We start from the raw sequence: 60,948 nt of genomic DNA, 5'->3' as shown, positions 1-60,948 counted from the left end.
AAAACAGTTTTGGTCGTATCAAAGCCGCCCCCTTGAAATTTAATTGTTCTGGCTTTGATCAGTCTTCAAGCTACAAAAGAGGGAGGCACTTTGTGGCCCTAACCGCTTCCACCCCCCTCCATCAAGCTCAGGAACTCAGAAAAAGTCCTCTAATCAAAAGGTCATAGGTTCAACTCCTCTTGGAGCTGATAGATCAACTGCCATTCGATACATCGCATCTACTGCCTCAAGTATCAACTGAATAGCTAGGAACATCAACTGTTGTATACCACCGAACGCAACTGACTTTGTATGGAACTTTCAGGTCTGTCTTTTCAAGTCAGAAATTCTTGTCGACTTAAAAGTTTTTGCTGGAGTTCTGTCCTTGTGAATTACACCAGGGCAAATATAGGGTCAAAAAATGGGATGGGTTATTAACTGGCACCTCTCAATAAGCTCTCTGTGCACTAGAGGTAAATGAAGTGGGCTTTAACAAAGTTATTTTTTACTCTTCACGTAGGAGGTCTGGTACGGGGTAGGAAATTGCATGGCGTTGTATTTGAAACGCAGAGGTGGGTTTTTACTGTCGTGTAATATTTACGTGCGCACGGACGTAAATTTTACTCTTATGCACGTCACAAAATAAATCAGAGACGATGTGTGAACCGCTTGCGCAAACATAACAAGTTGAACCTTCTTTTTCGTTTACGTAGGCCTTGCATACATGACCTCTTATTTTATTTACAGGTGTAAAGCCAGTGAAATTTATGCCCGTGCGCACGTAAATTTACTCGAAAGAAAGTTATCCCGTAGAAGGATAAAGAAGGTCCAGGGTTGTGCACGAGTGAAGGTAAACTGTTGGAGGTAGTAGAGATGGAGGCGTCGATGACCTATACATGCATACATGCCCCATATCCAGTCAATGATTATGCCTCGTAAGACCCTTTTTACTGTGCTTGAGCTAGAATTCGTAGTTTGATCCATCTCGATCGATTCCAATTTCAATTCCCGTGTGACATATTGCATGCTTCTCAGTCACTTGAACTACGAATCGTTCACGAAAGTAGAGTTAAAATAGATTTGAATGTTTGGTTTTATCAACAGAGTTGATAAGGTAATTTGTCCAACGCCGTAAAGAGATTTGCGTGCTGACGTTTCGAGAGTTAGCCCTTACAAAGGGCTAACTCTCCGCCGAAACGTCTACACTCGAATCTCTCTACGGTGGCAAAATTACCTTATCAACCGGCTGTTTACAAAGCCAAACATTCGTTTCCACTCTCCAGCGACACAGCACTACAGTTTCCATAGAAACTAGCCCCCTTATACATTTGTTAAAGTGGATTTCACTGAAGTAGTTTTTAAGCGCAAATATAGACGTAACAGTAACTAGGCTTACTTTCCTTACGGAAATAATCTGGATGGATGCGGATGGCTTAAGAAAACGTGAAAAGGTAAAGCGCGTTCATATACTTTGACCTTTATAAACTGTTTATTGGAGCAGGGTACATTATCTTCCTCAGGCTCCTATTATGTCGTGGCAAGCGAATAACGCATTTACATTTTATTTCTGCGAAATATGACGAAAACTGAACTCGAGAGTCAGTCAAATTAAAATCTCTGTGGCATACTTTTTTGCGTTTAAATTCAACTGGTCAGAAGACTGATGTATATAGTTGAGATGACTTGAGAAAACCTAAAAAGCTAAATCGCATGCAACTTTTTACGTTTAAGCAGGTGATTCATGCATTGTCCCTTGATTTTTTCTCGGACGAAAAGCCAGTTTAATTTACATCCCTGTGGGCTTAATCCCAGCTTTTGGGTATCACTTTGCCTGGGTGAGTTCACGCTGTACCAGATCCATTTTGGATCCGTAACACAATTTACACAATATAGTTCTTGAGTTCACATGAGCTGCTATCTGGACAAGTTTCAGAACACTTGATCCGTTTGGATTTATGTGCTTGAGAAGCACGGCTACTGAATTTTGTATCCATACCTGGTCGTCATAAAACCTTGCTCGATTACGGTATAAGTACATAGCTTAGCCATGCAAATTTTGTTCTGACAGATGCAACCGGTACCTAACTTGCGCGGATCAAATCTGTGCTTGTACTATTCGGATCAGTGCAAGATTTTGTACAGCGTGAAAGAAGCTCTTTTTTACAGGCGTTAAAACATAGATAAGAAATAAAAGTCACCGTATTGAAAGCTAAAATCATTTCGTGCTGAGTTCCTCTCGTTTGTAACAAATCAAACACTTTCAATTCTAATTTTCTTCCTCAAATCGTTGTCTAGAAACATCAGGGTCTATGCTTTTTACACCTTCGCCATGATCATGTCGCTTTTTTTTTGTCGTCAGTTTGTTTGCGTTGAAATCTGTCTGTTTGTGTGGTTTCTTAGCTGTGGACGTAAAGTTAAGAAAATTTCAATTAGCACCAACTCGTCAGAATTAAAGATTGATTAGTTTTCGTTTCTGTAATCTTAATTAAAGTCATGTAAGAATCTAGGATATTCTGGAGGCTCAAATCCTCACGATCGGTTATGAAGACAAATGTCTACGACCTGAACTTATTCCTCTGTGAAACCATTAATTATTATTCTTGTGAGTAATCTTCAGTGTTTTACATACGTGAAACGTGTGATTTTTTCACCCGGCTCAGTTACACTCGGTGAACTCATCTACTCTATTCTATTTAATAATAATTTCGAGCTACTTAGAATTCTTTGTTTTACAAGGACCTCGAAAAAAATGTACATCTTGGTAAAACATTAAAACATCGAAGGAGGATTTCCATATTTTCCTGTGAAATTCATTTTCATTGATTTCTTTCCATCAAGGAAAATAATTAAACTGCACAAATTGCTTTTTTCTCAGTCAATTAAGCATCAGAATATAACCTGTCGGGAGAGCAAATAAGTTAAATAATCGAAACAACTAACACGGTAAAAAATAACCTTAATACCACGATAAATCAATTCCAGGCCTTTCTTTCAATGCTTGTTGGGTGTAAATTGTCTATTAAAAACACATTTCGCCTTAAATGACGCCCTCTTTTCATTGGTCAACTTTGCTAAGTTCAATTCTGCCTGACGTATTTACGTATTAAATTCTGTCAACATTAATGAATTTCTGTCCGCTAGCTTTTGTACTTTGATTAGTGAATGTAATAGGTCGCCTTTTCGTTTCACCTTTTTACAATTGCAGATAATTGAGTTGCGGCGAAACTGCTGTATGGTGTTTTCAATTCGTTAGAGCAAGACTGTGAGATGCGCGTATAGTCGCCCCTTCCAAGAAAACAATTCACTTGAAATTTGCCTGATAACAAGTTCAAAGGACAAAGGAAGAAAGCTTTTGATGTCGAGATGTGGTCACGTATCAACTCTATCCTGACATTGTGTCAGCTTTTGGCTGAGGTAAGTTTCTTTATTCATCTTCACATCATACATAAAAAAAGAAAAAATCAGAGTAAAAGTAACAGATCGAGAAAGGGAAAAAATAGTAAGCAATTCAAAGGTGTAGGAAGCAATTGCTGTTTACGAGGTTTATATACTTTAATCGTCTCAAGTTTATACCCCTACAACCAACTGAAATCGATAGTTAAATTCCACCGTTACGACCGCACGTACAAATTCACTCTTTTCAGTCGACAATACTTTATTATACGTTTCGTTTTTCAATTTTGGATGCCCTTGGAAGTGAAAAACTGCTGTTACCTTTTTTTCGGAACAGAGCGTTTAACTACAATTTTCAATGTAATACGGTGGGGGGTTGACCGAAAAAATAAAAAAAATTAAAAAATAGAAAGAAAGAAAAAAAAAAACAACAACAACAACAACAAAACCGTAAGTTACGGTCTTCGGTGTTATTCAAGTTCAAAAGAAACCTCAGATTTTACAGTTTATTGCTGTCACTGTTTTGTTAATCTTCTACATCAAAATGTTACCAAATTTCAGTGGCTACTGACTTGAAAGCTAAACCATGATTCCTTTATGGATCTGTCATGCAGTTATATCAAATGGTATTCCTTTCTTCCCTTAATTACTTAGTTTGTAATTCAACTTTCTTTGACTATTAAATGGGATTAGACCCAAATCACTTTGGCAAAAACAAGTTCCCGGCTATATCTTTGGAGACGGATTTACATTCTGGGATTGTTAAAATAAACACTTGCTCGATAAGCTAATCTGATTTAGAAATAATTTTTACCAAGTCTGAAGGCTATATCAATCCTTAATCCGTTTAAATTTACCTTGGCAAAAGACCTGTGAAAACGTTTCAAAGTTTGGAAGGCGATTTCGGTTGGGGCAGTTATAACTTAATCTCAACAGAATTAAGTTTTTACTGGTGTATGAAAAAGTCCGCGCCTATAAGATAAGGTAAAGCCTTAGTGGCCCACTGGGCCGGAGCTTAACCCGGTTCCTGTAGAGTGAAGCAACTAGGAGTATTTCTGCTCACCCCTGGATGGAATGCTTGTCCATCGCAGGATTTCCCCCCAGAAGGGAGAGAATTTGGAGTAAAGTTTATTTTTGAGGAAACAACGCGATGATGGAGAGACCATACTAGCCTTTAACCACTGACGCACTAACCAAGACACGGCGCTGCGCCTTCTCAATTATCTTCAGAAGTTAAACTTTTTTCCAAATTCGAAATACGTAAGTTCACGTCGTATCTAAAGCTGCGTTTATTCGCCAAGGTTGTTAATCGGACCAGTAACCAAAGAAACAACAAATACACTTTACTTAGAGAGGTAGATCGATCAATCCAAGCAGACTAAAACAAGATTTGAACAGATAAAGATTTTGCTTGCAATTGCGCAAGATTCGGATGAAGTTTAATAACATTTTCATTTTCACGAACTTATTAAAACCTGAAAACAGCTTCTGAGTGTTTCCATTTCCGTGGTGCCTTTTTCAGCATTAATTTACTCCAAATTATCACGATTTACAAAAAGTTTAGTCTTCGTAATAGATAAATTAAATTACATTTATTAAACTAAAATTTGAAATTACGAAGACAAAAGATTATGATGATAAGTTGTAAAGTAATACAAGACTGGGGTGATTTCGTTCTGTAAAGCGTAATCAGTAATTGAAACACAGAACCTAACAACTGACATAATTGCAATACAAATTTTTTTCGGAGAAAATTGACTACTTTTTTGAGTTTGCAAGACATGTTTCGATCGGCCATCGATCATAATCAGATGCAAGTGTTCGTTGCAATGTGAATTTTTAGCCATAAAAGGTGGTCTGTAGGAGTTCTCGGGAAGGAAAAAAACTAAAAACAAAAACAAAAAACAATGAAATAAAATAAATTAATAAATAATAAAAAAGGGAAGGGGAAGGGGTGTAGCAAAATATAAAATAAAACAAAATAAATCAAAATAAGATTAATATTGGGACACGCATCGAAATCAGACCATTTTTTCTCTTTAGAATTTTTGCGTCGTTAACGGTTTATAAAAATGTCCCTCCTGGGCGTTATTCTTTGCTTAAAAAGATACCTTTTAACTCGATGGATATAATGCGGGAAATGCCCACATTATGTCGTGTTTTATTTATATCTGCGTCTGACGCAAGTTAAAACAAAAGACCCCGGCCACAAGACACAACTTGTAGCACACAATTTTTCCTCTGTCAAATTTTTGCGTCGTTTACAGTTTATAATATCGTCCCTTCTGTTGGTTATAATCTGCTTAGGAAAAGATCGTTTAGCTCGATGGATAAAATTAATGCACGTAATGCCTACATTATATATATTCAACAATCATTCCACGAGCGGGCGTTGGATATGAGATGACAGACAGCCAACGAGGCGCGTAGCGCCAAGTTGGCTATCTACCATCTCATATCCAACACGTGTGAGTGGAATAATTCTTTTATTAAAAACAATCAAGAAATATTGCTAGACCTTGCTGATTCGGCTTCGCAAGAGCAACCAGAAGACAATTTAATGGTCGCTACTTCTTGGGCATGATATAATGGCTCATGTGCCATGGCCCGACTAAGCCAATCAAATCCCTGGAATTGCATTATACAATAAAGTCTTTTATTTGTACTTGCGTCCTTCGCAAGCAAAAATAAGTTTTTCTTAGTATTATGTTGTAATTTTTTTCCCAGATATCAGCATTCTCTTCGAACAAGACTATCCACTTACCACCCAGATCACCAGGTAGGTAGCGTTCAATTTGGAGATTTTCTATTGTTTAGGCGTTCCGTTTTAGTTATTGTAGCTTATTCCCTTAGTTCTTTTTATTTTAAATCTCTTCATTTTTTGTTCCTCACCTGTCATTAATTTCTAAATATCATTACGAAATATGGAGGCCAACTAGAAAATCGGATGGCTAACTTGGCCTCCACCCTCAATCTTTACCTCAAAATTACTCAAAATAAATTAAACAAAATTTTACTATACAAGAATGTAATTATAACAATCTTGCTAATTAATCATGAGGAAAATAAAGGTTGTTGTTGTTGTTGTTGTCTTGAACTGAAGGAAGGGGTAGTGTAGGGACAAAATATTCGTTTCTAAATTGGATGTATTTGTTTCTACATGTATTTTTCTTTCTTTTAGATGACTTGCATTTGGGTTGTTATGAACAAAGGAACAGCGACTCCACATTTTATCAGCCACGTCAAAGTACGATGTCTACATACAACTGCGCTCAAGCATGCGCGAAGGAGACGTTTCCGCTGGCTGCAGTGTTCAACGGCACAGAGTGCCACTGCGCAAAGAACAGCATAACCCCGCTGGTCAGTAATGCGCCTTGCACGGGCTCACCTGGTCACGTAAAAATATTCCAAATTTACAACGCAACTTGTTTTACAGTGGCGTACGCTGAGCTTTACGAGGAACTGACATTCATGATGTTTCAATCCAGCATAATACCCTCAAAGGTTTCCAGTGTATCTCCAACAACCCTTGTCACGCAATCAACCGTGGCTGCGTTGAATTTGACAAGAACAATAACGTATTCGGTGGATTTTGGCGATGGAAAGGGTAACACAACGTTGCAGGGTCACGTAATTCATCGATATAGTACTACCGGTGAGTTCAACGTGACCTTAGTGGCATCGCAAGACAACATGACGTTCTTCGTATCATCTCGGACGATTCGGGTTTTAGAACGGCTTCGAGTCAGTACTATGCATTGTTACACCTCAACACGGTGGAGTTCAACAACTTCTGTATGTACTTTCTATCAAATAAGTGGTAGCGACGCCACATTACAGATGACGATGAAAAGCACTGGCCAAAATGTAACAGTCTCAACTGGGCGAAACGTAACACTCTCAGTTCCAGGTAAATTTGTTGTCCATCTTATGCAGTATGTACGATATCAAACTCTATCATTATTTTCATCACACAGCAACTTCGAATCGAGTTACGTAAGTAACGACTCTAACCAATTAGACCAGACGCAAACAGCCCAATGAACCAATCAGAACTCGAAGCTTATACTAGCAACGGGTGCCAAGCGTGGGAAAAAGTGCAAGTTACGATTGATTAAAGTGGCGAGAGTTCTTTGAACCAATCATAGAGTGCGGTGAGACAAAATCGAAGGAAACGCGAATTAACTTTCGACAATCAGTTGAAAATTAAACCACCCTTTGAACTTTTCAATATCCAGAGGTTAGCTTCATAACAAAAAATTGAAGACATTTGAGGAGCCACGCCTAATTTTACAATAACTGTCCAAATTCCCGTGCGCTGATTGGCTCGTAGTATTGTCTATAAGAGTACGGACAATAAAAATGACGCCAGATGTAACGCGCGCGCGTTCTCAACGCAAAAATAGCCAATTCCGCTCGTACTTTTACCATGTTATTGTAAAAAACAAATCGACGGCACTTTTCTATGGTCTATACTCTTATAGACCATAAAATGACGCCATAAAATGTCCAAAACTTGGCAGTGAAACCACTCGCCTGCGGCTCGTGGTTCCACTTGAGTTTTGAACATTTTTTGACGTAATTTTATGGCCTATAAGAGTATAGACCATAGAAAACTGCCGTCGATTTGTTAAGCAGAGCAAAATTCAAAGCTCCGTGGTTAATAAATAATTGTTTTTCAAGAACAGGTGCAGTAATGAAAGGAGCTTCTTTTTCGGATGTCACCATTTGCTTTCAACACATTAATTTTCGTGATGGGCATTAAAATATAATCTGGACCAGTAATAATCAAAGCTTAGGGAGCACGTTCGATGATCTCGATCCCAGGCACTCTCTCCTTTGCCAAGTTGGTGATGATGTCATCCACCCCTGCAAAATCTACACGGGATGCCAGATACGCGTCCTAAGATCCACGGATTGATTCGTTGATTGTCCCATACGATCTCGACTCCAAACTGCGTAACAATGAGTGCGTTCTTGCTACGTTGAACGCAAAAACGGCTAAGCCAATTTATTATGTAGATGAACAATCTAAGAGATTTTTAATCGTTTGTTTTCGTTTGTATCGGTAGACCAGCCACGTACAATACTGGGTACGCTGAACGGATTTCCATTCATCAACCAATCGACTGTCGAGTCTGGGACTTACATTCTTCCATCTCTTGAATTCTCGTCGGAAAGTTTGGTGGAAGCGTGGGAGCTGTATGCCGCGTCTTCTGGCAGCATTCAGCTACAGGTGAGTCAGCAATCTTCTCCTTGACAGTGCTAACATGACATGCTGCTGACCACATCAAAAACTCGTAGTCAGACTCGCTGCACAAAAGTTAATGGCACTGAGGCTCTCCCTTTTACGGAACAGCAAGTACCACGTACTAAGCACTGCTCAACAGGGGCCTGGCCTGGACAGTACTGCTTAGTACCTTTCATTTGAGAGGTCACACTTTAGAACTTTTTCCACAGACTCAACAGTACCACATGAATGTACTGCTCAGCAGCTTTCGTTTGGTCAACTTAAGGATTTCATTCACAGTCTCATAAAGATTTGTGCGGGATAATATATAAACAACACTAAAGGAAAGTACTGCTCGTGTTATTTGTTCTCTACTAAGTGGAGTTTCAAGAATTATACGCTTCCTCAAAACACTCAAATAAGCGACCGGGTAGCCTCCCACGCAGTCGTTTCGTAGTACAATATTACATTATGACATGCGCGCGTAAAAACATCCTGTAAACTGTCTTTTACATTCGTACGCCGAAAGGAAAGATGTGGCTTGGAAGGAAAGAAACTGGGCCCGGTTGTTCGAAAGCCGATTAACGCTAATTAACGATTAAAAATTAATCAAGGTTTTCATCACGCTCGTTACAAATGGGTTTTTAAAAAGGCCAATGTCAAGCTAAAGGCAAAGAAAAGTCCCAGTCGATAATGAAGGACCCCGAAAAATCTTTTGCAAAAATCTTTACTGATTAGTAATTACACTCGAATCAAAGCTCACGTTAATCCAGGACTAGCTTAATCGGGCTTCGAACAACTGGGCCGTGGTTCCTTGTATGGTAATCATATCGATGTGATAAAGTGTAGTACAATTTTGGTTCTGAATCAATATTACCGATGATTGTAAAAGCATTCGATCGGGTCATAAACACGAGTGACATTAGTATACCCAACCTTAATCGTCTCAATACGTACCAGGGAAGATCGAGGAGAGGGAAGGGATTATTGAGGAATTTTTGGTATATACACTTTTCAGGGCATCCTTTTCTGTTTTTTTTTTGTCTCAGATTTATAGGGCTCAGTGGAACCATACAGCCTGCAGATTCTCCTGGCGTTCTCGGCGCTCATGTGGGGAGTGGGATCCAAGCAACGGAAAGTGCAATGAGGTGTGCATCAAAAAAGATTACGTCGACTGGCCGCTACCCTTCAGTTCATGCGCACAAATTCTGGTAGATTATTCCAAAGTGTACACAGTGGATGTCAACCTCACTGTGGGATACAACTTGATCGTTATACCGGAAAAACAAAGGTTTACTACGCATCGAGGGGACATTGTTGGGTTTCAGAGGAATACGTCCGGCGCTGTGCTTCAAAGAATAACTGCCGAGCGAACTCGCGGAGTTTATTATAGACCGGAGCAGCAAACGCCTGAATTACGCGTACATCTTAAGAGCATGGTTGCTTCTAATTTTTCTTTTCGCATTAAGGTATACAGCATAATCGAAGCGAGTGCCAAGTTTACTGTTTCGTGTTTGGACGACGTTGGAGCTTTCCCTTTTACGGCAAAATTCTTCAATGTCATTCCCACATACAATAACCTTGCGGCACTTGAGCTTCAATCCACCCTTACTGTGCAAACTGAAATCCCATCCCTCAAAGGTCAGCCTGAACTAATCATTGCTGTCAATAGATCAAAGATGATAACCGTGAAAGTTAATAAAGGCACAAACATAACCTGTGTATGGAGCATACCGAATTCCAGTTTATCCGTGAGGCATTCTCCGCATCTAGAACAAAACACCACTACAGAAGGTATAACTTGCCACATGAACTTTTCCTTTCCAAACCCTGGTTACGTTCCTATCATCTTGAAAATGTTCAACCTCGTTTCGAACCAAATCAAGAATTTCCACGTGCTCGTGCGTGAGATCATCCGGGGACTTAAGGTTGAGATGTGTCACAGCTCATTTGCTTACGACAATGCGCGCACGTGCTACAACTCTAGTGTGACGCGTGGGACTGACGTGAGCTGCACGTGGTATTTTAAGCAAAACGACTACATTGTAAAGCACATCGGTCAAAATATTGTTCATGAACTGACGCCAGTGGGTGTAAGGAACTTCACTTTGTATTGTTACAACAAACTTCCCGAAATGATGCAAGTCATTTTTCCCGTCAAGGTTATCACCAATCCGCTGTCTATTGAAGCCCCTTTGAGAGTTTCCACATTTACAAATGTCAAAATAATCTGTCAAGTTAATTGGCCCAATGGATCGCCTGCTACGTTTTTCGAACAGTGGAGGTTGACGGGAAAGAAAGGAACTGAGATTGTAGCAGTTCCAATTTTGACAGTCCGTGCTCAGAGAACAAGCAACAGCAGTACGGGCTCAGTGACTTTATACAAGAGATACACCCAAAACGGACAGCACAAAGTTTACTGCGAAGCCGACAATTATCCGGAACTGAACACATTTCACATGATAACTGCTGTGCACCCCATTACAGGAGTCAATGTCACAACCCAGTGCCCCTTGAGGATTAAAGCCGGTACGATGTGCAGGTTTCAAGCACATTTCCTTTCTCGTGGTAAGTCTCCGAGCTTCAGTTGGACTGTCACTGAAGAAAACGGTCATGTCTCTGTGTACTTCAGACGTAACATTGATCATCGGTTTGCTAATATTGGTGTCGCAAATGTTTCTGTAAATGTCAGCAATGGTGTGTCATCGGGTCTTAAAGCCGTTCATATTTTCGTTTATTCCACATCTTCTCAGAGACCATCTCTTAGCACATCATCGATTATCCATTTCCTTCAGTCCGCCGCCACCACCGTTACCCCTTCATTGACAAGTTATTCACGTCATTCCAGTCATACCAGTCAGACCAGTCATCCAAGTTATACCAGCTCTACCAAATATCCAAGTATTATTTCAACAAGTAGTAGCCCACACATTGTTCCTTCCTTGAAAGATGCAGAATTGCTTCACGCGCCAAGAGGACTTGTTGGTGAAGCAATTGCTTTTTCCGTTGCTCACATGGAGAAAGCACACTTGTTTCGCTTCGTTTGGAACTGGAATGATCAATCACCCTTGGAGGACGCTGGTGCATCCTCAACGCACATTTTCATTGCACCGGGACAATACAATATTTCCGTGAACATTTCCTCTGGAATCAGTCACTTGGTATTATCCGGTCTCGTGACTGTTCAGTATGCTCCAACAAAGTTGCAAATTCGTCGCATTGCTTTAAAATCGTCAAACTTGCTAATTTTGGAATTTGAAATTCTTCAAGGGAATAATGTCACTTATTTGGTCGATTTTGGCGATTATTCTGGTAAGTAAACAACTGTGCCTTCACTACGGAGAAGAAAAATTTTTAATGTATTTTTGAATGATTCCTTGAACATTTTAGTACTCGTCTCAGATAACGATGGTCTTGAGTTTTAAAGAGGGGATGGGACTAGGAGAAAATATGGCGCCAAATTCCTTAAAGTGGTCCGTTTGTTGGCAAATCATGACCCCCTATCACAGAAACAAAGTCAGCTGTCTAAATGTGCCCATAGATTTATGATTTAAGTAATTGAAAGGACGAAACTCTCCCATTTGTTTCGACAGAGTTTTGTATTGTGATCCTAGCCTGACGTGCACGTGAGCACAGCATTTGCGAGTCATCGAAGTGCTTGCTAGCCCTCGTGTTGTTTCTGATCGGCCAGTGACAGCAGCACTTTCCAATGCAAATGCCAGAAGAAAAAAATGCTTGCCAGTGACCCTTTTCATTGGAGAATGATAAATGGAAAGACTCTATGAACTCTCGTAAGCAAATGTCTTAATTTACTTGATCTGGATAGACATCGAGGAACGGAAACACTTTCTGGTTACAAAGCCCCATCCTTTTCCTTGCCTTTATTAAACCATGTATGACCAAAGGACATCTCGTAATTTTTTTTTCAGATACCAGTAAAGCATTTTTGTCAAAGTTACCCAAACTAGTGACGGTTACGCACCAATACAACGCAACTGGTGAATACGTCTTGTCCATATCAGCCAGAAGTGTCGTCGGTCCACCTGGCACAGTACAACAGTCTGTTAGCATCACCGAAACTCCTTGCATAATAACCGAGCTGCGCATGCTCGGTGCTGGAGCAAATAGCAACCGGTGTCCCGAAATCCAACAGGAGTACGAATACGCACTTTACTCCACGCTGAAAATAGACTGCTATGGTGTTGAACAACTCAAATATGAGTGGAATGTTGAACAAGTATTGGCGGACTCAAAAACTAAGACCGTTCCTTTCCTGAGAGAAATCACTTCATCTGCTGCTCTGGTTCTTGCCGGTCAATCGTTAAAAGCTGGTCTGTACAAATTTACTCTCTCCGTCGCCGCAATGCCTGTTGGTATTTCAAGAGTTGCAATCGGATTTCTACGCGTGCTCTTGCCAAACCTTTTGGTCACTATTGACTGCGGGAGCGAAAGAGTAATGCCTTGGAATCAAGAGGTTGTTCTTGATGGATCTGCATCACGTGATCCAAATGATATTGACGTTAGTTCCGCGAGCTCTTCTCTGTCCTTTAAATGGTTTTGTGATGAGAGTCATGATGTTTCTTGCTTTAAAGGACAAGTTGATAACAAGCAATCCGTGTTAACTTTTAAACCAAATTTCCTTGATCGTTCCACCACCTATCAATTCGTTCTTTCAGTAAGTAAAGGGTTAAGACACGCCGAGGCAATCCAGACCATTAAGGTAGTGGATGGAGACTTTCCTCCTCTATGTGTCAGGTTAGTACTCTTTCATATGCTTACCAAGCTCCGTTACGTTGGTGCAAACGCCATACAAAGTGCGACATTCCAGCATCCTAACTTTGGACTCCAGTAGGCCAAGACGTCTCCCCTTTTTCCAAGCACAGATTGTTCAAACATCAAGGGTTTTTTATATAATGATATTCTAGTTTGGTAAGGTGTTTGCCTCACTCCAAACCCTTAATCAAAATCCGTGAGGACCTAAAGTTTTCCGTTATCATCCCCCACCCCGTCCCCTTCAACAATTCTGCTATTAACTTCATTTTCACATCTGTAAATGAAGGAATCATGCTTTGATTAATTTTTTCTGATTTGCCTCTTGATTCCTGTTTGCTCTTACAGATGCAGAGAAAACTGCGCTCACAAGATGACAACTTCCAAAGAATTTGTTCTTACAAGTGAAGGTTGCAGTAACAACAACGAGAACTTAAAAACCTGCCGATGGGAACTCTATGGGCCTCCATCATCTCACGGAATCTCGAAACGATCCGCGGACTCGCAGCTAATAAGCGTGTTATATTCAAACCAGTTCAAGTTGGATCCCGGCAAATTAATTCCTAACCAAACGTACACGATCTCCTTCAACAACACGGACAGCGGTTTCTCAACCCAGTATTCAGTAATCACCGACACACCTCCGAGTGGGGGATCGTGCATCGTGTCGCCTTCGGAAGGTGTCGTGATTGAGACGCAATTCCTAATCAGTTGCACAGGATGGTCAGATGAGGATAGTCCACTGTGGTATGAGGTTTTCCTTGGGCATCCCGCATACGATCCGATGTTGCTCTTTTACGGATGGCTGACATATTCCGATGGCCTGTTTCTTCCACCCGGACTAGAGGAGAACAACTTTAATTTGGAGCTGTTCGTAAAAATAACAGATGTCTTAGGATCGTATAGAACATTTCCTCTTCAAGCCAAGGTGAGCAGACTGCTGTTACTTTATCTATTCTACCTTGATATGTTACCAAGGAAAAGCGCTACAAAACGCGAGAGCAAAACGGTAATCTCGCTGCCAGGGTCTTCCATTTGGGTATAATTTAAAGGAACAGTGTCATCAAATTATTAACTGCGAGGATTATACCACACGTTCGACATTCAAATCCTGGCAGTATGCAGGATGTTTGTCCCATGAACCTAGTTTAATGGCCTTAGCTCCCACGAGTCTCCTGTAGCTTAGTGGTAGAGCATCCGAACTAGTAATCGGAAGGTCTTAGGTTCGATTTCTGATAGGAGCACTCGGATTTCTTTTTTCTGAGTATGCCTGTGTCACTTTCTAGAATAATTCATCATTCTCATTCATTCACCAGGCTGTAAAAATATACCATCACATTTATTTCAACAGTACGACCTGTTAAAAACACCGCTAATTTTACCTTTAAGTGGTTATAACTCAAACACAAGCTCGGTGACCCCCATTTTTTTGTCATGGAACTCTAATCAGAATGTTCAGATGCAATTTATTTTGGCATAGTTAAAAAAAACATCTTCCAGAGGAGTTCAGAGCCACTGACCTTAAATTTTTGAAAGTTTTGACATTTCCAATGTCGTGTTGTAGGTGTCAAGTTTTGGTCCTGACTCAGGATCTGTAAGTTCCATTCTGAAAGGAATAGTCAGCGGTCCGGAATCCATGTTGGAGAAACTTATTGAGGCAGGAGAGTTTCGACAGGCGACTCAACTAATGACCACAGTCATCACTGTTTTGAATCAACACTCGTCCCAGGTCACCCAACCTGATTCTTCGGATTTTGAGAACCGTGTGGAGGTTGGTGCACGTGTATGCTTTGATACTCTGAAGCAAGGAGATACCGCTCCAGAGAGAGTTATGGTTCTCACTTTTGAGACCGTAGATAATAAGAAAGGGGAAATAAGCAAATAAACAGGCAGACTCGTAACACAAACAAAATTTCTCAGGCTTGAACGGGATTTGACACTGCGATCGAGCCCAAAGCTTGTGATTCTGGTGCAATGTTACCAGCAGAGCTATCCAAAGTTTTGATGGCTAATCTTTTAATTCTTTGTAGTTCTTGCATGCTAAAATACACTTTTCAAAATTCTTGTTTATTTTGAGTGATGGTTTACTGAGAACGTTGGCGGGATTAAGTTCGATTGGGTTCGGAAATCGAACTCTCACAAAAATGTTTTGCTTCGATTGCCGAACTCAATCGCTCGATTAAGTTCGATTACCGAACAGTTCGAGTAGTTTCGTCGGGAGTTGGCTGTGGGTGAAAGCCTGAAGTGTAGCCATTTAAAGAATAAGCTTCTGCCGAGTAGCTATTCCTGTTACACTGTTGATTGGGGCCGGTACAAGGTCTCTCAAACCTTTGACACTTTGATTGAAATCCTAAGTGTAACATTCAAATAAACTGGTAAATACTCTTCTGGTACTTACAAAGGCATTGTTAGTTTTTTAATACACGCAACGTAGCTTTCAGTGGAATGGTATGTTAGAATATCGTCGGCTGGTTTTAGTAGCGATATGTTCACAATATGAATTTTTCTGTATTTCTTGTAGGTCCGCAGCAGAGTAATTCAGGGCCTTTCTCGGATGTGCTGCAACAGCCCCCAGGGTGTCAAACAAGCTTTAGGCGGACTCTTACAGGCCATCAGAATAACAACTGAACTCTCACCTGATGCTCTGGTTAGTAACTAATGTCCTGTGTAAGCTTGCACCTATTCTGATACTTATTCACGCAAGCTGATCAAAAACAAACCGCACAGGCGACTACTCTATGTAGTTGGCGTCTTGGGCAAAGAATCAGATACTGACGTGTGAGTGCATGGGAAGACAAAAGATGTCCTTGAAGCAGCCCGACTTGATACACATTCGGGTCAACGGTAAATGAGTCAATGCCAATTCTGTCATGTCATGGGTCAAAACTTGACTAAAAACTGAGGAGTAAATCAGTTCAAGAAATACACCTAGAATGCCAAGAGAAAGATGTCAAGTCATTTTCTCAAAGGGCAAAAAAAAAAAAACAATCACTTTGGCCACCATTCCATATTTCTATTGTCTCGTGCCATCCGTAGCCAAAAACACTGAAAAATAGATTTAGGGCTTTAAAGAAACCTTTTGATCTCAATTCAGAGTTTAAGAGTGACGTTTGGATTTTCAGAACACATTTCCAAACATACCTTCCATTGGCCATGGCAAACAAAAATTGAAGCCTCAACCTTGGTGGTGTGATGTTGAAAGCTTGCCTTTTAAAAAACACCCTGTAGGTTTAGCATTCAAAGTGAGATGTTCCAATCACTGGCCGTTGAGTTTAATAGTTGATTCTACAGACGCTTGTATTCAGGCTCTTGTCAGGGGTAAGGTGAGTCGGTCTGATGAGGCAGCTAGGGTTTGGATTTCGATAGAGAAGGAAATTATAAAATATGTTGATCAGTACAACGTTAGCTTTTAGCAAAACAGTATTTAAACCAACCGAGTTTGACAGAGTGTTTGACATGATCCATCATGCTTTTTTTTATTGCACTTGCAGGAAAACGGTGCTGATGCCTTGACAAACATGGCCAAAACGTTGGTTACCAAATTCAAGAGTGTTCGAGCAGATAAGACAACTAAAGACATTCTTCATGGACTGAGCTATGTAACAGAAGCCTCTCTGACCAGGAGCAAGGAAATTAAGCTACAACAACGTTCTGATGAAATCAGGGACTGGGTAGACGATAGCAACGAAGTCAGAAACAAAGATCACCAGGCCAAAGTAAGAGCTTGGAAAAATCCTAAAAATATTGGCGTTAAACTGTTGGAAATACAGCCAGCCTAACGTTGAATTAATTTGATTAAACACACATAAGAACGGGATAAGATTATGATTATGATGTATCACGAAAGCAGTTTCGCATCGAATCATAGATCAACACGCAAGTTCATCTGAAGTATTTCAATGGTGCTTTCCCAGGAAGGGAACTTAGATACTAATGGCACTTGTCTTATGAAGATATGATCTTCCTCTTTTTCTTTAGTGTGAAAGAGCAACGAAGAAATCCCTGGAAGGCATTGACTTTGCCGCACAAAAACTCCTGGACTACCAAAGAAAAGGTGACTCTCCAAGTCACATGACGTCAGGCTTGATGACGTTGACGCTAACACGTCAGTCTCCAACCGACATAGGTGAAGCGGCTTTGGACGGTGGAGAGGTGACTTTTCAGATACCATCGGAAGTGAAGAAAGACAAGATAGGAAAAAAAGATGTAGTGAATACCAAGGTCAGTCGCGTGTCTCAGGATCATGCTTGCGCTTACGCTAACTCATGCTTGTCTTTCATGTGTAAATCAGGTTAAAGGCTGTCATCTTAGGCCGGTAAGGCCGGGGAGCAGGAATGGCGCAGTGGTGAGAGCACTAGCCTCACACCAATGTGGTCCGGGTTTGATTTCTGGACTCGGTGTCAAAAGTGAGTTGAGTTTGTTGTTGGTTCTCGTCCTTACTCCGAGAGGTTCCTCTCCGGATTTGCCAACATTTCCAAAGTCCAATTCGATCTGGAATCTGAAGGCCACAGGTTTGTCAGTCGGAAGAGACTGTTTAAATTAAGTGCCACCCTCGTTAAACAAAGTTGATTCATTTATTTTATTTATTTACTTAAGGGTCAAGTGAGCCACAGCCGGCCCATACGGAGGGACTAAGCTCTAACCGGTTTCTGTGGCATGAAGCAGCCAGGAGTATTGCTACTCCCCCCTGGATGGATGCTACAAAATCGCAGGGTTACACATTGTAAAATGTCGGTACCGAATTATATGTGAAGGGGCGGTGCTGTTGTGACTAGCTAGTCAGACTCTCGGACTCTTAGACGGTCCGAAGACCGGAGGGTCGGTGGCTCTAAACTACATCACTGTGTTGTTTCTCTTGATAGGAAACTTTGCTCCACATTGTCTCATCACTCAGGTGTCTAATATAAATGGGTACAGGCGACATATTACTGGGGGTAATCCTACCACGGAATAGCATCCATCCTGGGTGTGGGGCAATACTGCCCGTTGCTTTATGATACACAAACCGGGTTAAGGTGGTTCGAAACAGTATTTTTTTTGGGACCACACCTCTACTTTTTTAACCTCGTCGGATCGACGTAAAATTTACCACAAATATTGGTTTTGGATTGAAGTTTGTCAAAATCGATATTTTGGTTCAATCGATTTTACCAACCAGGGCCTGGTGAAGAGACACAATGTTTGGTAAAGTTTGTTGTCCAAGGAAACAACACGACTGCCGATTTAATTTATTTGTTACATTTTTAACAGTCGTTTCCAATAAGATTTAAGTTGCAGATAAGAATCCAATCTGCTGTCTTGTTGTTTGTGTGGTTGTTGTTCAGATTAGCTGCGATTTTTGTCAGTTTTTCTGGCGTTTCAATTACTTTTTTACAGGACTGGAATGCGACTTTTAAACTTATAAACTGGGTCTAACTTTTTATCGCAGGTGATAACTATGTCCCAGACGCCGTTCGTTTCAAACGATGCTATACCCATGGACACACCCGTCTCAGCTCTGGAGCTCCTGGAACCGTCTGGGAAGGAAATAGAAATCCGGAACCTTACGGAACCCATCTCGATATTTTTGTCTGCCAACCAATCGGAAAACAGCGATGTCAGTAATATGACGAGTGTCATCTCGCCCAGTGATAATATGACGTTCTATAAGATTGAATACGGAGAACACTACTCGTTGTATTTTACGATAAGTTGCGCTGGATTGATGAAACCTGGAGAAACGCTGGCTGTGATCGGAAAGAGAAGTTCAAGGCCATTTGGCAAGAACTTTGACTTATCGTGGAGTCTTACTTCATGTAACAATACTTTAAAGAAGCTTCTATCAAGAACATATTTGAATAATTCCGAAGGGTTTTATGTCGGTGTCAAATTGATAGGAAATGTAACCAACGGCACTAAAGTGAACAGTGAAGTGAAGTTCAGTGTGTCAGTGAAGGCTGTTGGGTGTTACTATTGGAATGAAAACGAAGAAGCCTGGAGAACAGACGGCTGCAAGGTAATTGGCTACTTAGCTGTTGCGATGTCCCTGCCAACGTCTACATATTGATTGTGATAATAAAATAAAAAATAAAACGTTTTTGTTTTCAACCTTTAGTAGGGTACATAACCACGTTGAAGTGGCGATCAGTGTGACTGAAACAATAAAAGGAGCGTAGTGGGAAAATCTGCTTGTTTCCCCAAAAATATGTTGAACACGCGCATTTTGAATTGATAGTATGGCCATATTTATATACCCCACAGACACACATAGTCTCATGGCCGTTTACAATTCTTCTGTGGGGTAAACCGGACGTCAGCATGTAAAGGCGGCCACTCATGGGTAGCTGCTATGAGTCTCATTATGATCTCATTCAAACACCTAGAAGTCGTTTTAAAGAAAACTTGGCTGCGCCTCGTTTTTCAACCTACTTCTCAGTGTTTAGATATCTGATGAAACACACCTTCTCGTGTTTGATATATATCATGAAGGCTGAAGTGCAGAGATGGCGGAGTGGAAAGCACTCGCCTCGCATCAACTTACCTACGACAAACGCTTTGCTTGCATCATAGATTTACACAAGTAATAGGTGCGCCTGAATTTTGTTTTACGTTCGCATTACTCGTAAAATGACCAATTCACCGTCCTCATTTCCCACATAACAGGTTGGACCACTAACCACAATGGATCGCATTCATTGCCAGTGTACCCATTTGACCTGGTTTGGCAGCCGCCTGTTTGTGCCTCCAAATAAACTGCACATGGATGTCATAGCAGCCAGGATAAAGGACCCGTCAAACTACGCCCCGGTATTAGCTGTGCTCTGTACCACATGTGGTCTGTACATCTTGATTCTCGTTTGGGCTCGACGGGAGGATCGAAAAGATGTACACAAGGTGAATACTATAATAAATGGATTTATGCAAACAGCTGACGAACAATGATTCTGTACTGTGAACGGCACCATTGCTACTTGGCAGGAATAATCAGTTATGACGTGCTGTTACCAGCGGCAATTTTCCCTCGACATGCGACAGAACAACAAGTTTACGAGGCACATTAGGGAGAACACCACCTCTCACAAAATTGCTCGCAACGAAAAAATTGCGTTGGGAGCTGCAGAAAAAGTAGACTAGTATTCCATTTCTCGAAACTTTGCAAGATACCTTGCAGCGTATGACACGTTTTCTAGAACTTGCAACCCAATGATCGCGTTACCATTGCGTTGCACTGTTGCAGAAATAATTTCCCTTGTGTAGCAGCGGTCTTAGTTTTTGACACGATACTCTGAACATATATTTTGACATCCTGGCCAATGTATATATCTCATTTCAGTCGCCTAAATTGAACGAATGATCACACAAACAACTAATAGAGTTAGCTTTGTGACGTGAATGTCACAAAAGTGGAACTGAGTGCAGACTCAATTCATAAACCAGCCTTAGTGATGAATATAATGGAATTGCCAAAGATGTTTCGTACTCTGAGGAACAACACGACCCCAACGACCATTCTCAAATAACTTACAGGGACCTCTAGATTTGAGTACAAGTACGAGGTTAATTGCGAATACGACTCTTAAACTGATTTCAGACCAGTCACGTCCCCGGAACTCTCAATCTTTTCTTTTGCTTACCAGCAGAAAAGTAGGTCTTAGAAACAAGCTTAAGGTGACAACTAATTATCTAGGGCAAAAAGGTTGTACTTGTTCTCGCACTTGAAATCTCAAGGACCCTAATATGTGTCATGGTTGGAATTTCTCGAGAGTTCTGGTGGCCAAACCACCAGTAACGAGCAGGTTTGTCAAATGATGACTCCGTCACCAAAGGAGTCTCGTAAAAATCTGTTGGCAGGCTACTCCAGATTGCGTGCTCCCACAATTCCTGACGAGGAGTCGGGTTTGTAGAAATGAAAAATAAATCCCAAACGAAAAATCTAGTCGACATTTGTTTCATTCCACTAGCATTGCACTATCCGCGGAATACCTTCAGTCAAGCTGAGTTGCCCCGCATACGGGTCAACAATTAATCACAGTTAGGCTGGAAAAGGTTAAAACTGAAGATCACCCTTTTAGGGAAACGAAATTGGTCTATCCATTTAAAAATTACTTTAATTGCAACATCGCGGACGTTTGGTCTGGCAAAAAGTCGAGATCAACTTGTCTGGAATGCTAACATCAACACGATTTATCGAAAGCTGGCCAGGCATTGAGTAAGAGAATAAACACCTTGATGATGAGATTATGCTAACGGCGACTCTTCTGATTTTCATTTTCAGATAGGACTGACTGTGAGCCCGAGCAACAGACCAGGAGATGCCCACGCTTATGAAGTCATCATAAGTACTGGCATGCGCAGACATGCAGGCACAACGGCCAACGTTGCTATGACGATTACAGGAGAGCGCGGTGAAAGTCACGCGTTTCTACTCAAGAACAGTCATTCCATAACGTTGGCTCGAAGCTGCGTCAATTCTTTTCTCGTAACAACTTCGGAAACTCTCGGAGAACTCTCGTACATCCGAGTGTGGCACGACAACTTCGGTGACGAGCCCGCTTGGTACGTAAAACAGATATCTATTCGTGAGATTGCCACCGGTGGAGTCTGGCACTTCGTGTGTGAGCGTTGGCTTGCAGTCGATGAAGGCGATGGCTTGATAGACAGAATATTCGCAGTGACAAGCAGTAAGGAAATGGAAGAATTCCGTCGCTTATTTTTGACGAAAACATACAAGGATCTCACCGACTCTCATCTTTGGTTCTCGGTTGTTTGGAGGCCACCGCATTCTCCTTTCACCAGGGTGCAGCGAGTGTCTTGCTGTTTCTCTCTTCTTCTGTGCACCATGATGGCTAATGCAATGTGGTATGAGGCTGATCAGGGGAATCAGACCGTTGTCGAGTTAGGCTCTTTTAAATTTTCCTGGCAGCAGGTTTCCATTGGAATCTGCAGCAGCCTAATTGTCTTTCCGATAAATCTGATTCTGGTGCAGATTTTTAGGCATTGCCATTCGCGTCCTGCGGGAAAGTTCAGCAACAAGGCAAGAGAACGCATACCATCCACTCAAACTGAAATCTCTCTGGTTAAGTTCGGATCAGTAGAAGGCTCTACGCAAGGCATAATTCGTCCAGCCGATCTATACCAAACGTTAAACAAAACATCTCCCACAGGATCCCCCACCATGTCAACTTCTCGGGTTAAAAAAGCCAGTCTGGTGTCTGGAAAACGTTCCCCTTATCTACCATCATTTGCCACCTCATTAGGTGCAGCTACGTCCAGGGATTCAACCAACGATGCTCGATCGCTGCTGCAAAGTGACTCAAGAGCTTGTTCACCTGCAGACGTTGCTGAGAAGTCCAACACCTTGCGCGAGGGGGAGATTTCAAATGGAAAACGACTGCCTTGGTGGTTTGTATACGTTGGTTGGACTCTGGTCATAATAACTTCGCTTACTGCGGCATCGGTCACGCTACTGTATGGCATCCAATTTGGTCAACAAAAATCCACGCAGTGGCTCTTATCCATGTTCTTCTCCCTTACGCAAGACATCTTTGTGAGCCAACCCCTAAAAGTAGTTGGCCTTGCGATCTTCTTCGCTTATATTTTTAGGAAGCCTGACAAAGTCAAGTTTTCGTCATCACTGAGAGACAGATCAGATGAACATTGGCTTCAACACCAGCTTCAAATCACACAACAGGACCTCAACGAAGATGTGGTGGTCCCCTCTGTAAAGGTACTACCTGAGGACATTCTCAAGAGAGCTCGCGACTGGGCAGCAAAAGAACGAGCGATGCACGCTATTTTACTTGATTTGGGGACCTTCCTTTCGTTCACGTTACTTGTTCTGTTCATAGCTTACGGATTTCGTGATCAGGACGCTTTTCGTCAAAACAATGCAGTTGCCAAGGTTGTGTTAAGTCAAAGCTTCAGGACAAAGCCGGACAAGTCAGAATTATTTGCCCAGGTAACTATCTATTAAAACTGAGAAACATTAACAATAACAATAACAAGGAAATAACGAAAATGATGATGGTGACGAGCGGAGATAACCATAACAAGAGAATACAAACAACCACAACGGATATTTAATTTATACCATGCCATAGGTTTCATTTCATTAGTCACATGATAGGATCTTTGATAATAATAGTAACGATAATGGTAATGATAAACTTTTTGTGCGCATGTTTTATTAACAATGCGCTCAATAAAAGTGTCAATGCTAATGATGAAATTGATAACGATTAAGGACGGTGCCTCCTTTTGTTTCTGCGCATCTCGGGATGGTCAGGGATAGTCAGGTTTCCTATGGGTGGTGCCTACTAACACAGGGACTTTTTTGCGCAGTTTATGACTATGCGGAAAGCAGATCTTAGCAAGGGTTATTGGTATCCAAAAAGAAAATTAGGGGTAACCATACATTTTTCAGAGATAATTAAGCTTCAACATGATTGGGAAACAAACGCCATGTATTACTTGGTATTTTACAGTTTTTGTCGCTTCTTTATCCCCCAAAAATGCATCACTACCCCCAATTTTCTTTTTGGATTCCAGTAGCCCATGCTAAGATCTGTTTTTCCTGCATGGTCATAAACTATGCAAAAATACTTCTATATTTGGCAGCACCGTCCTTAAATGAGGCAGTCCAATTTGGACCTGTTCTTCTTTAAGTACAGAGATTGTTTTGCAGAGGTGCTTCCTTCTAAGCAGTGGCATTCTATGAAGTAGTTGCCAGCAATGTATCTCTTGTGCTATTCAATGCGAGGATATCAGTACCGGCTCGTCTAATATAACCAACGTAATAATCATCCCACAGACCACATTTAAATGAAAAGTCATGGCATATGAATGTTTCTCGCTTCCTTGTAGATTTTGCGACAAAGAGACATATGGGACTGGACAGAGCAAGCCCTATTGCCTACTCTGTACAACCTGCCATCCTACTTCTACACAGGAAAAGCACCCAAGTTCATGGAGGGGGAGGGTGGACTGGTGGTGGGCGTGGCACGGCTACGACAGCACAGAATGAAGAAAGGTAAGGAAAGAATACGTCACAAGAGCAGGTCCGCATCGCTTGCGCTAGGTCCACAAAGCGTACAAGTGAATAAGTGAGTGGTAGTTTACAAAGGCGTATAGGTGACTTAATGGCAGCCTCCAATGCGTGCAAGTGCCAAAGTGGTAAGTCCGCAATGCGCACTAGTGGCCAAGTGACAGTCTGTAACACGTACAAGTGACTGGGTGGAAGGTCAGCACCGTCCACAAAAGTGTAAAAGCGACTAAAAGGTACTCGGCTCCACTATGCTTCCAAGTCGCTAAGTCTGGAGTAGGAATCGGTGTCCTTAACCAAATTAAAAACAGCCACTTACGAGCAACGCATAACGCAATAATGGAAGAAGGCAATGGAAGGTAAAAAAAAAAAAAAAAAAGGCAAAGAGGCAAAGCGCAGGAAACCAAGCGAATATCACGTCACGATTCGACAAAGTCCAATTTTCTAGAACACGTTACAACAATTTTGTTTCCACGCCAATGAATGAGAGATCAAACGGCCTTAAGCACGTTCTGGAGCGGAGACCGATTATGAAGAAACTCGAAATCAAAGCAAACTCATAATTTTAACAATTAGTCTATAACATTTCACCCTAAGACACTGAGATAATGCACGTTCGTATCTATGCCGCGTGAACTTTGCGTGGTTTATTGTAAACGGCAAGTTAAAGCCAGATAACTTGGAGCTATTTTTAACTCAAATGATATTGGTGATATTGTATTCACCCGTAACACCAAAGTTAATACCATAACGGCAGTAATATTTATATTAGCATTAATACGAATTACTAATTCGTATTAATACATTAATACATTATTGACTACATTAATTATCCAGATCATAATCACCTTTTTTCCTTCAGATTCATGTTCTGTGGTATCTCAGGCGAAGGGCTCCTTTTCACGGTGCATAGAAAACTATCACATGATGTCAGAAGACGAACAAGCATTCACCGCGGGCTGGGAGTCACTGATAAACAACACTGAGCTTCAAAAACTGTCTTCATCACCAGACCCCTGGCGCTACAGCTCGGCAAGTGATCTGAACGGCTACCCGTACACAGGCACAATAAAAACATACTCAGGGGGTGGGTATGTGCTGGAATTGTCCCACATTTACTACAAAGCCGTGCGGCAAATCAAAAATGCGAGAGCCAAGCTCTGGTTGGACCTGCAGACGCGCAGCGTTTTTGTGGAGTTCAGTTTGTACAATCCAAACAGCAACCTCTTCTGCGCGGTTACGATTCTACTGGAGACGCCTCCAACGGGCGGCGTGTTACCGCGCGCTGAAGTCCTCACATATCGACTGTACCGCTATGCTGGTGATTTCCAGCTTTTCATTCTTGCCTGCGAAGTTTTCTTTTGCGCTTTCGTTCTTTACTTCACCTATCGCGAGGCGAAAAAGATTTGCAAAACACGGCGAAAGTATCTTGCGGATGTGTGGAACCTCGCGGACTTAGCGATGCTGATCCTCTGCTGGATTTCAATAGCGTATTACTTTATTTGCCTGGGATTGAGGAAATGGACTTTAAACCTTTTTCACAAGAACCCAACCAAATTCACCAGTTTCCAATATCTCTCGGCCTGGCAGCTCATGTTTGAGGGTGTGGTCGGTGTAACGGTGTTTGTCACCTGTCTCAAGTTCATCAAAATGTTTCGATTTAATCGACGGATTTTTCTTCTATCCTGCACATTAAGGCACGCCAGCGGGGAACTCTCGCAATACTTTATAGTCTTCATCATCAACTTTCTGGCATTTACACAGATTTATCACTTCTTACTAGGCAGCGACTACGATTCGTTCAGCACGTTCTTGGGCTCCATGCTTAAGCTACTGAGCGTGCTTCTTGGAAAGTTCGATATCGAGGAAATGATGAACGCTTACAAGTTCCTTGGCGTGGTGATATTTCTTCTCTACATGATCATAACGAACTTTCTGTTTCTCAACGTTTTAATCATCATCATAATCGACTCTTTCAATGTGGTAAAACAACAAAATGACGAGATGCAGAACGAGTTTGAGTTGCTCGAATTCGTCACGAGACACATCAAAGACGCCTTGGGCATACGATCACCAAGCAAATCCGCTGACTGCCTTCTTGCATACTCAAACAAAGGTATCGCCCCCAAGTACTTCCCGCGGCCGCACCCAAAAAGAGGAGCATGCTCACACATAGCCAAGGAGTTAGAACAGGCTTTGGATAATCTGGACAGCTATCTTGATACAGTGAAGGACATAGAGTGTGAAGATGATATGCTGTGCAGCTACGTGTCGCGAAGAATTCACCAGCGTGGTCCTGCAATCAAAATTAAGACAGTTGACCACCTCTTGTGATGTTGACAGTGCATGCGCTTTTTGGACCCCAGCATAGCATATAGTATTCGTAGCACCGTCTAGCGATAGTTTGGAGTGACTGACCATGTCTGATTGTAAGTTATTTTTTATCACGACAACGCCCAAAAGAGACTTGTCAGTACCACTGACTCCGACAATCTTCGAAGTTGATAAAGTCACCAGGGACTTTGAAAGCAACCGATAACAAGGGCGACGGGAACGAGAGCGCCACAAAACGACTGGTCTGATGGACCAAAAAGTCACCCTCCACGTACGGTACATGAAGGCGAATCCTTTATTCTTTCTTAACTGAACTCGAACGCCGTTCCTATCAATTTGGTTCCTGGATGGCTTGTCTACATTGTACAGGATGAACGCAAACAAAGTTTTCATTGGCATTACCTTGGTGGTTACTTAAGATCCCAAGTACTAACGAAACAAGAAAATCGAGCAAAAGGCATTCCCCTTGTGTAGCCCGATATCTCAATTTTGCATTACAAGAAGCGGAGTGAGTAAACTTGCTGTGGTTTATTTATTTGTGAGGTAAAATCGTCCTGTGGAACTTTTCTTTGTGGACCTCTGAAATCATTCGGCTATACCTAGTGAGCTTTAAACTGCTAAAAATAGAACATTCTCTCTACTGAATAAAGTACGTAGGGAAATGAACCAAAATGAAATAGGGATGATAAGAACCATTAAAAATGTAAAAACAAATGGTAGAAGAGAAATTTCACTTTATGAGAAGACAGACACATCACCACAAATGTGGGTTCATACCCGCCCGATCTTTCGTAGTAAATAAACAATTAACAAATAAATAGATGAGAATTACAGTGGCTATCTACAGAGTGGCTCTTTTATCTACGAATTCTCCTTTATCATGGTAATTTAAAATTTTGATGGAGGTCAGGGAACGAAGAACCATTTACACAGCTGGAAAGAGATAAAAAAATTAGTAAAAAGGCCAAGGTTGAGAGTTTCGCCTTTTAAAATAGTGAAGATATAGTTTTGTAAAGTTTGAAAATTTTATAGACGTTTGTATGAAGACGGGCAACTTTTGTCCGTCTTCACACAAACGTCTGCAAAAAATCCAGAACTTGCGGAACTATATTTTCGCTATTTTAAAAGACAATACTGTCAAACTTGGCTTTTTTACTTATTTTAAGATGCTTCCTGGCCTACATCGAAATTTCAGATTACCGAGATAAAGGTCTGTTGGAATATGGGAATGTTGTTTTTTGTGGAGAGGGGAAAACCGGATTACCCGGAGAAAAGGGAGATAAAAATTATAGCAGCTCTCATGAGGTCTCACGTGATTGGCTTGCAACCCTTCTAGAAAACAATAGAACAAACATCAGAACAATACCCCCAACCCTAAAAACAATAGAAACTAAAGGGCTCGGTGGAAAAAGGACGTGACGATTTCCTCGAAAAAAAAGTGCTCAAAAATCGCCGAATTTTCTCGTTAACTTGTGATTATTACAAGTACTTCAAGGCAAGTGTTCATAACTTAAATATTAATATTATTAGGACCCTTCATTATCTTTAGTAGTTTCACATTGATTTCGTTCATTTCGACATGTCCCGAATAAAATATAATAGCCAAACTCTCGCATATAAACAAAACAAAGGTGTGGCTGACTAGGGCCTTTTAAGCTCTCAATCTTGCACCCAGAGTCCTCAGGCTCTTTGGCCAGCAGAGACTCTGGGGAACTGGAATTTTATTACTGCAGGATTTCAGCAGCCAATCAAAAAATTTTAAAAGTTTTTTCAATTTCCCCAGTCTCTCCTGGCGACTAACTGCTGGCCAAACAGCCTGAGGATTCTGGGTACGAGATTGTTAAGCTCTCAGAAAAACACCACTACTTCCATTATGGCCATGTAAAGCTACTTAAAAGTTATTGAGTAGACCTTTTGTTTTGAATCTAATTGACCTCGATCTCTTTCCTTATTTTGTACCCTCGGCAAGTTGAGGAAAGTGTAAGTACCTTATTGACTTGAATAGACGCTTGGGACTTTTAGTCAAAATTGAGCTCTTTTGAGAAGGTGTCAAATCAAGAAGCTATGATTTACATAGTCATGCTAGGCAAACAGTACCTGTCAGACTGACTGACTTAACACATGCCCTCCCCATAGGACATCAAGTTTACTGTCCGGAGTGAGCTAACCACTTTCAACATTTACATTGAACATTTGTTGACAACAAACAAGAGTATTTTCAGAGTTGATAACAACCTTTTTAAGAATGATTGAATTTTAGGTATTAAAACATGTGGCCAATGGGCATTCTTTTTAGTCTTACTGCAAACATCTTGTACAGTTGCCATAGTGAAGTGTTTCCCTGAGAACATTGCGTGCAAGAGAGCCTCCCCTTTCAACATCATTATCTCTTTACTTACCCTTGGATTTTAGAGTAGCTTATGCAGCTAATATCTCTGAGCATTTACCCACCGAGCCATGAGAATATACACACAAAGACCAGGCCAGAACACCGGGAACTACGTCCCTTATTCTTTGCAAACTTACAGTGAGTGGGTTCTTTAAAGTCCCACAGAGTTATTTACGAACAAGGGTTGTGAGACGGGGCCTACAGTCTATCGTCCTTATCCGAGGAGACTAGATACAATGTAGTCTAATCATTTGCAGATGTCATTACAAAGGTAGCACTTTCTCCTCAGTTATTTAAAGACCCCGTGTTGGTTCGGCCGAGATTTGAACCCACAACCTCCCGCACGGTAGTCCAGTACTCTACCAACTGAGCTAACCAGTCGGCAGTTTATCAACATTCTTTGAGACATTGGCAAACCACAAGTTTTACAGACAAGATTTTATTCTTACAAACATTTGATTAAAACCAAAAATGTCCACTCCAATGTTAAATCTTCTCCCCTCACATGTAACTTGTAAACTTGCAGGGTACAGTATTGTCAATTCACACAGGTTTTCAGTGGTACTTCCTCCATAGGGAATGTTCTGGAATAAATAAATGAATCACTTAGTACTACACCAAAACTATGAATTCATGCTGTGCTATTCAAAAAAAAAAGTTTGTACAGACCAGTTGGGGCCCAATGGGCCTTACATGTGGCATTGCTGGGCGTGGAAGTTCCCCCAGGGCCATACATAGTGGGGAGCAGGGGGGCCCCCGCCCGGAAATCTGATTTTTTTCCTAACATTTGAGTTTGCTGAGCTATTTCTTGTAGCTATATTGGTCCGAAATCACAAGAAAATTGACTGAAAAAATATTTTTTTCAACGTGGATCACAAATAATTATTTTTGATGTTCAGATTGTATTCGCCCGGATACGTTTTCACTTGTCAAATACTCCCTTCCCCTCCCCCCCCCCTCCCAAAAAAAAATAAATAAATAAAGTACAGGAAACAACTTTGCTGTTGACAGTTTTTTCTTGCAAGCACTGTTTTAGCTTGCTATTAGGTTACAGGTAATTTAGTTTTTCCAGAATCATTTCTTCAGAATCTCAGTGTCTGATTCATAGTCTGACACCACACTTGTCGTTATCTCCAACACCATCATCGTTCTTTTCAGTAAAGACAACTTTCTCCTCTTCCTCCTCTTCTTCTCGATCTCATCTTCTTGTTATCTCTAGCATCTGCCTTTTAAGGAGTTTCTTTCACAGCCTTTTTGTTGTGAGTTTGAGATACTCCAGGAAAAGATCTCCACATTTTCAAATCGAAAACAGACGAGGGAAAACACTAAACCAGGAGAGTCGCCCTGCCCTAAACAGTCGCCAGTTCATAATTCAGTCCATTTCTATCGCTATCAGATTTTGTTTTCAGCGGCGTGGTTTATGACTAGCAGTATCATGACTACTAGCGGGTACTTCATGTAATTATTACTTGAACAGGAGCCATTTCTTCATTTATGAAGCAGAAAGTTTGCATGTATGTCCCAGGTTTCTAAAGCTTTCAGAATGTGAAAAAGTACTTACATTTGGATTAGAATTCAGTTCCAGTTTTATTTTCCTGAAGATGAAATTCTACTTACCAAACTAGTGAGTAACCTGCGATTTCCACTCGCCCAACGGGCTTGACACTCGCATTGGTGAGTAGGCGAGGGCTAATCTCAAACCCTGCATTGTGTAGCAGAGACCTTGGGGACAATTTTAAGCTAGACAAGGTGTTTATGCCATAATAAATCATGACAATTTAAGACAAAAACATCAGTGTGTTTTGTTTTCTTTAGGCAACTTTCTGTGTAGGAGTGAAATCAAAAATGTCCAACTACAAACCTTGTCTGTATAGGGGAGACCCCTGCGAGCGGTGTGCAGAGTTTGCCCCCCCCCCCCTCCGACAAAAAAAATCTTACCTACGGCCCTGAAATCCCCCCTCCCACTAGGAGCTCTTAAAAGCACACTTCAGAGCATTTTGACTGTCTAAGTTCACTCCGATCCTTCCACTGCTGAATTTGTTAAGCTCACTGCAAAGTATTAAACAGCTCAAAGGCCTGGATGCTAAAAATTTGGAAATATAATGGAGGGGAGATGAGAATGAACCACATGCTGCAATAAGCCAATATTGCATGTATAACCAGCTCAAGTTTTCACTCAAGCTTTACATGTTCGTGTTCATACAAGCTAAAAATGATGCAATAGCAGGGTTTTAGTAAACTGTTTAAAAAGATTCAGAAAGAAAATAATACTTCTAAGGACTTACCTTTCAAGTGTTTATAATCAATAGCGTAATTCAAAGCCATGGCCAGGAACGCAACGTGAAGAAACGGAGTCAATTTGGCGTTCTTGCATGTAACGTATTTAGCCCGGTAGCTGTTCCAGATTCTCTTCCATCCTTGCCACAAAGGATCAGCTCCTCTCGACAAATTGGTCGTATAATAGTCTCCAAGGTTACGAAGCTTTGTGTCTCCAAAGGAGGTCATCTTTTGCGCTTTTCTTTACCCTAAAAACCGGCCAAAGTAATCCCCTCTTTCGGCCACAAAATTGATTTGTGACTACAAGAAAGATAATTATGGGTTATGATGTCCCATAGTTCCATAGCGGACGCGTGTTCTCATAAGGGTTTCCGCTGACAGATTTTTTTTTTTTCAGGAAAAGAAGTTCAATATTTTGATTATAATATACGAAAACAACACGTGAATGGTGGGCAATTTTTAAACCCTAAAAAAGTCCAAACAGAAAAGAAACAACCATTTTTAAACGGAAAGACCTCGCTTCTTTCCACATGCTGAAAATCAGGCAACCGAAGAACCTATTTTAGATGTATTTGAACGCAACCTTGACGGGACTTTTTGTCTTTGTGATCTTCGCTGTCTACTGGCTAAGAGGGAGAAAGGGTAACTCCAAACCAAGGATCTGTATTCTGGTTCTTGGAGATGTTGGCAGAAGTCCTCGCATGCAGTATCATGCACTGTCATGTGCAAAGGCGGGCTACCATGTAGAACTGGTAGGATTTGGAGGTATGTTGTGAACTCTCTGGTGCTGTCAGAGGGATGGGCGATGAGGGGATGGGAAGGGGAACGGTCTCTTCGATTGTGGCTTTTTCTGCCATATTCCCTATCGGGCTAGGAGCATAACGCAGGGAGAGGGCTTATTGATTTTTAATAACTTACGCTTCAGGTGGTGGGGGGAGGGGAGTGTACCTGCATTTAGATAAGACCAGTGGATTAATGCAGTGTTCCCCCTGGGGCTACAGTACATTATATATTTGTATATGTCCAGTTTATGCCCTTCCCAGGCAAGGGGATATTGAACTGTTGAGGATTTGGCTTGTTCAAATCCACCCCATCCCCCCTGCTCTCCCAAGCAAATGTTCCACCCTTAGGTGGTCAAATGATCCTCCGGCAAAGACAATATTTGTATTTTGAGAGAGCCATTTGTTCACAAAGGCAAATACGGTCCTTTAAGGTGGCTCTATACCATTTCTTCAGTTTTGCTGGTAATGATATATATATTTTTCTTGATGTTCTGGTTCTTTCAGCCCTGTGAAAATATCAGGGTTCAAATATAGTTTCGAGTACCTAAGTCCTTGTGCTTTGCTAAAAACTCCATTACAACTGGTAAACCCCATTTCCATGGCAACCAGCAGATGGTACATCTCTTGATTTCTTCACTCATAGCTAGTTTCAAAATGGGTTTGTCCCAAATTTTGCATGGTAAAATTTCACTATTTTTATGTAAAGAAGAGAGAAACTCCAAAGTATCTCCTCGTAAAGTCAAAACAGATTCTGTACATACGTTTGGCCAATTTCTGCAATTTTCGTTTTTGCTATTTATTGCAGTTGTCCATGTATAATTCTCCTTAAGATTTTTTGGAATACAAATACCAGCTTAATCCTAACATTGAGCCAATTTTCAGACAAAGTCACTGTAGAAAACTCATTAATTTAAAATAGCCTAATATGTCTCAGCCTAAAACTGGCCTTGTTTCACGCGCCAGCCGGAATGAAAATTCCTGTATCAGTTAGAAAACTGTGTGTGCTTGCACCATTTTAGTACCCAGTTGCCGCGTTCCAAGTAACTGTATGGAGTCAACAATTCTTACAACTGCCACCTGCTGGTTTGCTCAGTTGATAGAGCACTAGACTGTTGAGCGAGAGGTTGCAGGTTCGAACTCCAGACAGACCAACACTCAGGGTCTTTACTTAAAATAACCAAGCAGAGGGTGTTGCCTTTGTTTGACATCTGCAAATGGTTAGACCTTCATGTGGCTCTGATGAACACATAGAAATGGCAGTCTCGTCTCCAATTTGGGGACATAACAAGAATCACTGAGGACATAATGAACCCTAGCTGTGACCACCCTCACCCTCACTCAAAGGGCCAACTAGTGTTGAGTGGCTAGCCCTTAGTGAGAGATGATGGACATAATTTTGTTTCAGTACTGATTTTATAAATTTCTTATATTTAGGGTCCAGTCCCATCCTGGAACTTGCAGACAGTGAAAAAGTGACCATAAAGACATTAGCAGAATTTCCAGAAGTCTTTAGAGGTAAGAAGTAGCTTGTTTCCCATGTGAGGTACTCAGGTATGCACGTTAGTGATGCCACAGTGAGAATGAGGCCAATTTTTAGATCTCAAAAAAGTCCCATAAGGCTAAAAATGGTCTCAAAAAAGTCCAGCGGCCCAGAATGACCCAACCCTAAAGTCCTTTCTTTTCTCTGTACTTTTTGCACATTTTTATTAAGTACATGCATATCCAGCTGTAATTATCTATAAGAATTATAACAGATATAGTGTATTTCCAGTGTATTCAAGAAGCCAGGGTCGTTCCACTACGTTGTTATGTTTAAAAAAGAAATTATGTTTCGCTGCATAATCTCATTTGTTACATGTATGTATATCAACCCCGTTGACAAATCCAATTTGTTTCCACTCCCCCACCAGCACAGTACCACTCCCTTACGTAATGCTTTATAGCAATCATCAATTCTCCGCGTGCCAGTAGGCACATAGGGATTGGGGTCGCTACCTTATCGTGGTGGGGCAGTTTGCTGTCTCAGTGACCCCTAGAGCTATGTTGGCGGGAGTCTTGCACTCCTGGTAGGGTCACCCATGCTGAACAGCTCAAAGGGTAGAGACCAGACAGAGAGTGACCCCCTGGTCCTCCAGGTTGGGGGTTGGACATAGGGCTAACACCCCTGCTCCAAAAATAGCTTAATGTTACAGAAGCCGGAAGCATTGACAATGATACAGCACAATCTGGGGGTGCTGTGGCTGGGGTTGCAATAATGCTCTTGGGCCAAAACCAGCGGGAAGCCCAAAGGCCGCTGGGCCCAATAGTAGCCTCCCAGCAGCAAATGACCATTGGTTGCTGGGACGTGAGGACTATGGCAGAGGCAACATGAACAGTGCAAGGGGCCAAGGAGATGGCGAAATATGGAATTGAAGTGCTAGGGATAAGTGTTTTATTGCAGCCTTACTGTAAACACTACAAAAGGTTGAACTGACTGTGTTGGGGCAATACTGCAACAAATGTTTCAAGCCTTACTTTCTGCAACTTGTCGTGTCAGGCTTCATTGTCATAATTTAAAGCATTGTGACACAAATTGCAAGAAATGTTATCTACAGTAATGTACATAAAATGCCTTAAGGACGGTGCGGAGGAAGTATTTCTGTGTGGTTTATGACTATGCGGGAAAAGTAGATCTTATCAAGGGCTATTGAAATCCAAAAAGGAAATTGGGAATAACCACACCTTTTCTAGAGATAATGAAGCAACAATTAATCCAAAAAACAGTAAAATACAGAGCAATGTATGGCTTTTTTTTCCAAATTGAAACTTTATCATCTCTGAATAATGCATGGTTACCCCAAATTTTCTTTTCGGATATAAAGAGCGCTTGCTAAGTTCTGCTTTCTCCGCATAGTTTTAATCTTGCAAAAATATCCCTGTATTAGTGGGCACCACCTAAAGGAACCCCAAGTATCTGAAGATGTGCAGAACGTATGCGCAGTAACAAAAGTAGGCATCGTCCTTAACTATGCTCAGATTATTTTCATGAGTCTTTTACCCTTATAATTATTGCAAGTCTATCCTGCATGCCCCGTACATCAATACCAATAAGTATCAGATTGTTTTCTCTTTTTTATTGCAGGTTTGCCTAAATTGATATTTTTTGCTACAAAGGCAATTTTCCAATTTCTCCAACTATTTTTTGTGCTTCTTCGTTGTGGATCTCAATGTACACATTTTCTAGTGCAGGTATAAATTAATTAAATCATGGTAACTGTAAGCCTTTTCATCTGTGGGTGAAATAAAAACTGGTAAAGGCATCTGCTCTTGCTTGCTATTGAAATGTATTTGGGGTTAACTCAAAACATCATTCTTGAAATCTACCTTACGTATTTTTGGAAGTCTTTGCTAATTTTTGGGAAAGTGTTTGGAAAGAATCATAAGCATTTAAAGGGGGAGTATCACATGAATTTTGACCTTTTGTGCTGAAAATGGTGCGTCAACACCTTCACTTGGTTATGCCAAAATGGCTACCATTTCAATATTTAGATTAGTACTTCTTACCTCATTCTTAAGCTCTAAGATCAAAAGAATATTTTACCTTGAACAAGGCACGAAGGGCTGATTTGAAGATTAAAATGGTAGCCGTTTGGGTATAAGGTTTATGAAACACAATAGTTATGAGATGGTAAAGTTCTCATGGTATATTGACACAATTTGATTTGTTTTTTTTTCTGTGTTTAATAATGCACACTCAGCTATAGCCTTGCACATAAACAATCCAGTCTCTTGTGCAATATTTTACAGTATACCACTCAAAGGCATTACAGGTATATACAAAAATGGTAAATGATTTTCTTTATTAGAATCCTCCAGCCATCCCATCTTTAGCAGCAGCCTGGTTTGTGAGTCTGTTGTGTGGCAGCAAGTTTATTATTGATTGGCACAATTATGGCTTTACTATCCTGGCTCTTGGATTGAAAAGTAATGACCATCCACTAGTCAAGATAGCTAGATGGTAAGTTTCTAAGTACAGTGTATCTGTGGCTGCTCATAACAGGGTGAGGGGGAGAGAACAGGAAGGTATGACCCCAAACCACTAAGTTCTAAGGAGAAAAGGTACACTAAAATGGGTGTGAAGATCAATGGTTCAAGGCCAGGCCTTTCCAGTTTGTTTTCTTAGACAGAAAAACAAGGCTCCAGAATGTCTCTCTTCACTCAGGTCTTTATATTCTGGGTACCATTGATATACTACTGGGAGTAACCAAACAATGGACTGGCATCCCATCTGGGGGGGCGGGGAGGCTATCAATGATCTTATTTGCTTCATGCTAGTAAGAACGACCAGGTTAACCTCGGCCATGTCGGCCACCTGTGGGTCAACATGATGTGCAACTTCATTGACATACCATTATATTTAGTCAGATCATCCCACCCTTTTTCATGGGGGCATGATTGTTGTACTGATTTGAGTGTTGGGCATTTGGTCTGAAGATTTACAGACCTGTGTTTCAGGGCTACAGGTCTCTGCATTCAGTGCCATGTAATTGTTTCCTTAAACAAGGAACTTTACCTCTCTTTCGGACTCTATACTCAGGTGTATAAAGGGGTACGTCTAGATGAGGGTAAAATTGGCCTCAATCACAACTTCATCTTTCTAAAATATAATAGTAATTTATTACACTACATCTATTACAAAATATTTGGAGACAATCTTAAAAGTAACCAGAAGGGTACCTGGATGTCGTTGATGGTAGTACCCACTTTTGTAGATTTCACGTAAGTTGGAATGAACTTTTTTGTTCAATGTTGTTGCAATCGTACAATCATACTGTACATGTACGCCAATGTACTGGCATACAGGTAGCTTGTTTTAAAACGAGACTCAACAAATGACATTTTTAATTTTTAGGTATGAATTCTTTTTTGGTGGCATGTCTTCAAGTAACTTGTGTGTCACTCAAGCAATGCAAAGGGATCTATGGGAACACTGGGGAATCAGGTTAGAGTTGAATGCCTTTAACTACATGTACTTGGAAATCAGTGCAATATTCAGTGCAATATTCAGTGATCGTGCAAGATCTACCACAGACCTGTGCAAAGAGCACTGCTGTGTAATTTAAAACTAATGCATTTTTGGACTCCAAGTATAACATTAAATATGAAATAGTAGCGGCATGTTGACTATGATATCTTCTTAACATCACAGCATTATGTTTAATTCCAGTTTATTGTAAGAATGTCGGTGGCGAAAATGGATTGTATCATATTACTCGCAACTGAAAGCAGAACAGTAGGTGTATACGTTAGAGACAATGTCATGTTAACTGTTAGATGTATTGTAACACACTGCTATGTCATTTGTGTTTAGGGCACTCACGTTATATGACAGACCTCCATTAAGATTTCATGCAATGGATCTGTCTGTCCAACACAAGGTAAACATAACATTAAGATTCTAATTACAGTACTGCAATTCGGCATGCACGCGTGAACCATAAGTGCAGAACGCGTTAAGGCCCGCGAGAGGGACGAGATTAAACCTAGGTTGAAAATTTACCTCGGTCAAAAGGACGAGACCCCGACACAACAGCATCTTATAGTCTACTGTGATTCCATTGTTTTCTGTCGAATAGATTTTTTTCCTCTCATTTAATAACTTGTAAACTGCATGAAATGCAGCCATTGTATGGAGTCGTCACGTAGGAGACTATTCTTGGCACAGCAAAATTTGTGGAGGAAATCTGCAAGACATGTTTCTCCTGGCATACAGTAATAATGTAATTATTAATCTTAAGAGCTTCATGTAGAGGTCGCCTTGAACATTTTGGCACAGTTTACACTGTTTGCTTTTTGTCAATCCTTAAAACTTTCCTTTTTTCAGTCACCTTTTTCTACAGTTGTTTTTATTACAATATTTCAGTTTTGTTTGTTGTTTCTGCTGGAACAAAGCCTGTGCACCAAGCCTAAATTATATGAATGCTAATAAATTATGAGAAAATTGATTTAAATGCTAGTTTTTAAAACATGAAGTTAACGTTTTCTTTTTCGTTTCATTCCAGCTTTTTCAAAAACTTTCTAAAGAATATGAAGTTTTCAGTGCAACACAAAGGTAACAGCTCTTCAATTAAAATTGCACTGTTTCGAGTGACCTTGAAAGTTTAGCGCAAATTCATTTTACCTAGTTTTATTGATCTGATTATCATGTATTTTCCCCATTTTCCCCAAGTCCTTCAGAATACAAGGAAAACGTTGAAGCTATGACAGCCTTTACAATGCAGCTCAAAGATGGACGAATTCTCAACAGACAACACAGATCTGCCCTTCTAGTCAGCAGCACTAGCTGGACAGGTGCAATTATTGTAATATATGTCATTTATGGTGTTATGTGCACACATTCCTTTCATGTTGACTGTCTAGTTGAAATGAATAAAAAAGTTACATTTGCAGCAAATGTCCATGTTTTGCTTTGTCTTTGGTATTAGGATTCTGTAGAATGTTGTTTAGTTTTGTTTGTTCATTTCTCTTGAAGATACTAGCTTATCTTAGTAATTCAAAAATTTGAGTTAAAATAAAGGTTTATGTATGTATGCATGTATTATAACAGCAAATTGACTATTAGCTGACGAAAGCCATCAGAATTAAAGGGGCAGTGCCAGCTATTTGTGATGTTACTTTGAATGGCCAAAAAACATATTTACATTGACAGAATCGTCAAAATAATGGTTTAGTTTTTGTTAACAGTAACCTACTCCTACACAGAAACTAGTGTTAGTTATCTGTGGCCGCAGATGGCCAAGATTGAAATGGGTTGAAACCAATTTTTTCAAGTTCTTCCAGTGTATTAGGAGAAATCGCTAAAAAACCTGATTATAGTTTGCTCTTCCCAGGAGAAATCCCTTAATATTTTCTTTCCGGTGATCTAAGAGCAATTTGATTTTTAGTGAAAAGGTGCCTTGTCAAATATTTGTGTACTTTCGACCAAAACACAGAGAAATCTCTGTGACAGTACCCCTTTAAAGTCTTGAAAAGGGTGTAAAAACCAATAAAGAATGAGTGTGCAACACTATACCTCAAGCACGTTTGAAACTACACTACCACATTACCTTAACATTTTATAAAGTGCTTTCCAAGTTTGGTCCTGAGGTGTAACACAAACATTGTCCTGTTGTTTACAATGATTGCATGCACTCTCTTTCCAATGTTTACAGAGGATGAAGACTTCTCTATCCTACTGGATGCGCTGGAAGGTAAGAAATTAACTTGGTACAGCTCAAATCTGTTCATGTACACCATCCTCATCTGTTAATTAACACCGATTACCACTATCTTATTTCTGGATGGTTTGCTTCAGGACAAACCTAAGTAACGCAGTAAATTACCGGGACTACTTTAAGTGATTGAACAATAGACTATTTGGCCCTGTTCAGACTAGGTGCCCAGTGCCAGGGAACTAAAAAGGCCGTTGTTCAGACTCCTTGGTGCCCAAGGAGCAATCGTGTCCTCGTACGTCAATTAAGCACCCGCCATTTTGTTTACTGTATCGTACACTTCTGTCCAGAAATGCACCTAACCCTAATTTTGGGTACTTTATATATGGCAGACCTTTCGTCGTTTTCATATGATTATTTGTCAGTTAGTAAGAATTTAGGGTAGGGGACACTTTGTGTTTTCTATCATACACTTCATGCATCTCATTAGCGTGCATTTCTGGACATATCGCGTATCGTAGGGTGGTGTGAGGAAAAAGCCTGGAGACTGACAAAATTCTGTTAAGACCAGTGTCCGTGCCCAGGAAGGGTGCCCGAGTACTACTCTTGGAGGTAATGCCCGTGCCCAGCTTTTTGCTCGTGCACTGACAAAAAGGTATGTTCTCGGGTACGGGTACTTGTCTGACTGAACGGAGCTTTCGTTTTTGTCTACTGAATCGAGCATCAGAGGTTTTGAAGTTATCTCAGAGCGATGACATACTGTCTTAAAATTCCGAATTTAAAGATTGTACTTAACTTTTACCCTAAGCTTTAACTAACCATAACAGTCCTTGGGCTCACATTCGGTGGGGATTTTACAGTACAGTGGAACCTCTCCTTACGGACACCTCTTTAACACGGACATCTCTCTATTATGGACAGTTCACTTGGTCCCTAGGAGACAGGAATCTATATAAAGCCTAGCTCTCTAAAAAGGACACCTCTATAATGCGGACACTTATCCCTGTCCCCTTGGTGTCCGTAATAAAGAGGTTTGACTGTATTTGAAACTCCTTTCAGCGTCCTGGAACGTAAGAAAGACTTGGTGAATATTTAATGCATGGATGTGTTTGTTTTTGCTAACAGCTTATGAGAAATTTATAAGTGAAGATCAAGAAACTCTTCCCTCATTAGTTTGTGCAATAACCGGTGAGTACAAATTGCGGGATTCCCTATATAACATTTGAGCAAAGTTCATCTAACTGGAACAAGAGTCTTAACTAGTTTTTCAACGCTTACTTTGTCCTTTACTTTCTCAGGCAAGGGACCATTAAAAAGGTATTACCAAGATATCATTAGTAAAAAGAACTTCAAACATGTCAGACTTTGCACTCCATGGCTAGAGCCAGAAGATTACCCAAGGCTGCTTGGTAGGTGCTCAAAAAAGGAGTATGAAAGCTTATGAACCTAGTAAAATTAATGACCTACAATAAAGGGTAATGTGGTGACATCCCCCCCCCCTTCCCCCCCCCAAAAAACCCTCCTAATGTTACTGTAATTCTGCTAGCAAATATTACCAACATTGAAGTTGCGAGATGAGATCTGACCCAACAAATGTGTCTCATGTTGTTGATCGCAAGTTTTCCTGTAGCTCAGTGACTAGAGCATCAGGGTAACCGGTGTGTAGATGTGAAGGGTCGTGAGTTCGATAGTTAACGTTGGGTATTCGGATAAAAAGTTCTTTGTCCGATGCTCTTGACCTACTAAATACCACAACTGTATATCTTTCTCAAGCAAGGATACTAACCAATTATTCTACGAGCGCGCGTTGGCTATAATCATCTCACATCCAACAAGCGTGAGCAAAATAATCAAGAAATATTTTTTGCAACAACAAGCAGGAGGCAATTTAATGGTCTCTATTTCTCGGGCATGGTATAATCATATATGGCTCATATACCATGGCTGCTAAGCCAATCAAATCCCTGGAATTACATTTTACATTGATCCTGCTTTTAATAATTAGCGTGGTCTACCGGTTTATTCATCTTGCAGTTTCGCTTCCTCGTAACATAACATACCAGAAGCAATATCCGGAGTTCAGGCTTTTCTGGTTCGCGTTGTCGTATGTTGAGCTTTGTTATTAATGAACGAGTTTTCATCAAATTTTTTAGGTTCAGCTGACCTTGGCGTGTGTCTTCATAAATCATCATCAGGACTTGATCTCCCCATGAAGGTCAGTAAATCAGTCAGCAATATCGCTGGTTGCTTTTCCTCATCATCTTTCTCTTACTGACACTTTTCACCTGAAGTGAAGAAAAAATGTTTTTTTTTTTTTAAGATTTTTATTAGACTTGACACAGAATACAATAGTAAACACAACTTACACTAGAGCGGTTTTCAATTGAGTGTCGTAAAACCAAAACCAAAGTAATTACTCTGGCCAATCGTAACAGATGTAAACAACACAACGAGCCAGTCAGAATTCGAAGCAAATACATGTAACTGGCGCCAAGCGCGGGAAAACACGTGCGGCGAAAACACGATTGGTTTTGGTTTGGATTCTCATTGGTTGAGAAAGTGGCGCGAGTTTTGTTAACCAATCCCAGGGCGTAGTAATGCAAAACCAAACCAAACGCGAAATTACTTTCGACACTCAATTGAAAACCGCTCTATATGCGATAAATTACAGTTCTTACTATGTTTGCAATAAATGCTGACTGTACTTGCAGTACTTACAATTACACTACTTACTATACTTACAATAGCTGTATTACTTACAGTGCTAACAATATTTGGAATGAAAAAAAAAAAATGCTTTTTGGTTCTTTTTAGGTGGTTGACATGTTTGGCTGTGGCCTACCAGTGTGCGCCATACACTTTGAATGGTGAGCTCGTAGTCAGAACACTAAGGTTTTACTGTATGGAAGTTCAAACCAACTTATGAGAGAAAAAGATTCCTTTATTTTTTGAGGGTACTGAATGTCCCTGCTATCAACGGGAGCCCTCCGAAAAACTATTGCAATGCGAGAACATCGCGCCAACTCGAACCAATTTTCCTTTCCCTTCAGGTCATCTTCTATATAACTTTACCCTCGATAACTCGACCTCCCGGTAACTCGAACTTTTTTCAATTTCCCTTAAAGGTTCGAGTTATCGGGAGTCGACTATACACTTCTCTTAAGACTACGAATATATAAATGCTAAGTTAATTCTGAAATACTAATATACAAATCCTACAAAACTAATACAATGCAATACAATACAATACAATACAATAACAAGGGAATGAAAACAACAATCATTTCATCTTATTAAAATCTATACAACTATATGCATCTGAACCAGTAATCGGAAGGTCTTAGGTTCGACTCCTGATAGAAACACTCGGATTTCCTTTTTCCGAGTAGGCCTGTGTCTGCACTCACTGAATAATTTGTCTTATACCTTTAGCTTACACGAGTTGGTAAAACACGAAGAGAACGGCCTGATATTTCACGATAGTAGAGAACTGGCTCAACAGCTCAAGGTAAACATTTCTAAAATGCTACTTTTCGAACAGTTTCCTGTAGCTCTGTGGTAGAGCATCCGAACTAGTAATTGGAAGGTCTTAGGTTCGACTCCTGATAGGAGCACTCGGATTTTTTTCCGAGTATGCCTGTGTCATTTACTGATTAATACATCATTCTCAGTTACCACTTGTCACATAAAATTCTTGAGTACATCATGACAACTCTGTTACACCATTTTGACAACTTTCCGTGACTGACGTGACCCTCAGCGGCTGCACGTATAGAGTGGGACTGGGGAGTACACAAGCGACTCCCTTCGCGACTTTTCAGGAAGAGGTTTACTAATGACAAGCTACCCATTTCATGGTCAACCATTGCAATAGAAAACTAGGAATTTCGTCCTCTCCCAAATGTTCAAATGTGCCTTTCAGTTTAATCAACGATTAGAGACGACGTCGGGTGCGGTGAACGACAGCCGAGGGCATACTTGGACGAAACACAATTTTTAACACAACGTTCCTAACAAGATTTTATATACAGTCGAAGCTCCGCTAACGGACACCTCGCGTAGGCGGACACCTCTCGTGAGCGGACACTTGGTCATGTTCTCAGCTACAGACAACCTAAACACTTCATTTTTAACCTCCTATGAGCGGACAACTCTCTCAAACGGACACTTTTTCTGGCCCCAAGGGTGTCCGTTTACGGGAGGCTCGACTGTACACCTCGAAGACCAGTCCGAAATAAAACTTTTTACGCTGTTTGAGTAATCTTGTTCTAAGAAAATGTTATTCTTCCGGCCTCTGTTGATTGATTTTTCGTCCTTTATAGAAGCTGTTTAGAGGCTTTCCCGTAAGCAAGCCGCTTCTTACAAGTTACAGAGAAAACCTAGCAAGTTTCCAAAGGACTCGGTGGGATTCAAGTTGGAGCAAAATTGTTCTACCTTTATTAAAGGAGAGATAACGACGTTCAACATGACGAATCTTGTAGTAAACTAAAATATTAGATAATTAATAAAGGGATAAATATTTAGATAGATGATGGCGTGAAATATTTCTTGAATTAAGCCGGATTATTTGACCATTTGCTTGGAGTAGATGTGTAGTTAGTTCGAATAAGGATTTTGGCAATTGTGAAAAATGTAAAAAACAAAAGCGTATTTGCCAAGATATAAATTTGCCGTTATCATGGCAGTAAAATGGACTTCGTAGACAATAACAACAAGAAGATGCTTTTCAAAAGCATCTTCTTGATGTTGGGACAATAACGACAATAAACAAACTTCTGCTGAATACTGATAGCGCTAGAAACTGAAATTAGTTCCTCTCTCAGGACAACAGGCGGAGTTTTCTTAACCTCAACAGACAATCACTTATGGAGTAACCCACAGACAGGTCTTCTTTGTGTGATCAAAACTGCTGCACTGTATTGTTGTTTCGAAGGTGTGGTTTAGCGTGCGAGATGTTCAAGTTGAAGTACCTTTCAGTATTGTTCTTTGAGTTTGCGTAGTTCTTTTACAGCTAGGCCTGCAATTCACCAGGTCCCAGTTGTTCAAAGCCCGATTAAGCTCATCCTGGATTAACGCAAACTTTCATTGACTCAAATTTAATTGCTAATCAATAAAGATTCTTCCAAACGATTTTTGACCCTCAGTTTTTACTTAGACTTTTCTTTACCTTAAGCTCGAAATCAGCCTTTAAAACCATTTTTAATGAGCGAGATGAAAGCCTCTATTACCTTTTAATCGTGGATTAGCGTTAATCGGCTTTCGAACAACCCGGCCCAGGGTAACAAAAATTCCCTGACTTTTGACTGGTCGCAAACCAATTTCCACTGACCATCCCAGACAAACCTTTGAATAAAGTCGGAATGAAGCTGCAGAAATCCTTTCCTTCACAAATATTTTTAGAAGCGACAGTACCAACAAGTAATCTCTTTCGCAAACCTTATGGCTAGACAGAACTACAATTCCCTGACTTGTCACTGAATTATAAGGTAGAATTTAAAATTTCCCTGACTTCTCTCTAATCCTGAAAAAGATCTGTTTTTCCTGACTTTTCCCTGAGCGTGGCAACCCTGTTTTATGGACGCATCCGATGTTGTCTTATTCCTTGTCGTCACGATAAATGCTGCCGACACCAACAGCTCATTCTCAAACCCTTTATTTGGGAAACTTAGAAATATCCCCCCCCCCCCCTTCCTTCACCACCTCGAATACCCCCTTCTCTTGAATAAACACCTCCATTTTAAACTGGGAAAAAATAAATGCTCAGTTATTTGAGGAAAACGATGGGAAAAAATATTCACCTCCCTAAAAACCGTCTGTAGAGAGACCAAATTAAAGGAATTTCAATATAAATTAATCCACCGAATTGTAGTCACCAAAAAGGAACTTTACCGCTACGGAATCAAGGAAGATGATGAATGTATATATTGTGGTGAAAAAGACTCTATTGATCATACTTTTAGAGATTGTCATTTCGTCAAGATTTTCATTCAACGGGTTATCAACTGGTTCAATATAGAAAACAAGGTCAAATTCAATCCGTCTAGCGAAGAAAGACTGTTTGGCATCCTCTCGGACTTGCATGAAAAGGCACTAGTGAGGAAATTCAATTATACCATGTTATTTATGAGACACTATATTTACGCCAACAAACTACACAACAAACCAATTCTCCTCCAAGACTTCGTTGATAAAATGATAATTAAATACAGAATTGAAATGCTATAAAATACACATGAAAAATAACTCCTCTGACTTGATCAATGGAACTTATTACCTCTTGCGTTATTTCCTTTTTTTTCTTTTTTTTTTGGTGTTTATGTGTGTGTGTGTGTGTGTGCGCGCGTGATGTATTAGAATTGTAAGTAGTGTAAGCATTGTAATTATTAGTAGTACGAGCATTGTATGGTATTGATAGTATAGCAGTATAGCTAATATTGTAAATAATGCAAGTATAGTGAATATTGTTAGTAATATTTAGTATCAGTAGTGTTTAGTACTGTAAACATTTCATATATGTTGTAAGACAAAAAAAAAAAAAAAAACAAAAAAAAAAAAACAAAAAAAAAAAAAATAAGTCTAAAGTAACACGGACAAATTGTTTTCAATTTCACAGCCAGTTATACAAGTGTTTCTTTTCTTTCTTTTTTTCTTTTGTTTTGTTTTGTTTTGTTTTTTTTTTTTGGTTCGTTTTTTTTTTTTAGATTCGCTGACACGTTATTCGGGTTAACTAAAGCCTTTTTGATTTCTTTATAAAATAACCCATGGAAAATTGACCATGTTTCCCCAGAGCTGCAGAAACACAGCTTTCAACCATTCAGAGTATGCGTTTGCTATTTGGTAAAAGTTATTTTACAGTGAAATTTAGTACATACCGAACTAGTGGATAACCGTTTTTCGCGCGCTCTGATTGGCTACTGAAATACCGGACTATTCCTCTCCTCTTCTCCTCTCAGTATTGTCCTGTCCTGTCAGTGTTGGTGAATAGTGGTACACGGCTCGACAAATATGCATCACTATCCACCTCAAGTGAATAATTGTTAAATATTGATAGGCTTTTGACTAATCAGAGCACGTGTACTTTATCGCCTTTTTACAGTTTTAGCTAAAACTGTGGGCCCCAAAATTATGTCACGCACAAAATATGTCGCACCTTGCACACCTTTTCGCCTGTTTCCTACATGTAAATCCGCTCTCGTAGGTGCGGTTTTACGTAATGTAAAATTTATTTTAGTCTTTTATGTAGGTATATATACAGGTCACTTATGTCGTATTGTAAAACTCCCTGACGAAGTGTGCGTTAGTCACACGAAACGCGTAGGAGAAAATAAATCGTTTCACAACTGTAAAAGTTCGCAGATGTGCTGCTCACTAGTTTTATTTTAAAAATTCTATATAAAATACCACTAAGGGAACAGTACTGCTAAATATATCTTTTATTTGAATGGGTACACCTAGCCTGTGTCGCAAGTATTTCCGTGGGGCTTCCATGTGTTTTTCGCTGTTTGACCGTGCGGAAATTGGCACGGCCAAACAGCGAAAAACACATGGAAACCCCACGGAAACGTTCCCTAAGGAGGAAAATGTACACCTAAGTATTAAAGGCGCAGTGTCACAACCAAAACTCATGTCGGTAGCGATGGAAACGTTAACCTGCGATCAAGCGTTCTTTTTTCGGGGAGCGTGAAAGTGTGGTAGCGCGAGAGTCGGCGGTCGGGAGAAGAGAAGAATTTTTTTCTACCCTTCTCCCAACCGCCGACTCTCGCGCTGCCACACTTTCGCTCTCAGCCTGGTCGCAGGTTATCGCGTTAAAATGATGGTTCAGTCCACTAGTGCACAGAAACTAGTATTTATTATCTTTGGCCACGGATGGCTAGGTTCGAAATGGCCAGTTTTTTTCAAATTTTTCCTGTGTACAGTATTTCGGAGAAATCGCTACAAACAAATGATAGTTTGTTCAGTCTTCCCAGGAGAAATCCCTTTAGAAGTGCTCTAAGAGCAATTTGAGGTTAGACAAAAGGAAACTTGTTAAAAATTTGAGCAATTTTTACCAAAACACAGAGAAATCGCCGTGAGAGTGCCCCTTTAGAGTTTCCGAATTTAACCATAGGCTCAAAAGCATAAACAACAACCACCACCTTTGGAAGTATGACAATCAGCCCAACAGAAACGTAATGCTCAAACGCTTTTTGCATAATCATTCATACGTTTGGGTTTCATCACAGGTAGCCCAAAGTCGAAATATGAGCGCTAGTTACGCAACGGTTGAAAAATATAAGGATTTGTATGGGAGAAAAACGGTTTATTTTAGAGGCTAAAAACATGAACGAATTTTTAAATAAAAATCACCCACCTTACTTCTCTTGTGTATTTCTTGCCTCCTATGTGGTTTTTAGGGCGATTTAGCGCGATTCCAGTGAGTTTTAGTTCCATCGCTCTCTCTCTATATATCCTTTCCTTTTAATAGAGAGAGAGCGATGCGGGAACTAAAACTCACTGGAATCGCGCTAAATCGCCCTAAACACCACATAGGAGGCAAGAAATACACAAGAGAAGTAAGGTGGGTGATTTTTATTTAAAAATTCGTTCATATTTTTAGCCTCTAAAATAAACCGTTTTTCTCCCATACAAATCCAAATATAACTAGCGCTCATATTTCGAGCTTGTGCTACCTGTGGTTTCAAGTTCGAACTTCAACAATAACATGAATCAAGGTTTGATTATAATTTAAGAAAGAAACCAGGAGAAGGTTTTAGAATACCGCAGTAAATTCCTATTGGCTACAATTTCTGTCGCCTCAACTGATGAATAATTAAAGCACTTTTTAAGATATTAGTTAGCGATATTGTTTTCAGTTGTTTTTAACTATATTTAACTACAACAACGTATTTTAAACCACCAGTTTTGTAAATAATCTTTTCCGTATTCAGATGAACAACATACTTCTACCAATACATGCCCATATGCGTGCTTTTAGAACCGAGGAGAACGATGGCCGTAAAAATAGAAATATTCAGACGGCCGGAAGCGTTTCCAACCGAGTGATGTACATTATTACAGAAAATTTATGCAACAATTTTTCGGTGATTTGATTTACAAAACGCGATTTTTTTCAGCCACCAAGAAAAACAAGCCACTAAATTTAGATTTTTCCCTTTCACGTGTATATTTGCGGTCACCACCTCGGCAATATTTAAATTCGCTTGTTTTGTATTTAAACTTCATGGACCTTGCCGAAATATTATTTTTGTTTTCGATTTTTTTTTTTTGTATTTTTTTCTACATTGGAGACAACGCAAATACTTGGTATCGCTTTTATCAAATACGTACGGAAATTATCAGCGGGAAATGGGTTTTAAAACAAGCTCGAAAGGAACCTTACAGATTTAGCCTCTTACAGCATGTACAATGGCCCGGACGCGGTATTAAACTAAACCTCATAAACCATGACGACTAAACTGAGAAAAACAAGTCGATGAACCATGTTTATTTTGAGCTCAGAACAAACTCAAACACCAGTGAAAGCAATCACCGTCTCAGTTCAATGCAGAGGATAGGTTATTATTTTTGAACGCTGGCCAAAGGGTGGTACAGACATAACTTTCCCTCTCGCGAGCAAGACGTGTAGCGTGTCAGGTCGCCCCAAAAAGTCTCCCGCAAACAAGGAAACTTCAAGGAATTTCAATGTTTCCTAATCGTTCCTTGTTAGTTTTTACAACAAAGAGAAAACTTTTAGTCGGAGAAACAAACGTTTTTATAATTTTTTTAATATTTTTTTAGGAAAAATTATTTGCGCGAGCAAACGAGAAAACATTTGAGCAATTGCAGACCCACAATATGGTGCAAGCCACAAGTGGTTAGAAACGAACACTATGTTGCCATAGTGCCAAACTACAAGGTTGTTAATCCACACAATAACTACTCGTCAAGCTGAACAAACCCTCGAGCGCAACAGCGATAAAGAAACCAGGACAACTGTTTCAACAAGAAAGATTGAAAGGTGACAGAGACACCATACGCGGCATCGCTTCATTGGTTCGGCACAAAATGAAACGTCGGTAGCAGAGGGAGGAAATTTTATTTTTATACAATGCAGTAGAATGCACGAAAATATACTACCATATATTTAAGTAGGTATATAGCCCACCTGTAGCGATTTCTGTTTTTATAATCTTTTCAAGGGTTAAAAATGACAGAATTTTGGCCAAAACATTTCCTTTTGTGGTAAAAAGGACGAATATTTGAAACAACAACAAAAAAAAACTCATAAAAAAAAATATCAGTCACAGCGCGCACGGAGAGGAAAGAGAACCCCAATAATCCTCTATTATTAGATTCGGAACAAAATTGAAAATAAATGATAAAATGAACTGACGAGACCACGTTTTATGAGTAGATCTGTCAAAAGGCAGGTGATGTTTCAACTTATGTTAACTGTAATATACACAAATTTATACTTAGCCGTGGCAAGAGAGAAAGGATGGTAAAGTCCCCCGGGCGAGCAATTAAGCGGCCACTACAATTGAATAAGTAAGAAAGTAATATTGTCGAATTAGGATTTCGTGACTTATGATGGATATAATTCGAGACCTGTCATGGTTCATTGACTTCAATAGCTAATAGGGCCATCTGTCGATACTCGACAGCACTTATCAAGAGCGTCTGCCTCGCAGGGGCCTCGCAAGGCGCAAGGAATTCCCGCGTGTAAAAGCTTCACTTGAAATAGACCACGCGTTGGCCGGACTAAGGAAACGAATCGATTCCGGGGTTTTTGTAGGGCTTAAAGGATCAAAATCCAGTAATTTAGAACGAAGACAATTTACCACAAAGCGGGTTCGCCTAAGGACGAGAATCCCCTCTACCGACCGCACGATGACAGGCAGGCATAAATGATGAATACCGACAGGCCATCGAACAAAGGCCACGCACCGCGAGGAAGGCGTCACCCGGTTTGGTTTCCTCAAGGCCTGGATGCGAAGTTAGCTCAAATAGCTACACGCGATCACACGCCTTCATACTCGCTCGTGTTCGCTTTACAGGGCGTTCTTGATCGTTCACTGATTCGTAATTTGTCTTCAGCGACCGACGTTCTACGGATTTTCTAGTCGATATCAGCTACACGCGCGCAAACGACATGGCTACCAAGACGTATACATGGAATCTTGGGCTAATGAATGACGCCAGTAAGAAATACCTTACGCTCGAGACGTTCGGTTTCAAGTTGAATGTGGATGGTGTCTCCCTGAAGAAGAAACAAATGTGGACTCTCGAGCAGGACGAGGGCAGCCAAATCTGTTATTTTCGGAGTCATCTCAACAAGTATCTGTCGGCAGATCCCAGAGGCAACGTGAAATGCGAAGAAGAGGAGCGCGTCGAGGAGACGAAATTCACGGTCGAGACGCAAGCCAGCGGGAAGTGGGCCATAAAGAGCGTACACGGAGCGTACTTCGGCGGAACGAATGACCAGCTTAAATGCATCGCCAAACCGGCCGGAACGGAGCTCTGGTCCATTCAGTTAGCCATGCATCCTCAAGTTAACCTGAAAAGCTCGAGAAGAACTCGCTTCGTGCATCTCAACACGAAGACGGAGACGCTCGAAGCCACCGAGGTCATTCCGTGGGGTGCCGATGCTATGATCACTCTGGAGTTCGACGAAACGCACGGAAAATACGCGTTTGTAGCCAGCAATAGAAAGTATTTGAATAGTGACGGTTCGTTGTACGAAGAGGCTAGCAAGAAGGGACTGTTCACGATAGAATTCCACGAGGGGGAACTGGCTTTCAGGACCGACAAGGGCACGTACCTTACCGCGGTGGGAACGGGCAAAATTCAAGCTGGAAAAAACACCACAGTCGGAAAAGACGAGCTGTTTACTATTCAAGATAGTCCACCGCAACTTTCATTCATTGGACCGAAGCCAGGCCGCCGATTATCCATTCACCAAGGTAGGTACAACGAGTACATGTACAAGATTTGGTTTGTTTTGATTTTCGTTTCTTTCGGTTTCCCACTGAGAATATTATAGGTTTTTCCCGATTTATTTATTCTACAAACATGAAACTTCACCCGCTGTTCGCCGAGCCATTGATAGTAATAAATTCGCTCCGATTTCAGTCACCAAAATGCAAATTTGCCTATGTTTGCCGACAAATCAACAGGTTTGAAGATCCTTTGTGTACGCGTTCTTTATCTTATTTATTGTGGACGGTGAATTGAATGGCCAAGATAAATGGATTTACGGTCGATAAACTTAAACACGTGTACTGAGGCCCTTTAACACATACAAAGGACGGCTTCCTTTCGAGTCTAAAATTGAGATATAATAGCAATCACTCTTGTTGGAGGACACGATTCGACGGACGAATATCGCAAGACCAACATCGAGAGAATGAATACAAATTCAGATAAGCTGCTCCACTGTGTTTCCACGCGGGTTAATATTAAGGCAACTAAAGTACATGTATAATTTGCCAGGCTTTTAACAATAGAACAATAGCACGTGATTGTGGGATCTGTAAGCGATGAAGACACCCACTAAAAAATCGTCACGGACAAATCCCAAAGGATGCAAAGTGCTCGCAATTTCCTCCTTCAAATTTATGCGGCCTACAGCTCCAGGAATGGGCGAGACTTGTCAAAATTGACAAACATTTCCGCATAGCTAGTCTAGTTTTATCAAGCGAGTCGAAGCCTGTTAGAATTATGATCATGTTGATCAAACGTTCGATCATCGGGGTCCTTTAGTCACGGAATCGATTTCAATTTATAGGATTTTAAATCAGATAAATTGCTCGTGAAGTGAAATGTTTCACGTACACACCATTCACTCGAACTGTTACATTTTGTTTTTAATCCCTTCAGTGGTTTTGCCCACACGCTGCTTGAGACACCTACGTCTTTTATGTCTCTTTTTTCTGAAACAAGGGTCGTGCTTGATGTTCGTTGTTAGCGTATGGCCGTAGTTTGCGAGAGAAACAAAATCGACACAGACATTCTGTTACTCCAAAAAAGTTGAAATATTTAAAAATCTATCTACGAATTGGCCTGCATTATATTTTAAAGTTGGTTATGAGAATTGCGCTGCACAGCTCAAGCTGATGGCTTTAAATTCTCCCCACTTGTTCATCGAAGTTTATTTAGATGTTGGACAGATGCTCCGAAGGAATTTTTCATCAACACTAATAATGAAGAGATAAACAAACCATTTTATTTAATCATAGCACTCAATCAGTGAAATTTGGACAGATAAAAAGCGTGCGATGACATGTTTCAAACATTTCAATTTGCCAACGCGTTTTTGCCCGAAAGAAATGTGACGTTAGACGGCTGGAGCTGTTTGCTTTTATTCACCAAATTTGTTACCTTAAAAGGCAATACAGTGAAGCGGATACGATTATTTTAAGCGTTAAATCAGTCACGGAGCTGTGCATTAAATAATAATTACATGTTTCAACCTTGTGTATAATAATAATGAACTACGATAAGGATGAAACAATGACAGAAAAATGCTCTCATTGAACACTTCTCCTCTTAGATTATGGCTTATTCTTGTAAATAATTAGAAGTTGTTGCACTGGAACATGGAAGGGTAGAAAAGAGAAATTCAATCTTTGTATTACTAGCTAAGCTGTTAATCCTGAGTGTTCTACATGGAACCATTGTTTGCATTGTATTTAAGAAGGTTTTCTGTTGGGCATACACTTTGCATCCCATTACAACAAATTTCTAGTTACCACCAGAAGATCTGAACTGGCCGCTGATTTTTTTGCTAATTAAAATAGAGCGACAAGAATTGGTTTTAAAAGATGCTTAACCTCAAACAAAGAATTATTCAGTAGAACCAGAGAAAACAAACACAGCAGTTTTGAGATAAAGCACTTGAGATGGAATTTGATTTATTTTAAGGCAAGGATGCCTCAAGTTCCTAACAGAAAAAATCAATGTTTTCACTGTAAATCTCCTTGCTTTCCGCAAAACAAATTCATTCCTTGTAACAAATTCATTCGGTATAACATGATAGATACATGCTTCTGCACGAGTTAATGTGGGGTACAACGAAATATTTCTGGAATGCACGAAGCATCAAGAGGCGCAAGTAAGGAGAGAGGAAAGGGGGGGGGGGGGGGGTCTCTCTTTCCTAAGGCAACCAACTGTTACCTAGATAGATGGCAAAATGTTTAGACAGCTTTTGGATTGTAATCATGGCATGGAAATCTAAAAAAAAAATGTATTCTGTGGTGCGGTTCCAGAAAATGTCCAAAACACAGCTCAGAGGAGGGCTTAATCAACTTCAACTTTGTTGTTGTTTTGTAAATTTTACATTAAATCAAAATTATTTGGTTTAAGCTCCCCCACATTCTCAACATTCCTGATTAGCTTTACATTTTTGTTTCATTTTTGAGATAAGTTCCCCCTTGGAATTTCTAGTGACCCTTGTTGGGTTGGAGATGGATATATTGTGGTTCAAATTTTTTTTGGTTTAAAAATTTCCAGACCAGTTTGTTTTTTACCCTTTGTCAGATTATGGTAATGAATACTGCACAAAGGAAATAACAATTAAACTGGTTTGAGAAATTTTAAACCAAAAAAAAAAAAAACAAAACCACAACTTATGCAAACAAGAAACAAATAAGGCAAAGGCACAGACTTGCCTCTTCTCCTCTCTATCTTCACAATAATGAAATATTAAGTTTTTTTTAGTTCTTCGTCACATGTAGCACAACAAAAACTAATGAAACAATGAAGCAATTTGGAATGCCAAGAACAGATTTTTTAAAATATTTTTTGAAAGTAGTGATTCCATGAGAACATTTCAACAATTAAAAATGCATTTGAGGTAATAAGTTGTTTCCTGATCCTGTCTTTTCAATTAAAAATACGGATTTGGATATATTGTCATGGAGAGAGTCGTGCATGCTCTGAACATAACACAGAGAATGAAAAAGGGGGGGGGGGGGGGTGGGGGGACCACACTTGCTTATGAAGAAAACGACCAATAATTTCTCCCTGAGCTTGGCCTCAAAGCAAAAGTGCAATATTCTATATGTCACATCATAAATTTACGAGCAAGAAATTATGCACAACAAGAATGTGCAATTTGCAATTTGATTGAATGAACCCAAATCTCCATGTTGCTCCTCACTGTATGAACACATGGGAGAGGCTTCTTTTTAGTCTACCAATAAAATCTTTACACATGACTAATAATTCAGTAATTCAGTAATTCTAATGTCTTCAGCAGTTTGTTGGGCAATCTTGGGAGTGACAAATTTATTATTGAACATAAAGTAGAATTTACCTCTTACTTGGTTTGCTGTTAGGTATGGATGTCGGCCTTGAACGTCATGGTGACCTCACAGACGCAGAGATCTTCCAGGTGGAGTTTGACAAAAAAAGTAACAAAGTGGCAATACGCGGTAACAAGGGGTTGTACTGGGCTTTGGGCGACAAGGGTGTGACGGCGTCAGCTCCAGAACCAGGACCCAACTCTTGGTTTTTGCTTGAGTGGCATGATAAAAAGGTAGTGTTCAAGGCGCACACAGGCAATTACATCACAGGCAAGGACAATGGGCAGCTCATTGAAGGAGGTGACACCATTGATGAGGAGAAGGCATATCACATGCCAGAGTTGGTGAACAGGCCAGTGTTGGTGCTCCGTGGCGAACATGGCTTTGTCGGTGTGAAAGCTGGAACAAACAGGATTGAAAGTAATCATTCAAAATATGACGTCTTTCTTGTGACGTGCAACAACGGCATGTACAAAATCAGCACCACTTCGGGAAAGTTCTGGTTCACCGATGAAGGGAACAACATCACGCTGTGTGATGACGAAAGTGGAGCTGGGGAGTACACTATTGAATTCCCCAAGTACAACAGATTGGCGATAAAAGCGGCCAATGACTGCTATATTCAAGGCCATCAGAATGGATCCTTTGCAGCAAAAGGAAAGGAGATTGGAACAGCCAGCCTGTGGGAATACTAGATCAATACAATGGACCCTCAGTGGAAATTCTTCAATGTTTGACAATATTTTTTCAAAACAACACAATGAAACTAAGTAAATTTCTAGAGAAACAAAAACTCTTTCTATTAAAGGTTTTCTCCCTGTTTGTCTCACTTTTTTTAGGTTGACAATCACATGATAACTGCTGTATTGAGCCAGATAAGCAGGAATTCCAAACAGCATCGTTCTTTCTGTGCCAATAAAGGTTTCTCCCTAGGGTTTTAAGCTCATGCACACTGCGATGATGCGAGATGACACAAGCTCATGCAAAACAACGAACAACTCAATGATACAGTTCAAATTACAGCCCTGGAGTAGAAACAGAAAAGCATTTCAAACAAAGCATTCTTTGTGACAGTTTTATAAACTGATTATAAAATCAAAGCCTTATGCACACTGACAAAGGCCTGTGTTTGAGTAGTTTTAACTCAAGACTCAAAGGGTTCAAGGTCATAACAGTTTTGTTCTCCATTATTAGATTTGGATATTTCAATGAATGGGTAGAAAGAAAGCAAAAGAAAACTGTGTTTTGATGTGTAACAGTGTCTGTCACCTTACAAGTGAAACCCTATGGAGCCACCTTAAACGTGCCATTAAAATTAAAAGCATAGGTAGCCTTTTGTGGACAATCTTTGTTTTGGTTTGAAAGAGTAGGAGTCAAGCCTATAATTATTCCCATGATCAAGGAACTATTACAATCAACTTATAAACAATAGATATTCAGTAACCTGAAGTCAAACTTTGTTTTTTACAGTTGGGAAAGATTTGATGTTGTTGAGTACTTAAAGACTACAAAAATGCCAAAAAATAAGGAAGCCACTGGCTGAAACTAAAAATCTAGAAGTAGAATAATTAATTTGTTTTTAGAATATTAACTTCTGGTACCTTGTGTCAATCTTGGTGTCATTTGAAATATTGGATAAAAGTACTATTTCATTTTCATATTGAAGTTTCCACATTAAGAATTTAGGGATTTTTGTGCACAAAAGTGCTTTCTAATAGAAATTTATGTTGACTTGTAAAATGGAGTCAAGTGCAATATTTTTAGTGTTTTCACACTTGTCAAAATAAATAATTCAGGTTAATAATAATTTGCAAAGAATGAAGTTAAAGATGGCTTCACAAATCCAGCGAACAATTCTTAATCATGGCACTTTGTAAGCAGTTTTGAAAGAAACTGTATGTGAAGTGTGGGTTTGTAAAATCTGCCATTAATATATATGGTTCTACAAATAAAGTAAACTCTTATTTCTAGGTTGTGTCAAGGTGCTTTGCACTATTCAATATCACCTGATGTTTTACGTAATGTTTAAAACACGAGCAACAATGTTTTATCAGGATTTAAAACCATGAGGCGCAGCCGAGTGGTTTTAGACCCGATAATACACGTGCTGAGAGTTTTTTGAAGAGCTTCAAAAACATTCCTGGAAAAGTGTGTGTCAAGAGAGTTCATAACAATTGATGCTTCTGTGACATTAGAAGTTAGCATACAAGAAAAACATTAAACACCGCATACTAATAGGGAGGAGTTTTTATCAGGTTTTAAAACCACTGCACATGTTGTTTTATCGACCATTTGATAGGTCAATGAGCTTATGAATTATTAATGAGTTTTTGAATTTTTGTTTTGCATGTAAGCATTCACAGTGATGGGTTTAGTCTGTTTGCAAGTTTCAAATATTTAAATTTAAATGGGGTGTCCATTATGCACTTGTCAACAGCTTTCCTCAGCAGGAAGGGAACCCTGGGCATACATGGGGACTTTTTTCCAGCAAAGTCTCTAGCATTTTTGAAAGATAGACAAGACTTGAAGATGCACTTCATTTTAATTATTTGAATAATTATTGAAGTGCTGAGAGCATAACTGACCCAAATGACATTTCAGATTGTTCTTTTTTGTTTTAGCTCAGATTCACCGGAGTTTTTGCAAGTGGCATTGAATTCCTTCAGGAAACATTGCTCCAATGTTTTATCTGCTGCTTTGCAATTTGTTTTGTGATTAAATCTGAAATCTTTTCCATAATCATAGGTTTTTATTGCAAACGAAGTGCAAAGCAGCACATAAATCATTGGAGCAACGTTTCCTGAAGGAATTCAATGCCTGCACATGCAAAAACTCTGGTGAATTTGCCATCTGAAAAGTCATTTAGGTGGGTTATGCTCTCAGCCCTTCAATATTATGCTAATGACACTTGAATCAAGCACCATAGCAACACCAACGAAAATGTCACTTGAAAATATAAGCTCAAGTTACTTGCACTACTTTACAACTATCCCAATTATTCTAAATGTGTCTATGCTTGCAAATATGAAGAAATATTTGATGGATGGTCTATTTCATGCACAAAAGTACAATAGATTTCAACACAAACCTTCTCATTTTTGTCTGCCATGTTCAATATTGATAGACGAAAAAGACAACTTGTTCTAAATCTCCTCTTGGTTTTCGAGACACCCCCCATTTTCCCCAACTCAAGGACTCAAATTGGTTGCAAAGTTCCCACAAAGTCCCCCATTTCCCACATATATGGCTGGGGTCCCCCCCCCCCCCTCCTTGGGGAAGCTGATGTAGTGGTGACAGAGTTGCAAACTTTGTCCCGGTCTCCCGTACAGGTCATGAAACTTCCGTACAAAAGCAATGTTTGATAGTTCTCTACAATCCTCTGAGATGTAAGTCCAAATTTTTGCAAAATCTGAAAAATTTTGGTTTTCCAATGTCATGCATATTTGTTGAATAAACCCCTTCAGGTGGCATTTGTTTCTGAAAAATCCAGAATACCCAGTCATAGTCAAAGTATGATTGCTGGCAAACAAAACCAACCTAACTAGTTAACTTGATTTTCTGATACGATGACTACCGCTAGATTAGAGTTTTTATTGTCTTGTAATATTGTCCTATTTTGTAGCACGTGACGCGTTTCGTCTGATGAGAACGCACATAAATTAATCAGTGGGTTATAAAAGCTTTCATTAAAAACTGGATCATAGTGCAATTCCAGGGATTTGACTGACTTAGCAGCCATCAGGTTATCATCAGCCATTATACCATACCCGAGAAATAGAGACCATTAAATTGTCTTCTGGTTGTTCTTGAAAAGTGAAAACAGCAAGATCTACATGTAGCAAATTATATATTTCTTGGTTGTTTTTAAATAAAACAATAATTTATTCCACTTACATTTAATGGCTATGGTATGATTATTGCTAACTCAGTGCTACGCACCTTGTTGGCTTTTTGTCATCTCATATCCAACGCGTGCTGGTGGAATAACTGTTACTTATGTTATCTCTCAGTTAGTACGTGTGGTGTGATTGGGTAATTTTGCGGGACTTATTTCACTGTATGGCCCGCTAGTTTCCTTTCACGCATGCCCAATATGTTAACCTCCAAGATATAATAAATCTTTTACCAACCTCGTTTCTTGGTCCGTACTGTAAGTTACGGATCCTCATTTTTCCTATTGATTTATGGCCCAAGCGCAAATAAATCAATGGGAAAAAACTCGGTCCATAACTTACAGTACAGACCTCGAACTCGGTTGGTAAGAGGTATATATGTCATACACCTTTTGTTTTTTTAGTGCTTTTTTATGCATCTTTCATGATCACCAATCTGTTAAATATAAATTGTATTCCTATAGAAACCAAAGAAAACAGGTCAATTTTGTGGGAAAATCCTAAAGGTACAATACTTAATCTTAGCTTATGCTTAAGCTTAAGCTTATTGTTTTTTCAACAAAGAACTATCGAGTTTGTTTGTCTGAATGTACAGAAGTTGGAGACGCGGTTATTATGAAGTTCAATGGAGTGGATTCATGATCAGTTCCCGGGAGAATTTTACCTGTAAAAAAACCAACCTAAGAAAGTTTGTTTGCTGTAAGTGTTTTATATAATGACGGACTTACCGGCCTAAAGTATAAAGGCAATGTATCCTCGCTGATGGAATTTGCTACCAAGCTCGCAAACTTCACTTGTGTACTTTGTAAATATGGCGGCGAACTGATGGCGTGACAAAATCTCCCGGGTAACTGTTCGCGCCTCCGTGAACAAGAACAATGGATGACTGTTCCGAAAAGTGTTTTCAAACGCGCTTTCAATAGGCCATTTTAATGATGGCGTCATTTGACTACAACTACCAGAATTCATTTTGTCTTTCTTTTCAAATTCAAATTTTGTAATCCCAGTGGAGAGCAAAGAACAATAGCTCTAATTAGCATGAGAAAACAAAAAACTGAAGGATTCTGGTAGTTGTTGACAAATGACGCCATAGTGAAAATGTCCTATTTGCAAACTAGCCCAAAGGGTCTCATGTAATGTTTAAAACACGAGCAGCAATGTTTTATCGGGATTTTAACGGCTTCAAGAACGTTCCTGGAAAAGTGTGTGTCAAGAGAGTTCATAATAATGATGCTTTTGTGAACGTTGGAAATTAGCATGTTCTTCTCGTATCGGTTTTTAAAACCACTCCACGCGATGTTTTATCGACCATTTGATAGGTCAATGGGCTTATGAATTATTAATGTATGGAAAGTCTTTTTGAAGGTTTTTGAAAGTTTTGGAAAGTCTTTTTGAAAGTTTTTGCTTTCAGAATCATTAAAATATGAACATTGTTCATTTGGGGCGAAATGCAGTGAGAAATGCAGTGAGAAATGATATAGTCGTCATCCACCCGGCTGATATGGACACCGAAATTGTGAGATTAATCCTGTTCAGTGGCTAGTAAGCATGCAGTCTAAACCTATTCTTTTGGCGGATCCTACTGTCGACCAAATTCTGCTCACCCATAAATCTTGAAGAATTTGACGCATCACTATCAAAGCTAGAAAACAGTCTCGACAAAAACAACGTAATAATTCAGTGCAGGAGACTTCAACGCCCCTGACATGAATTGGAGCGAAGAAAATTCTTCTCTTTCTTCTGCATCTGAGAGACTTCTCGAAATCATAGACAATCATGGTCTCTACCAGCATGTAAATCAACCAACAAGAAGAATCGGAACAAGGAATAACATACTGGACCTTGTTTTCTCGAATAACTCAAACGTCATTGGAGATGTAAAGGTATTAGTGATCACAAAATTGTCCTCTTCATCGTGAACGTATCATGCCATAGCAAGAAAAACGTAAAGCGAAAGATACCGATATCAGGAACCGTGAAGCTGATTCTATAAGGGTCAAAGAAGAACTAGGGCGTCTTTTAATCCACATAAGAACACATGGCCTAGTTTAAAAATGGAACTACTTTGAAGCAACTGAACGGTGTATAATGGACACATTCATTCCTCATAAAATTACTACTTCCCGGATTAAGTTACCATGAGTTTAACCGCTCACTCCGACGCCAGGCCAGAGCAAAACAAAGGCTTTACAACAAAGCAAAAGCATCTGGAAACCAAACCCCCAATTAGAAAAAAATTCCGTGCCCCTCGGAAACGTATCGGCATAAGAGTTTAAAATCAACAAGAAACACATACAATAAAAGCAATAGAAGCAATAAAAACAAATCCCAAACGGCTCTGGTCATTCATCTACTGAACAACTTAAAGAAACATGACCCTGGAGTAGCAGATTTTGAAATTAATGGA

The 60,948-nt window shown here is 40.1% G+C and overlaps 3 protein-coding genes and 1 long non-coding RNA gene across 4 annotated transcripts; 3 read left to right on the top strand and 1 right to left on the bottom strand.

Moving 5' to 3' along the window:
* Nucleotides 1-3,197: 3,197 nt before the first annotated feature.
* Nucleotides 3,198-27,676, top strand: LOC146462149 (polycystin family receptor for egg jelly-like). The gene is made up of 16 exons (XM_085086042.1): nucleotides 3,198-3,393; nucleotides 6,100-6,151; nucleotides 6,554-7,407; nucleotides 8,411-8,608; nucleotides 9,652-11,914; nucleotides 12,532-13,357; nucleotides 13,721-14,300; nucleotides 14,937-15,143; nucleotides 15,894-16,019; nucleotides 16,864-17,088; nucleotides 17,351-17,593; nucleotides 18,801-19,367; nucleotides 20,015-20,245; nucleotides 21,627-23,309; nucleotides 24,215-24,380; nucleotides 25,255-27,676. Exons 1-16 carry the CDS (start codon nucleotides 3,343-3,345, stop codon nucleotides 26,724-26,726), a joined length of 9,744 nt encoding a protein of 3,247 aa, XP_084942168.1. The 5' UTR covers nucleotides 3,198-3,342; the 3' UTR covers nucleotides 26,727-27,676.
* Nucleotides 27,677-29,538: 1,862 nt separating this feature from the next.
* LOC146462148 (uncharacterized) lies at nucleotides 29,539-31,712 on the bottom strand. Its single transcript, XR_014857209.1, has 2 exons — nucleotides 31,401-31,712; nucleotides 29,539-29,699 (listed from the first exon to the last, which is right to left on the bottom strand). It is a non-coding gene; the product is annotated as an uncharacterized LOC146462148 (long non-coding RNA).
* A 97-nt stretch (nucleotides 31,713-31,809) lies between these two features.
* On the top strand, nucleotides 31,810-43,893 carry LOC146462147 (chitobiosyldiphosphodolichol beta-mannosyltransferase-like). The gene is made up of 15 exons (XM_085085971.1): nucleotides 31,810-32,157; nucleotides 33,609-33,689; nucleotides 35,296-35,402; nucleotides 36,020-36,171; nucleotides 37,066-37,155; nucleotides 37,525-37,591; nucleotides 38,216-38,265; nucleotides 38,383-38,504; nucleotides 39,365-39,403; nucleotides 40,490-40,552; nucleotides 40,663-40,773; nucleotides 41,518-41,579; nucleotides 42,179-42,231; nucleotides 42,797-42,872; nucleotides 43,687-43,893. Exons 1-15 carry the CDS (start codon nucleotides 31,959-31,961, stop codon nucleotides 43,816-43,818), a joined length of 1,404 nt encoding a protein of 467 aa, XP_084942097.1. The 5' UTR covers nucleotides 31,810-31,958; the 3' UTR covers nucleotides 43,819-43,893.
* Nucleotides 43,894-50,272: 6,379 nt separating this feature from the next.
* LOC146462146 (fascin-like) lies at nucleotides 50,273-56,618 on the top strand. The gene is made up of 2 exons (XM_085086003.1): nucleotides 50,273-51,306; nucleotides 54,682-56,618. The coding sequence occupies exons 1-2, from the start codon at nucleotides 50,496-50,498 to the stop codon at nucleotides 55,341-55,343; spliced, it is 1,473 nt and encodes a 490-aa protein (XP_084942129.1). The 5' UTR covers nucleotides 50,273-50,495; the 3' UTR covers nucleotides 55,344-56,618.
* The last annotated feature ends 4,330 nt before the right edge of the window (nucleotides 56,619-60,948 follow it).

The sequence above is a fragment of the Pavona decussata genome, unplaced genomic scaffold, assembly GCF_977016875.1.
Source record: "Pavona decussata unplaced genomic scaffold, jaPavDecu1.1 SCAFFOLD_191, whole genome shotgun sequence".
Lineage (NCBI taxonomy): Eukaryota > Metazoa > Cnidaria > Anthozoa > Scleractinia > Agariciidae > Pavona > Pavona decussata.
Note: the sequence above shows the minus strand (reverse complement) of the source record. Positions and strands in the feature narration are given on the sequence as shown.

Excerpts from the sequence above, each read along its gene's own strand:
- LOC146462147 (XM_085085971.1), top strand. The coding sequence starts at position 31,959 with ATGTATTTGAACGCAACCTTGACGGGACTTTTTGTCTTTGTGATCTTC. Across the intron at positions 36,172-37,065 it reads CTAGTCAAGATAGCTAGATG|GTATGAATTCTTTTTTGGTG; the intron begins GTAAGTTTCTAA and ends TTTAATTTTTAG. Across the intron at positions 40,553-40,662 it reads ATTAGTTTGTGCAATAACCG|GCAAGGGACCATTAAAAAGG; the intron begins GTGAGTACAAAT and ends TTACTTTCTCAG.
- LOC146462149 (XM_085086042.1), top strand. The coding sequence starts at position 3,343 with ATGTGGTCACGTATCAACTCTATCCTGACATTGTGTCAGCTTTTGGCT. Across the intron at positions 6,152-6,553 it reads CTTACCACCCAGATCACCAG|ATGACTTGCATTTGGGTTGT; the intron begins GTAGGTAGCGTT and ends TCTTTCTTTTAG. Across the intron at positions 8,609-9,651 it reads CTGGCAGCATTCAGCTACAG|ATTTATAGGGCTCAGTGGAA; the intron begins GTGAGTCAGCAA and ends TTTTTGTCTCAG.
- LOC146462146 (XM_085086003.1), top strand. The coding sequence starts at position 50,496 with ATGGCTACCAAGACGTATACATGGAATCTTGGGCTAATGAATGACGCC. Across the intron at positions 51,307-54,681 it reads CCGATTATCCATTCACCAAG|GTATGGATGTCGGCCTTGAA; the intron begins GTAGGTACAACG and ends GTTTGCTGTTAG.